General features: G+C 26.7%; 7 protein-coding genes across 9 annotated transcripts; 5 read left to right on the top strand and 2 right to left on the bottom strand.

Moving 5' to 3' along the window:
* Positions 1-2,259: 2,259 nt before the first annotated feature.
* On the top strand, positions 2,260-2,570 carry OCT59_009354 (uncharacterized protein; the record flags this gene model as incomplete). Its single annotated transcript, XM_025312077.2, has 2 exons — positions 2,260-2,311; positions 2,398-2,570. The coding sequence occupies 2 exons, from the start codon at positions 2,260-2,262 to the stop codon at positions 2,568-2,570; spliced, it is 225 nt and encodes a 74-aa protein (XP_025165440.2).
* Positions 2,571-14,881: 12,311 nt separating this feature from the next.
* OCT59_009353 (uncharacterized protein) lies at positions 14,882-15,907 on the top strand (the record flags this gene model as incomplete). Its single annotated transcript, XM_066133491.1, has 1 exon — positions 14,882-15,907. The coding sequence occupies one exon, from the start codon at positions 14,882-14,884 to the stop codon at positions 15,905-15,907; it is 1,026 nt and encodes a 341-aa protein (XP_065999926.1).
* Positions 15,908-16,462: 555 nt separating this feature from the next.
* OCT59_009352 (uncharacterized protein) lies at positions 16,463-18,981 on the top strand (the record flags this gene model as incomplete). 3 transcript variants are annotated; one of them, XM_066133490.1, is made up of 8 exons in its annotated part: positions 16,463-16,555; positions 16,638-17,057; positions 17,129-17,875; positions 17,940-18,066; positions 18,127-18,372; positions 18,435-18,466; positions 18,541-18,590; positions 18,663-18,981. In XM_066133490.1, the coding sequence occupies 8 exons, from the start codon at positions 16,463-16,465 to the stop codon at positions 18,979-18,981; spliced, it is 2,034 nt and encodes a 677-aa protein (XP_065999925.1). The 3 variants fall into 3 exon arrangements, with proteins under 3 accessions (XP_065999925.1, XP_065999923.1, XP_065999924.1); XM_066133488.1 differs by lacking the exons at positions 16,463-16,555; positions 16,638-17,057 and having other exon boundaries at positions 17,768-17,875; XM_066133489.1 differs by lacking the exons at positions 16,463-16,555; positions 16,638-17,057 and having other exon boundaries at positions 17,868-17,875; positions 17,960-18,066.
* Positions 18,982-33,765: 14,784 nt separating this feature from the next.
* OCT59_009351 (uncharacterized protein) lies at positions 33,766-34,471 on the top strand (the record flags this gene model as incomplete). Its single annotated transcript, XM_066133486.1, has 4 exons — positions 33,766-33,823; positions 33,898-34,029; positions 34,161-34,205; positions 34,278-34,471. 4 exons carry the CDS (start codon positions 33,766-33,768, stop codon positions 34,469-34,471), a joined length of 429 nt encoding a protein of 142 aa, XP_065999922.1.
* Positions 34,472-35,050: 579 nt separating this feature from the next.
* On the top strand, positions 35,051-35,353 carry OCT59_009350 (uncharacterized protein; the record flags this gene model as incomplete). The annotated part of the gene is made up of 1 exon (XM_025310760.2): positions 35,051-35,353. One exon carries the CDS (start codon positions 35,051-35,053, stop codon positions 35,351-35,353), a length of 303 nt encoding a protein of 100 aa, XP_025179136.2.
* Positions 35,354-38,709: 3,356 nt separating this feature from the next.
* Positions 38,710-38,988, bottom strand: OCT59_009349 (uncharacterized protein; the record flags this gene model as incomplete). Its single annotated transcript, XM_066133485.1, has 1 exon — positions 38,710-38,988. One exon carries the CDS (start codon positions 38,986-38,988, stop codon positions 38,710-38,712), a length of 279 nt encoding a protein of 92 aa, XP_065999921.1.
* Positions 38,989-48,004: 9,016 nt separating this feature from the next.
* On the bottom strand, positions 48,005-48,283 carry OCT59_009348 (uncharacterized protein; the record flags this gene model as incomplete). Its single annotated transcript, XM_066133484.1, has 1 exon — positions 48,005-48,283. The coding sequence occupies one exon, from the start codon at positions 48,281-48,283 to the stop codon at positions 48,005-48,007; it is 279 nt and encodes a 92-aa protein (XP_065999920.1).
* Positions 48,284-50,956: the final 2,673 nt, after the last annotated feature.

Raw genomic sequence — 50,956 nt, 5'->3', positions numbered from 1 at the left:
CAAAAGTACTTTAGTTTGAATAATTATGTATTATTTTATTATTATTTTTGTAAAGACATGTGAAAACATACCTATAGAATACAAATATATTAAATTAATTAATGATAAAATGCTTTTTGTTAAAAAATAATATTATGTTTTCCAGTAGAGAGATTCTAAACTTTCACTAAGCGATTCGCAACCTTTTTGAAACTTCTTTTGATATTTTCTCCAAAATATAATATTTAAGTCTAAATAAAAACTATACCTGGTGAACTTTCAGGTTCCAAAAGGTAAGAAAATAATATATTTTTTTTAATATTTAGTAATTTACAAATGTTTTATTAGACATGGACGTTCTGAATAGCACAAAAAAAATTTTTGCGCCATTAAAAGTCACGTGATTACACTCTCCCCTTAAAAAAAAAAAAATCCGATCTAAATTATAGTTAGCCGAAAAATAATTAGCCGCAGCGTGATCCGAACCCGCTTAGGCGTAGATCGTCGTGGAATTCCGGGGATTTTCTGCGATTAAACCGGATCCGGGTGATCGGCAATCAGGAATTCGGCTCCGTTTTCCGGCTAACTACATCATTATACGAGAGAATACGACAATACTCTGATTTTTGTGATAAGGTCTCACATGCCCTACGAAAAAAGTGTCCAGAAAATGCATTGAAATTGACCGGAATATAATGTACAAATTCAGGGTATATCAAACTGAAATTTTTAAATATCCTGTACTATATAATATAAATCAAGAGTCTATATTACCTTGTTAATTATTATGTAGTATTTTTATCGTATGATAAAATGCAAGCTTATTATATTCAAACATTACTAGTGATTTTTTTGCAAAATAACAAAGAAAAGGACTCAAAGAATTTCGTATCAAATAAACTTTTCATATATAATACAACACCGTATATAGTTTGTAATCAAACTTTTATTAAATTTACTTATACAAAACGATTATTACAAGTATTTCAAAATAATTTATTTTTTATATTAATAACTATACGCGACATATCTGATATGGATTTTTTAAAAGCAGAAAAGAATATTAGAGGAATAACTAAATAAAATATATTATCCTAGTGTGGAAGAATAGTGTAAATATTAATCAATTTGTATGTTTATTCATTTGAGTTGGGTTAAATCAGTCAAGAATATCCTAAGAAACCAAGAAGATAAAATAAATTATACTATAATCATCATTTAAATTTAAATTTATAATAATAGTAGTAGTAGTAATAAATAACAGATTGAACTTTCCGTAGTACTATGATTTTTTCATATTATTTATTGTTACAAAGCATAAAAACAGTATATACGATAACTCGAAACAATAAAAAATTGAACTTTATTTGTTAAATAATGGTTTATAATCTGCTAAAAATTTACATTATTACCGAATTTTCAGTATTCTATAAAAGGTTAGTTTATTTTAGTACATTAGGTTGATCATTTTCTAAAAGTTACCCAATTACGATAATCTTAAAATTTTCTAAAAACATAATATGTCAATAACCGCTTTCCAAACTTGATGCTAGAGTCTATGAGACTTTTAATAAATTACGTGTTGATACCCAATAACCTTTTAATTTTCTAATGATTAATCAGATAAATCGAATGAGTTATACTTTCTTGATCTTAGTTATTTTGAACAATATATTATATTTTTATTTATTTATTCTTTTTTTAAAATAGAAATCATCTATTTCCACATTAATTTAAAGTGGAATTGTTCATTCAGATTGTGGCGCAATGTAAAAAAACGTGGCAAAATACAATAATACGTTAATAAAAAAATAATAATTTTACAGTTGATTGCGGCTAAAAATAATTATCAACATTAAAATCTTGTATTTTCTCATTATTAATTTAAAGTGGCTTCTCTTCAATTGTAAAAAACGTGGCAAAAATACTCTTGTACGTCTTTACTTCGCCCTCGTTAATAAAACAACAATTTTACAAATGATTGCGGCTAAAAATAATCATTAACGTCAAAATTTCATATTTTCCCATTGTTAACTAAAAGTGCTCTGCTCTTAAATTGTAAATTTTGACATAGCAATGGCGCAATATATTAAAACGTGGCAAAAATACTCTGTACGCTTCCTTTACTTCGCCTTCATGATTCATGAAATAATTTGAAATAGTGTTATTATAAAAAATTTTCTTATATAAACACTTTGAGAAAGAGGTCTTTAAACAAATTAATAAACAACGAATTAAAAATTATATATATCTATATATATCACAATCACAAAATCAATAATGAAATTCAAATGCTTATTGCTAATTTTCGCCTTTACTATTGTTTTAGCAGGTAAATAAATTATCACTTTAAAAGAAAATTTTCTTTTTTATTCATATTAATATTAGGGGCTCTTTTATGATAATTTAAATTCACAGATGCAGTACCTGGTTCATTGAAACGTGACGCGGACGCAGAAGCCCAACCCCCATGGGCATGGAAACGTGATGCGGACGCAGAAGCCCAACAGGGATGGAAACGTGACGCGGATGCAGAAGCCCAATCCCCATGGGCATTATGGCAGAAGCCGCCTTGGTGGCATGAAAAGTGATGCGGACGCAGAAGCTAAACCCCGATTATTAGTCGCTCGTGATGCAGACGCAGAACAATTATTAATCTTTTACTAGATATGTAACGATTCCATACTAAAATAGAATATATATTTTTTTTTGATTATCGATAAAACTAATTAAGTCGGTAGTGAGCTTTTTTTAATGATATTATCATGTTTGATGATATTTTTACGTAATAACAGTTTTCCTATTATTCGTCAGTTCACTTTGAATTCAAAATGTTACGACTTACCTTATGATACAACATATAAGAATTTTCATATTTGAAATTTATTAAGTGAAATTTTTTAAAAAGTTATAGTTGAATTTTTTAATAATATTTCATGTGAAACAATAATAATTTTTTCTACTTTTAGAATTGCGAAAAAAATTGTAGAAAATTATTTAATGAAATTAGTACTTTATTAACTTCGCTTTTAAATACAGTACATCCTTCATGAATTTTTACAATATTTATGTTCATATCAAAAACGTTTTGTTAGCTATAATGATCATTGATTCACCACGTGCTTTTTCACGAAATGTTTCGATATTTTAAGAAAATCGAAATCGAACGCACAAATAGTAGCTGTGCCACAATTCTTTAACGTTTTATGGTAAATCATTTTATGAACACTACAATATAAATTTGCAAATCACACAAGAATCACACTCTAACTAGCTTTGCTTCAAGAAATAGGACGTATTATAAGTGAGTATTTAAGATGGATATTTTTCGATAATATTTATTATTAATTTTAATAATATATTTATGGGTATTGTATTTATTTTGTGACGACAATAACAATTAAAAGAAATTTTAACAACTACTAAGAATCAGTATTCCAACAGTACACAGAATTCTTAAATGTTATCAAAAATGGAAATGCGTAACGAATTCATTTTTACAACAAATAGGAAGAAGAAAATTTTTAGTGGTTCTGATATGAAAGTTGGTTAATTATCATTATAATTTTATGATTAGTATTGACATTAATCTATTTTATTTTAGATTTTACAAGAAAATATTATTTAAAAAGAATATCTTAATTATTACTTGGATGAAATTGTTAGAGATGATTAATACCGGAAAGAGGTACTTTATGGAGATCTTAAAACGTTGTGGAATAACAAAAAAGAAGGTTAAATATATGTATTTTATTGTATAATTGTTAAAAATTGTTAAAAATTACTAATAAATCTAATTATTCTTTCTAAATCTAGTTGGAAAAAGCTGTATAAGAAAGGAGTAAATTGCTAAGAGCTGATTATATTTTATCACGTACTTTATGGGTATTATGAACCATTAGCAACGTATTTCTAGTGTTACATTTACACGTGATTTTTAGACGATTATTTTGAAAACGGCAATCATGACAATATTACATGAGAAAAACATTGGGATTCCAATATTTGCCTTAAAAATATTTTTATTTATTATTAATTATGATTGAGAAAATAAAAAATAACATTAAAGCGAATATAATATATATTGTCTTCTAATCAAAATGGTGGAAAGAATAAACATCCAACTTTACAGCAATAACAACCTACTGATACATCACTATTGTTATCGCAAAGTACGTGTTGATTCACAACAAAAATAATATATTGCCCAATGGGAGATGAACACTAAGGATTATGAACATATTATGAGGATTTGCATTTGAAAATTAATGGAATCTTTCAATAAAATGATTAGAATCATATTAAAATTCAATTGCACGATATGAGAAGAGTCATATTCTTATCTTGATTTTATGAAGAACTTCTTTGTTGGGAAGACATGGCTGATACTATCTTGTGCTAATCTTGGTCGTTCTTAATCCCAATCATAGCCACTTACCGTATATAAATAATAATGGTCGCATTATTTTCAAATTTAGCTTCTTCAAATTTAGCTTCCTTTCTCAAGTTTCGAATATAATGAAGGAAATCCATCTCGTGTCCTCACTTCAGGGTAAACAGTGAGAGTACTTCATTGAGAAGTAGAAGATGCCCTATAAGAAATATGTATACGGAAAGGTGTATACATTTTATGTACGTTTCTATAAATTCCGTATACAAATTCCGTATATTTAATAAGCAATTCATTTTTGAACGTATTTTAAAAAAACTAATGTATACGAAATATATACGGAAAAAATTAATCATGCGGAATGTATATGGAATTTTTAAACTTAATATTTTTACAAAAATCCCGTATCATAACACGAGATCATGTGACAGCTGCGGACATACAAAATTTCAAAATTTGTTTGTTATACATGCAGTACTTGATCAACATAATGCATTTTGCATAAATATCCACCATTTAATTGAAAAATATATTTACGTTACTGTATCTTTTCAGCTAGGGAAGAATTTTTGATTTATATAGTAATAGGACAAAAACAAAGCAAAGATAAAGATTAAAGGCATATGATTATGGGACAAAGACAAAGTAATGATAAAGGTAAAAGCACGTAACATGAATAATTAATACAGATTAGAATTATTCTAAAATTTTAATCAAATTGCAATAAGTTACAAGTAGCACCAAGGAATCTGAAGGTATTAAACAAGCTAAATATTAAAATTTTTTTTAGAAAAAAAATCATTTGAAATAATTTAAATATTATTATATTACTTTATGTAATGCTGTTCCAAATTGGTTTTAGTTTAACATCCTTCCCTTTTATTTTTGAAAATTTCAAAGGTAATTTAAACACATATGTCCAAATATGTTTAAAAGCACCTCTCTTTTTCCTAAAATTGAGTGGTATCAAGTTTGTTTAAATTATCCTCAAATTTTTCATGTTAAACTAATTATTAGTTTGGAATGGCCTAATAATATAATATTTACATTAATTCAAACATCATTATTCTAAACCATGTTCTTATTTAAATTTATATTTAATAATTTAGGTTGTAAGTTAATAGATTATCTTATAATTGAATTACTTATTTTTGTTATAATACATATGACTAAATAATTCATTTAATGATTTGATAATACTATAGTTAGTAAGTTATCATCTATTTAAATCTTTAGTTCTTTCTTTACTTCATTTTTCTAAATTTTTAATTACTCGGTAATTAATTATATTACAGATGGTAAATTATAATATTTAATATATTATATTTATTTGTTTAGTATTTTATATAACTCAACTAACAATATATCTGATATTCATTATTTGAATGATTAGATTGTAAGTGATATATAATTTACAGTATATACTTTGTATTATATGTACCCAACTAATTTAATAATTAATAATACTCTAGGGTGTAAGTTATAATTTATCAATATTTTATTATTTATACAATTTAAACTAATTCTTTATTTAAAAAATTATTTGTTGATTTCTTTTAGTTGGTAAGCTATATTTAATTTTATTATTACATAACTATATAATATTTACATTATAAACTAATTATTTATCTAAAAATTAATTAATACAATAGAGAGTAAGTTATTTATTTAATTCTATTATTATATATTTGTAATATTATTTACATGTAATTTAAACTAACTAACTCTTTTATTAAAAACTATTTGGCAATTTCTTTTGGTAGTTGGTAAGTTATTTATTTTTATTAATTTAATTCTATTGTACAATGTTTACAAATTTAAATATACTAAATTATTCATTTAAAATAATTAAATAATATAGATAGTAAGATTTGATTCTATATTTCTATTATTACATATTTGTATTATATTTACATATAATTTAAACTGACTAATTCTTTATTTAATAAATTATTTATTTACTTAGAATGTAAGTTATAAGGTTGTTTATTTAATATATTTAATTTTATGTATCATTTAAACTAACTAAATTCTTTATTTAAAAATTATTTGATGATTTCTTTTAGTTGGTTTAGTTGGTTAGTTGGTAATTTATAAGCCATTTATTTAATTCTATATTTTAAACTAACTAAATTCTTATACAAAAAATTAAGGAAGTAAGTTATTTGTTTATTTCTTACATTTTTATATAATATTTGCATATAATTTAAACTACTAACTAAATTCAATTATTTAACTGAATAATATAGAATGTGAGTTATTTATTTAATTCTATTAATTCAATTATTAAGTATCCATATAATATTTATATATGATTCAAACTAACTAAATTCTTTATTTAAAAAATTATTTATAGTGAGTAAGTTATTTGTTTAATTCTATTATTATATATTTAAATAATATTTACATATAACTAAATTCATTATTTAAAAAATTATTTATAGTGTGTAAGTTATTTGCTTAATTCTATTATTACATATACAGTATATATAATATTTACATGTAATAATTTAAACTAACTAAAATTCTTATTTATTTATAGGGAGTGAGTTATTTATTTAATTCTATTATTACATATTTATAATTTAAACTAACTAAATTCTTTATTGAATTAGGACGTAAGTTATAAGCTATTTGTTAAATTCTATTATTAGTACATATTTATATAATATTTACGTAAAATTTAAGCTAATTAAATTATTTATTTAAAAAATTATTTTGGTAATTTCTTTTAGTGGGTAAGTTACTATAAATTATTTATTTAATTTTATTTTAGCATATTTATATAATACTATCATATACCAATTATTCATTTTATTAATGTAGATGGTAAGTTATTTAATTAATTCTATTAATATTTACATACAAATTAAACTACTAAATTCTTCAATTAAAAATTATTTATATATAGGAAGTAGGTTATTTATTTTATTCTATTATCACATATTTATATAATGATTTAGGCTACTAACTAAATTCTTTTTTAAATGATTATTTAATAATAAAGCTTGTAAGTTAATTATTTTTTAATATTACATATTTATATAATGTTTACATGATATAATTTAACTAACTAAATTCTTTATTTAAAACTTATTTAATAATATAGTTTGTAAGTTATTAATTTAATTCTATTATATACATTTATATAATGTTTATATGATATAATTTTAACTAACTATTAAATCTTTATTAATTATCTGGTAATTTATTTTAGCTGGTAAGTTATAAGCTACATATTTATATAATATTTGTATATAATTTTTTAATCTAATTAAATTCTTTATTTAAAAACTTATCTGATATATAGTTGGTAAATTTAATATTTATTATTTATTCTATTATGTAATACTTATATATAATCTAAACTAATTATTGTTTAAAAAAATAATTTGGTAATTTATTTTAGATTGTAAGTTATAAACCACATATTTATATAATATTTATATATATATATAGTTTAATCTAACTAAATTCTTTACTAAAATATTTAATGATATAGCATGTAAGTTATTAGTTATTCCTATCATGTATTATTTATTTTAGTTATAGCTTTAGTTAACTGAATTCTTTATTTGAAAAAACATCTTTACTTCAGTTGGTAAGTTATTAATTATAGGTTATTTTACATATAATTTATGAAAAAACTAAGTTATATTTTATTAAATCTCATTTAAATTTTAAGAGTAAGTACTCAATATTATATTTTAAATTTTAAATTTTGATATATATGTTTTAATATAATTTTAATTATTTAAATTTATAGATTTGGTAAAAGTAAAAATGCAATTATAGATTAATTTATTTTTAGAAATAAATTAAAATGGATTCCTTATAACCAATTAAAAAATATTGAATATCTTGATAAAGGAGGATTTGGTTCTATATACAAAGCTATTTGGTTAGATGGATATAAATCATATAATAAGATTATAGAAGTAGCTCTTAAATGTCACAATAATTTAAATGAAAATTTAGATGAATTTTTGAATGAAGTATGATAATAGTATTATGCTATTTTTTTAAAAAAAATCTAAATTATATTTATTTATTCTAATATATTATTATTCTTTATAGTGGAAATGTCATAAGAGTTGTTTAGATTCATATGGAATTATTGATCTTTATGGATTTACAAAAAATCCAGATACTTTGAATTATATGGTAGTAATGGATTATGCAAACAAAGGTAATTTGAGAGGAAATTTAACAAATATAGTAAAAAATAATTGGAAACAAAAATTACATATGTTATACAAAATTATTTCCGGACATAAACAAAATCTTATTCATTGTGATTTACATGATGGCAACGTTTTAAATCATAAGGATGTAGAAGATGAAGAAGATGAAGAAACTGAAAATTATAAGAATGAAAAGGTTTATATTAGTGATTTAGGATTATGTCAACCTGTAAAATCATTTTTAAAAAGATATGATATTTATGGTGTTATACCATTTATGGCACCTGAAGTTTTAAGGGGAAAATCTCATACTCCAGCTAGTGATATATATAGTTTTTCTATGATTATGTGGGAATTTACATCTGGAGCACCGCCATTTAATAATAGGGCACATGATATTCAACTTAGTTTAAGTATTTGTAAAGGTGAACGACCTGAAATTATTGAAAATATTCCACAATGTTATGTAGATTTAATGAAAATGGGTTGGAATAAAGATCCATTAAAAAGGCCATCTTCTGAAAAAATTTTAAATACTTTACTGAAACTTGCAAAATCGGGACTGTGTAGTAGCTATGTAGCCGCTATATATATTATAAAAAAGTAGTAGGCGTATCGCTATTTTATGTTTAACGTAGGGTATCCATATGGAGCGAATATAAAAATACTGTGAATAATTTCGAGAGTCCAGCAAGTTTATATGTAACAAATACAATGCAAAAATGTAGTTTATTTAATGTAAAAATATTGCAAAAATGTAGTTTATTTAATGTAAATATATTGTTTATTTAAAGTAATATTACAGTTTACTCAAAGTTATAATACAGCTTCATTGTATCAACTATCTAAATCTATATTAAATCTATTTTGTATCGATATTAATCTATACTAAAAAAAAGCTAAAAAAATCTTTTTTCTAAAGTTTTGAATTCCTTTTTTTGAAACTATACTTGGGATTTTGGTTTCCAAGCTGGAGCCAACTTCTCTACAAAAAAAAAGGAAATAAATTAAAAAAAACCTCTTTCTATAAAGTTTCGAATTCCTTTTTTTTCGAAACTTACCTATCTCACGCAAGCATCTAACTAAGAGTCAATTTCACCAACCGCCTAAAAAAAAAGGAAAAAAAAGAAATTAGCAACCGTTTTTAAAAGATGAAATAAAGATGGAATAAAACAAAAAAATAATACTCCCACCAAAGTCCCTCATCCAAAGAATTTAAGAACCGTCTAAAAAGAAAAAAGAACAGTTAGAAAATGCTTGTCAAAATAAAAATCAAGAAAAAATTGCCAAACTCACCGATCACGATAAAACAAAATTTTTCTCAGTAAAACTTAATTTCTTTGATAAAAAACACGAAGTAAATCGATTACTATTCCTTTGAGATCTTCAATAATTTCATTTCGAGGATCCTTATTAACACTAAATCTTCCGTATCTAGTAGCTTTTGAATCCAATGAGACACATACAGCTGCAATACTTGGCCTATTATCACCTCTTCCAGAATGGAAAACATCAGCGCCAAATATCACTGTCAGTTCTGAAGATACAAAATCAATTTGATCATTGGTTAATATTACATTTTGTCTACCTAATTTTGCGTTCACTTTCAAAAAGATGTTTGAACAAATTTGATCGATTCCATTTTTTCTCACTAATCGTTTGAGTAAAATACATTGAGTTGGAACACCCAATTGCATGTCCCCAATCCTTTTAATTTCTCCATATATTGGACCCGTTAATCCCAAAATACATATAATGATATGTGAAGGATAATTTTTGTTAAACAAAGATTTGTGACAAGCAATATTCAACACCGTAGTAATTTCGCCTTGAGGATTCGTATACATGACGTAAGGATCATTCAGGATGTCTAAAGACTCAGTCTTCTAAAAAAAGAAAAAATAAAAATGTTAATATATGTTACGTTAAAGAAATATATAGAAACATAAACATTGTCCAATTTTTTACCAAAATCCCACGCGTTTGAAGGGTGAAACGAAAACAAAACCTAAAAAAGAAAGTTTAATAGTTTAGTACCAAACCAAAGACAACAAAAAAAAACCAACAAACAATAGAAAAAACCCACCTTAATTTCCACAAAAGAGACATTGAAACATAAAAAAGGAAATACCAAAACCTAAAAAGAAAGATAACACTGAAGGGTCACCAAAACCTAAAAAGTATGGCAAGCCGTACTGGTCAAAAGGTTGATAACTTTTCATCATGTTTTATGATGATTTTTCATCATGTTTCATGATAACTTTTCATCATGTTTTATGATAACTTTTCATCATGTTGACATGATGACTTTTCATCATGTTGATCATATTTTTCATCATATTTTATGATGTTTTTCACCATGTGACATGAAATTTTTTCATCATGTGTTGAATAATCTTCATCATGTTTCCTAATATGAAATTTTAACTAACCAAAAATGTCTTACCAAACTACTGGTTTTTTGATGTTCAGATTTAGAAAATAAGAAATTTTTTTTTTACAAACTTAGAAATTTACCGATTTTCTGGTATTTTGCCATTACACAAATATATATCACATAAAAAATTTTATCACATCACATTAACAGTATATGAACAAAAGAAAAATAATTCAATAAAAACAATACATATACATAAATGTAGGTTGTAAAATTTTTCATATGGGAAGAGTTCGTATGGGATATCTTTGATAGAAAATATTTTTTAGAGATTTTTTGAGTTCGTATGGGAAGAGTTTGTATGGGACTTTTTAATAAAGATTTTCTTTTTTGTAGGGTTCGTATGGGATATTTTTAATAAAAATTTTTTTTTTTTGAGATTTTCTTAGAGTTCATATGAGAGGATGTCTTTGATAGAAGAGTTTTTATTTGAGTTCGTATGCCCTATAAGAAATATGTATACAGAAAGGATACGTTTTGTATACATTTTATGTACGTTTCTATAGATTCCGTATACAAATTCCGTATATTTAATAAGCAATTCATTTTTGAACATTTTTAAAAAAACTAATGTATATGAAGTGTATACGGAAAAAATTAATCATACGGAATATATACGGAATTTTTAAACTTAACAGTTAATATTTTTAGAAAATAATCTTACAAAAATCTCGTATCATAACACGAGATCACGTGATTATTTATTGTTTGTTATGATACGTTTTTTGTTTTTTATATAAACCCTTACTTTGATGAGTTTGATCTTCCGATCTTCCTTTCTGTCTTCCCTTCCTTCTCTTTTTCTCTTGTCTTGTTTTTGTTATTTTTTCTAAATTTTTCTTCTTTTTTCGTCACCCTCCTTTTAAAAAAAAAAATTTTTTTTTCGTACCTCACTTTAAAAATTTTTTTTCATCACTCTCCTTTAAAAAAAAAATTTTTTTTGATTTTATTCTTTTATTCCCACTCTTCTTTTTTTTTAAAAAAAAATTTTCTTCTTTCTATTTCTATTTCCTCTTTATAAAAAATTTTTTATTTTTCTAACTTTGACGTCGTCTCTTTAAAAAAAAAATTTTTTTTAACTTTCCTAACTTCGTTACCCTCTTTTTAAAAAAATATTTCTTTTTTTGATTTATTCTTTATTCCCCTTTCTTTTTTATTTATATTTATCCCTTTTTTTATTTCATAGGCCAGCAGATTTTTTTTGTGAGAAGATTCAGTTTCTTTTTTCTTTTTTGTAGATCAGTTTGGGAGTCTTTTCCTTTCCTTTTTGTAGGATTGTTCAAGATTTTTTTCTTTTTTTAGGTCAGTTTGAATTTCATTTTTTTTTTTTGTAAGTTGGGTTCAGATTCTTTTCTTTTTGTAGGTTGTTTCAGTTTTATTGCTTCAGAGTCTTCTTTTTTTGTAGGTTAGTTTTGGATTTATTTTGTTGTTTTGGTTTCTTTTTCATCAGATGCTCCATAATTCTTATCATTTATGTAGGTCAGACATTCTGGAGTTCTCTTTCTTTTTTTTGTAGGAATGCTGACCTTTGGTGACTTGGACGATTGCAGATATTATATGAAGGGGGGATTTTGTTTCCAATTAGGTTAGACGTTCTTATGTTTCTTTTTTTGTTTTTTTTAGGTTGTTTGACTCCAAATGAACCTGAACTTATAGATAATTTTGGTTGCAATAGGTGGTTTTAATGAGGAGGGAATTTTCATAATGTATTTGTATTTTGTTTATTTTTTATTTTTTATTTAATTTAATAAAGTAAAATTAGATTTATGTAAATATAATTATAGTAAACTGTAATACAAATAGTAAATTCAGTGACCAAATCGTATAAATTTTGTGATAAAATCAGTGATCAAATCATGTAAATTCCATATGAATTCCGTGCAAATTCCGTATCCAAACCATATATTTAGTGATACAGAATTGTGCATTTTTCCGTATCCTATTATGATACGTTATTTCTAAAGAAAAAAAAATCGTATAAAAACTTTATAAAAAACGTATCCAATTTTTTTATAGGGATGGGATATTTTAAATAAAAAATTTTTTTTTTGAGATTTTCTAAGATTCATATAGGATATTTTTGATAAAGATTTTTTTTTTGAAATTGTTTTAATTTGATAATTCATCAAATAACGTTGCGAGAACGTTTATTAATATATAATTCAATAAAAAAAAAGTTCACTGTTTTTTTCAATAATTTATTAAAAGCATTGTAATAACGTTTTAATTCAATAAAAAAAAAGATTCGCAATGTTTTTTTCAATAATTCATTAAAAGCATAGCAAAAATGTTTTTTAATATATAATTCAATAAAAAATTGGTTCGCAACATTTTTTTTATTGAATTATACATTAAAAACGTTCTCACGGTGTTATTTGATGAATTATCAAAAAAACTCTCAAAAAAAAAAATTATCAAAAATATTTTATGTGAATCTTAGAAAATCTCAAAAAATTTTTTTATTAGAAATATCCCCCTATAAAAAAATTAGATACGTTTTTTATAAAGTTTTTATACGATTTTTTTTCCTTAGAAATAACGTATCATAATAGGATACGGAAAAATGCACAATTCCATATTACCAAAAATATGGTTTGGATACGGAATTTGCACGGGATTTATATGGAATTTACATGATTTGATCACTGATTTTATCATGAAATTTATACAATTTGGTCACTGAATTTACTATTTGTATTACAGTTTACTATATTTATTTTTTATTTTTTATTTAATTTAATAAAGTGAAATTAGATTTATGTAAATACAATTAAAGTACAAATGAAAATTCACTCTTTATTAAAACCACCTATTGCACCTAAATTATCTATAAGTTTAGGTTCATTTGGAGTCAAACAACCTAAAAGAACAAAAAAAAAGATTGGAAACAAAACCCCCATCTGCAATCGTTCAAGTCACCAAAGGTCAGCATTCCTACAAAAAAAGAGAGAGAACTCCAGAATGTCTGACCTACATAAAAGAAAAGAATTATGAGGCGTCTAATGAAAAAGAAACCAAAACAACAAAATAAATCCAAAACTGACCTACAATAAAAGAAGACTCTGAAGCAACAAAACTGAAACAACCTACAAAAAGAAAAGAATCTGAACCCAACATACAAAAAAACAAAAAAATTTGAACTGACCTAAAAAAAGAAAAAAATCCTGAATCATCCTACAAAAAGAAAAGGACTCCCAAACTGATCTACAAAAAAAAAAAAAAAAGAAACTGAGTATTCTCACAAAAAAAATCTGCTGGCCTATGAAATTAAATATAAATAAAGAAGAAAGGGGAATAAAGAATAAACCAAAAAAAATATTTTGATAAAAAGAGGGATAACGAAGTTAGGAAAGTTAAAAAAAAATTTTTTTTTTAAAGGGAGGACGTCAAAGTTAGAAAAATAAAAATTTTTTTATAAAGAGGAAATAGAAATAGAAAGAAGAAATATTTTTTAAAAAAAAAGAAGAGTGGGAATAAAAGAAAAATTTTTTTTTAAGGGGTGACGAAAAAAAATTTTTTTTCAAAGGAGAGTGACGAAAAAAAATTTTTTTTAAAGTGAGGTACGAAAAAAAAAATTATTTTTAAAAGGGGGTGACGAAGAAAGAAGAAAAATTTAGAAAGGAAAGGAAAGACAGAAAGGAAGATCGGAAGATCAAACTCATCAAAGTAAGGGTTTATATAAAAAACAAAAAACGTATCATAACAAAACAATAAACAATCATGTGATCTCGTGTTATGATACGGAATTTTTGTAAAATTATCTTCTAAAAATATTAATTGCTAGTCCGGATAAGATCTGCAGTGACACATATAGCTATTTACTATAAAAATTGGGGATAAGTAACATATAAAAAATATATTGTTTTTGAATCTCAAAGTCGTCTCTTTTTTATGGCGCCTAAAGCTCGTGAAATTGTTGTTACCTTGTTAGTAGTAGGTTCTATACTATTAGACTTGCACTATGGGCCATATTCGCGTCTTTGGTGGCAAAAAAATAGTGACAATAAAGAAAATGAAATCTCAAATTATTTTCTGATTCGTATTGGTCAAACCACAAAAGCTGTTCTAAATGAAATGGACTTTTATACCACTATTTTACTAGGAAATTCTGAAAACTCTTTTGCTCCTGGGTTTATTTGTACTTCAGGCGTCTTTTCAAGCAGTGTAGAAAGTAGTTCTTCTGCTGCAGTTTCGAATCTATACGCTAGCATATTTCAAAAACGAACGCGTTTTTCTGGTCCACTTGTAATAGGATGGAATGATAAGGATATAATTTCACAATTATCTCAAAATATTCCTTTTTTTCCTTTCTCTTTTCTTCTTGGAAAATATCTAATATTTGTTTATAGTATTGGCACTTCATTACGCGAAGATTGGAATAATGGTGGGTTAGGATACAAAGCTTCACTCAACAATAAATATCATGATAAACCGGCAATATTTGTATCTACAATTGAAGATAAAGATTGTACACTTGAAATTTATCAAGATTACAAAATTAAAAACCGGTTTGTAGCCAATTCTCCAAATGAAGTATGGGAAATTTCAAAGTTTATAAAACAATATAAAGGAATCCAACTTTTTGGCCTTGAAAATTCCTTTACAAGAAAATTTATTCAAGAGAATTCAAAACCCACATGCTCGCCAGATAATTGGCACAATTTTCCTTTATTAAAATCTGTATTTGATTACAATCTTAAACGTCGAACACTTGCAAATGTAAAATGGTATCAATTCTTTGAATCTTGGGCTAATAGTGAAAATCCAATAATTGAATTTACGTCTAGTCTTGAGAAACTTTATCCAAGTGAGTATGAGTTTAGTGATCGAGAATTGAGAGCATGGAAAACAACATTACGTGCTGCAGGTTGTCACAATATAACGCCTTGGTCATCTCATGAATCTGAGGTATGGTAATGTGTAAAAATTTATTTTTATGTATAATTTAATTTGTAAAAATATGTGTAGAAAATAGAGTAACTAAAAATTATTAGTATGAAATATATTTCAATAGTAATTATTATAATTTAATTTAGTAAAAAGATATGGCAAAATATCATGTAAAGAAAGTATAAATAGAATTTATCAAATTTTTGTTACGAAGTAATAAAAAATCTTATATGTTATAGTAGTATCCAAAAAGAGAAAAATATTCGAAGTATTATTTATACCAATTATTATTTTTTTTTAAAAAAAAAAAAAATTACGGGCAAAAAAAAAATTTAGATTCTCATGACCCGACCCATCAAAGAAAATTTATGATATAGCAAATAACCACCATTTTTTTTATTATAAGCTAATAAAATAATATTCTATCATCACTCTAAGTGGCAATTTTGGACGCGGTCAATTGATTACAAAAAAGATGAGAATTTATTATACATGTTATATAAATCAGGATTTCTCCAGACCAAGCCCCGACATATTCCAAACCAAACTCTAATTTTTTGGGATTGCTTTATACGTGCAATGATGATAAATAATAAGACTCCAGATGGCAAGCGACGTATATTATCAATTATTGCTGATGATTTTACATATGCTGAATTAGAATTACAATTGGGAGTAAGATATTAGTTTCAAATTATATGAATAATTAATTCTTTATTTTAAATTCTAATATCAGATATTAAATATTTAAATTTAGGTCAGTGCACATACCATTCTTGAAGCCCGTAAACATGCACGATTTATTGGCTATGGTGCTCCACCACTATTCAAACCTATTGTTCAACGAGTTAAATTATCAGAGGAATCATTAGTTCAATTTGAAGTTTTTTTTTCAAACAAAGAAAATGTAAATATGAGTAGTTATAAGACCGATAGTGAAACTGGATTGCCTGTACTGTACCTTCAAGATACTAAAGCATTGTTATGGAAGAAGTTTTCAGAATCATTCCCTAATGGTATGCGAAGAACTTCATTTATGACACGTCTCCAGGGAAATCGATATCAATATAAAGAGGATTTGGGAGGCCTATGCTCAACCTGTAATGAATGTGGATACGAAGTTTTTGTGGAGATTGAAGATTTGATTGACAATTATGTTTCTGATATTCAATTACGGGTATATATTTACCTATTAATTAATGAATAAATTATTTTAGTATTTATACTTCTAATTTAAATTTTTAATAGAAAGAATTAAAAATACAAGCACAAGTTTTGAGACGTTATTTGCGTAGAGATTTTGCAAAAGAATTGAATATTGATTCATCAGGTTGTGCGAAACATAGTAAATGTATCAGTCATTGCCTACCCCATGCATTTGGTGAATGTTATTTGGACCATCCAGATACTTGTGACAACTGTGAATCCCTTTTATCATTCTTTGATACTTTACAAAATAGCCTTGAACAAGAACAACAAGAAAAGTTACCAGCCTATCAAAATCGGTTGATTATTTTTATGGCACATCATGCTCGCAAATCTTACCTCAATGCACAGTTTAATGCTCAATTCTTTCAACTTGATTCAGATGGAGCTTTAATAATTGTAGATTATAAGATGAAAATTCTTCCCAAAAAAGCTCGTGAAACAAAAAATGAATGGTTCGGAAAAAGAGGATGGACGCTTCATTCTGTTCTTGTGTATACGAAAAATCTTGAAAATAATAACCTGGAAGTGCAAGCTTTTGACCATTGGTCTGGAGATACTCGGCAGGATGGGTGGTTTACGGCGTCCTCATTACATTCAGTAATAGAAACTTTGGAGCGAAAACCAAAATGGGTTACTATTATTTCAGACAATGGAGGACATTACCGTAATACAGAATTAATGATTATTATAGGCCATTGGAAGGAATGGTATGATATAAGTCCTCGTAGATGGTTATTTTTGGAAGCAGGTGAAGCAAAAACCGCAATAGACTCTCACCATGCTCAGGTATGAACAAATACCTGATTTTTTTGTATTATTAGTAATTGATACATATTATTATTTGTTTTAGATTTCTCACGCAATAAAAAGATGGGTAAAAATAGGACATGAAATAGAAGAAGGAGAAGACATTGAAAATGCCATCAAAGACCTTTCAGGTACTCATGTATCTCATCTTGAACCAGATCGTGATAAAGGTAAATATTTAGTTTCGTTTTTTTTTGTTGAGAAAATGAATGATAATATATTTTGAATAGAAAAAGGAAAATTAGGAACGATTAATGGTATATCAAATTGGCATGAGTTTACTTGGCCTGAAACAGGAGAGAACACTGGATATATATGTACCCGTGCGCTGCCAGAATTTGGTAATTGGAATAAAATTTCCCACTGTCAAATTGATAAAATTACAAAATCACGCACCTTTGGAAAACCAACTCCGATCTATACAACACATACACAACCTTCAAAATCATGGACTGTACCATTGACATCAAGAAAAGGTAATTTTTTCAACAAAATTGTTCCGTAATTAATTTGTATTGACAAACATCATGCTTTTCAGAAAATACCCAAGGAGATCAAGAAATTCAGGAAGTAAGTAAAACGAAACATATCAATGTTTATTTTTCGTCAGGATACCTGATAAAAGAGTTGTAAACACTAAACAGGTTGAAGAAGAACAAATCGAAGATATGGATATTGATCCAATATCAAAAAGGTATGTTGTACTCCTCTATATCGTCAGTGTTATTTGAATTATTGTGAATATATTCATATTTTTTGTTTGTAGTGCCATTGTATTTGGTTGTGGATGGGCACTATCTGAAAATTTAAAAGTGAATCAAAAAGTACCAACTAAACGAATCACAGAACATGTCAAGGGATTGCTTACTATAATGTTTCACTCTGGTACTGCTAATCCTAGGCTCAAAATGAATGCTAATGAAATGCACGAGGAGCTTTTGAAAAGAGTGACTGATAACGAAATTTCCAAAGATGACGTACCAAAAGTTTCCACAATTGCGAATTGGATAACAAGCACGTCACGATCATTCAAGAAAACCATGGCACTAAGGCTTCTTGAGGAAGCGGAGTCATCTGAGCAATAAGTTTGTATTCAATTATGCAAATAAAATTAGATAATTTTGTTTTTGTTTTATTTACTATATAATTTGTATCACGATCCAATATATGATTGTGGAAAGAAAATAATAATAATAAATCTATAGCTAAAAAAAAAAAATTCTAATCTAATCGAACCTAAATCAATAATCTAAATTTAAAAAAAAATAAGATTGCGAAATATTCTCAAATTGCACAACAAATTCAAAAGGACTAAAAGATAAAGAATAAAATCAATAAAAAAAAATAAAAATAAAATCAGAAAAAAGATCACTTCAGAACCTCTAAAAAAATCACCAAAATTAAAGGATTCCAGGCAAATCGTTCCTAAAAGATAAAAAAAAAAATCAAAAAAAGAAACAAATCGAAACAACACCCAGAAAAAAAGATCCCACTTCCGAATCTCATAAAAATTACCGTGAAATCCTAGGACAAAAAAGATCAATTTCCTCTCCAACTCATAAGAAAGACGAGAGCGATGAACTGTTACTAAAAGATAAATAAAAAAATCAATAAAAAGAGACAAAATAAAAAAAAATCTAGAATAAAAAGGAAAACCCTTCCCATCTTCGAACCTTAGAATAATATTTACCACAAAATCCAAGGATAAATCAACAAATTCTACTTTGGATCCATAAAGAAAGAGAAACAACGCGAGGACGAACTGTTTCTAAATATTGATCCACAAAAAAATTTACAATGAAATAAATCAACTAAATAGAAATATTTCCGACTTCCGAATACATAAACTGTTTCTAATGATGAAAAATAAAATCAATAAAAAGAAAAAAAAATCGTAATCACCAAAAAACTTACCACGAAATCCTTAAATCTAAGAAAAATAGAACTCAATGTTGACAAAAAAACTGTGGTGTCGTAACTTTTTGAGGAGTCTAAACCTTTCAAATAAACAAAATTTATATTACTTTATTATGGAAAATTGCTAAATGCATATTTTATAATTTTCATAATTTTCTTGGAATCCAGCGTTCGTACATAGTAAAGTCGTTAAAAATACAACTAAAGACTGTTTTACGAAGGCTTATTCGAATTCTCTGGCCTTTTTTGCATTAGATCGTATGATTTTTGTGTGCACAAAAATAGTTTGTGTAAACTTACTATTTAAGCGTTTTGTGCCATATTGAAGTGTTCAATAAGTGATCGGCGAAATTTTACCCCAAATTCTTATATCAAATTTCTGCTGATCATATCCGAATCGGCAATTAAGTTTAAAATTCCGTATACATTCCGCATGATTAATTTTTTCCGTTGTAATGCCGTAGTATACATAGTAAATTTATTAATTGTGAGGCGCAGTATTATATTTAATCTTAGTGTATAAAATTTTAATTTATTTTTAGTTGTATTAATAAATAGACCGAAAAGTCGTTAAACTATTGATCAGGTGATTCAAGGATAATTGGTCCGAGATGACACTAAACTATCAGTCACGAGATCTAAGGATGAATAAAGATCCGAAAGATACTAAATTAAATGAAGTCGAGTGATCTGAGGTGTCAGGTGACTAATTTGCTGATCATTACGTTAGTATTATAGATCCTAATTCAAGAGGTCATGATGATCAAATGGATACAGAATTAAAATAATGGAAATACTTTGATAATTTAAACCCATGAATTGAAAATATGAATTTGGTTACACAAAAACAAATATAAAAGGGCGTGAAGATCACCTTTTGAGAAGGACATTCTTGGACTAATTTTGATGATGAATTATTTATTTGTTATTTAACTTTATTAAACCAAGCATATTATTGTATTTATTTATATTATTAATAAAGAGATATTTTGTTAATACCTAAAGTGGCAACGTGAGTTATCACGGGCTTAGGTGTTACAAGTGGTGCATGCTCCGAGAAAGGAAAAGTGATCATCCTCACATGATCACTACAGGTTATGAGTACAGGATTTCCGAGAAAAGAAATGATCATTTATCACATGATCATCACAGGTAAAAGATTAAAATCTTTCACCTAAGGATCGACAAAATTAAGAAGTTATAAAATTAAAAGTTTAAAGTCTTGGTTGAAAAAGAATTTAAAAATGTATTAATGTTAAAATTTTAAGATATGCGAAAATAAAGGTTACCAATGGAAAAAAAAAAATATATATTAATTCGAATAAATATAAACATGTATGTAAAAATAATGTTCATAAATTATAATTTTTGATCTAACTTGACCACCGGCTGATATGTCAATGAAAAATTATTATTACAATAATTTCCATGCATATGAATCAAATATGCATGGCAGTAATTGATTATCAAGGGAAATGCGAGGCTAATCAAGTTAGAAGGGGTTTTGAATAAAAATATTGTAAATAATTGAATGAGAGGATTAAGATTAAGTCTTGTATGAACTTTGATCATACTAAGTGTACCCAGAGCTGACACTATAAATTAAGATGGCGGGGATAATATAAAAGTGTACCCAGAGCCGACACTATAAATTAAGATGGCAGGGTTAATACTGTGTGATTTACTGTGTGATTCTGTGTGATTCTGTGTGAACTCAATTGAGGTATTCTGTGTGATCAATTGGGAATAGGTCTGAGAAGGACCTTTAAAGATAATTCTGTGTGAACTTAGCTAAGAATAATTCTGTGAGGGTACCCAAGAAAAATTATGATTAACGTTAACAAGAATTAAAATAATATTTGCTGGACAAATATACAAAGGTTAAGGATGAATTAAAAGTAATAAAATATGTAGGAGGGAGATTTGGATCTCCCACTTATTATTTTAAATATAACAAAATAATGATAATAACAAGATAATAATAATTGTAACAGGAAATTAATTTAATGAAGAAGAAATGGGAAAATATGTGTATAAAAGGAATTAAATTAAAGATACATAATGAAATTGTTGAAATCAAATATGGAATCACACTCCAACCTTAGGTTGGGAATTTTAAGGAAAAATATAAATTTATTTGTACAAACCTGTAAACTACCATACTCAGTAATGAACAAATGAGGTAAAGGCAAGCCCAGTATAGGTCAAATAAAATATAATAGAAGGATAAAAAGTAAAAAATGTGAAAATTTTCAGAGAATTTTATTAAAAATGGAATGGTACCATGTTTGGAACGCTGGATATATAAACCATAAACGAGAACATGACCTAGGAGTGATAGAACCAGAGGAATGTTTAGCATGTGAAATATGTAATCCAATAGAAAGAGAAGTATCAGCAGCATTCAAGAAATTTTGGGATGCTTTATTTAAATTCGAGGATACAATACTAATGTACAATAATGTGACACATAAAGAATTATTGAATTTATTAAGTATGGACAATAGAGAAAGGGAGGATACAATACATAAAGGAAAATGCAGGAATATAGTAGATAGAATAATTGAATCAATAAGGTACAGACAACAACCGAAAATGAAAGAAAAAGGATTGAGAATAATAATAGTAGTGATTGTAAGGGATTGTATTGAAGGAGACTTAGAAAATGAAGTATTTGATCGATTAATTGGATGTCCAGAAATAATGGAACATGGATACATTTTAGAAGATTGGGATGTTGAAAATAGATTTCAAAAATTTTGGGATTGGTATAACACGATATTGGAAAATGAAATGAAAGCAATACATGTTAAGAAGTTAGCAATAAAGTTATTCAGGGATTTATTGTATAAAGAAACAGAAGATCTGTTGAGGAGGGAAGAGGTAGTTGAATTAATAATCCAGATAGAATATCAGAATAGATGGGGGGTAGACACTCAAGAAGAAAAGGATGCATGGAAGAGATTGATACAGAAAGTAAGACAAAGATTTATTGACACCAAACAATTTACAAGGGAACCTGAGGACCCAGAAAGTGCTAGTCCTGAAAGTTATGAATTAGAGGACAGTGATGGTAGTATACATTATGAAATAAAAATAGAGGACAATGTCGAATGGACAGTGGAATTATTAAAAAGAAAAATTGAAGAAATGGGTGGAAGGTTCACTGACAAAGATATACAAAGAATGTGGGACCTAAAAATAAGGATAGAATTGATATTAACAGAAGACTTTTTAGGTACATTTTTCGAATTAATGGGACTAAGTGATGAAAAATTGAAGGATGAAATAAATGAATGGTTAACAAAAGAAACATTAAGATGTGGAAATTGTAGAAATAGAAAGTTACCTGATATGATAGCAGACATTGGACAATGTAAAAATTGTGAACAAAAAGAATTATTAGAATTAAAGGATGACTTAGAAAAACTAGGATACGAATTAAATGTGTCAGAAATAGAAAGAATGAGAGAATTCAGGATAAGCAATAGTATAATATTAACAACGGAATTTATGGAAAAATATTTCCAGGAAATTGATATGGATGACAAAGAATTAAGGATAAAATTATGTGAATGGATAAATGAAAATACCACATTTTGTGATGAATGTGGAATAAGATGGATAAACAATAAATTTGACGAAGGAAAAACCAAGTGTAGGGATTGTGAAAATGACGAAAATGAAATTGATATCAGGGTTAAAAGATTGAAACAAGTATGTGATAATAATAAAATAGAAATAACTAATGGAAAGTTATTGAGGTTAATCAGTATGGGATATACTGATGGAGAAATATTGGATCAAGAATTTATTGAAATATTCCAAGGAAATAAAAATGAAATGGAGGAAAATTTAAGGCGAATATTAGATAAATTTCTAAAACAGCAAGCTGGAATTGAGGATAGTGAAAGCAGTGGAAATGAATCTGATAATGAAAAATCTGATGGATCTGAAAAAGAATCAGATGGATCTGGAAAAGACGGAGAAATTTTAAATCCAAATGATACCGATAACAATGAAAATTTTGAAGAACCTTATGAAGAAAACATTATAAATAGACCTGGTTTTGACTCAAGTGAGAGTTCAGAATCAAATTCTGAGGATAAAAGTGAAATATCTGATTATAATATAGAAAATTTATTTGAAACACCTTTAACACCACCGATACCACCAATTCCACCAATAGTACCAATAATTATGGGAGCAACAAGAGCTGAAGTAAGGGAAGATGTTAGAGCGGCTTTACAAGCAGTATGGGGACATGATATAGGAAACAATTGGGCTGGATTAATCCAAGCCAATCCAGTAGCTAACGCAATTGAAGATGCAGGAAACGCGGCTGGAGGAATAATCAGTTTACCACACTTTTACGGAAAGGAGGAAGAAGATGTTAATGATTGGGTAAGACAATTCGAAACAGCATTTACTGCTATAGGAAAAGCAGCAGGAGTAAATGGAGCTAGACAAGCAGCAATGGCAGCTACCTGTTTGAAAGGTGCAGCAGCACAATGGTATAATGAAAAGAAGGAAGCAAACAATGGTCATTTGGTAAATTGGCAAGATAACGATAATGATAATGATTTAAAACATAGGGTTAAACAAAGATTTACCAGGGAAGATGTTAGAAAAAGGAAAATGTTAGAATTAAAGAAAATAACACAAGGAGTAAATGAAAATGTTGAGGCATATACGATAAGGTTTAGACAAATATTAAGGATAGCTACCAGAGGCCATGCATTAGATGAAGAATTACAAGTGGATAATTATATAGAAGGATTAACACCAGGATTGGGATATCAAGTCAGAAGACAAAACCCAGCAAATTTAAATGATGCAGTGAATACAGCAAGAAGAGAGGAGGAAGCTACTAATGAATTAATAAGAAAAACACGTAATATACCAGTTAGTACCCAAAGAAAAGGAATTGATATACAGGATGACAAGCCAAAGAATATATTTGAAAAACCATTGGAGAAAAATTATGAGGATGACCTTACCGAGATGTTTAAAAAATTAGAGGTAAAATTGACAAACCAACTTAGTGGACAAAGGAGACCATCAAATAACAATAGACAAGGACAACCACTGCGAGTATGTTATAAATGTCAACAACCAGGACATTATGCAAGGGAATGTAGAGTAAATAATGGTCAAGCAAACTATAGAAGACCAAGCAACCAAAATTATAATAAAGGATCAAATAATTATAATGGAAGATCAAATAATTATAACAGACAACCAAATTACCAAAATAATAATCGAGGATTTAATACGATGGAATTTGATAACTATAATGATTACAATGACCAATACGAGTACGATGGCCAAGATTATCAAGATGATTATGACCAAGAATACAATTATGGTGACCCATATTACCAAAACAATGATGTAGTATTTAACCATGTTGATCAAGATTTTTATAATAATCCAAGACAAACAAGGAGTAATATAAAAAATAGGTCAAGTGATCGAGATATAGATATGGAAATTGATCGAGAACAAGCACGCAGAAGAAATGATAAATATGCCAGTCAACAGAATAAGGCAGCAGCATTACCAAAAAGGGGATTTACTAGTGAGAGTTTAAGAAAAGCTCAGGAAACAAAAAGAAATAATAATACATGTGGAAATTGTGGACAAAAAGGTCACTATGCATCAGAATGTAAAAATGAACGTGTTGAAGGTATTCATAGGACAAGCGCATTTCAAAGAAATATACCAAAATATAACGTATTAGAGGATATGAAAAGTACCAGAGCAAATGCAACTTTTTCACAAATTATAGATATAAGCCCAGAACAAAGAAAAATATATTATGATGGTATGAGAAGATATCCACAAGTAGATTGACTACAAGAACCAATAAATAACATTGAAGCTGAACATTTGACAGCATTAAGGGGTAAACTAATAATAAATCAAGAATTGAAGGATGTAATGTTTGATACAGGGGCAGCAGTAAATGTAATAACTAGTCAAATAATGGATGAAATGGACCTAAGAATTGAAGAGCCAAGTACAGTAAGATGTGTGATGATAAATGAGGATAAAGTAGCATCAAGAGGTACCACAACAATATACATACAGTTTGGGGATAAGGAGGTACCCATTAAGGTCGAAGTAATTGATTCTGGAAAGAATGAAATTGTGTTAGGGAATGGAGTATTAGATATGTTTAAGGCGAATATAGATTACACAGATAAAACAATAATACTTAAAATGGATGATGAAACCATGGATGTACCAGTAAAATATATACGAAAGACCATCAAAGGATTTGAAGAAACATTAATTGAGGATGAATTATTAGATGAATTATACCAAGATGAATTATACAACATATATGAAGATGATTATGAGAATTATGAAAATGAAAATTTTAAAGTATAAGTCTTGGTCAGAATGATACTGAAGAGACGATAAAGAAGCATAAAAATGACCATGAAAAATTTATTGGAAAATTTAAAGTAGGGGACATAACCAATGAACAAAAAGGTAAATTAAAGGTATTAGTAGAAAAATACAAGGATATATTTGAGTACGATGGTGAAAAATATAACAGGACAAACCTAGTAAAACATGAAATCAGATTAAAAGAAGATACTGAACCAATAGCTCAAAAGAGGTACAAAGAAAACGATGAAAAAGGTAAATTTATTAGAAAAGAGGTAGATGAAATGTTAAAATTAGGAAAAATTAGAGAATCCAGAAGCCCTTGGTCTTCACCAGTGACTTTAGCAGGAAAAAAGTCTGGAAATTATAGATTTTGCATCGATTATAGAAAATTAAATAAAGTTACAATAGCAGATGCATATCCATTACCAAGGATTGACGAACAATTAGAAAGGATAAGCTCAGGAAAATGGTTTACTAGTCTGGATTTAGCATCAGGGTTCAATCAGATAGAGATGGCTGAGGAAGATATTGAGAAAACAGCATTTATATGCTCAGCAGGATTATATGAATATAATGTCATGCCATTTGGGTTAACAAATGTGCCTGCAGTTTTCAAAGGTTGATGGACAAAGTATTAAAGGAATACCTGAATGAATTTGTGATAGTGTACATTGATGGTATAATGATATATTCGGAAAATTTTGAAGACCACCTAAAACACATAAAGTTAGTGTTAGAAAAATTAAGGGAAGCCAGTTTAATACTAAAGTTAAAGAAATGTATATTTGGAAAAACAGAAATAGAATTCTTAGGACATGTAGTTGGTAAAAATGGATTAAAACCAAGTCCAGGGAAGGTTGAAAAGATACAAAAATTAACAGCACCTACAAATATAAAAGGTGTAAGATCAATATTAGGATTATGTACGTATTATAGAAAATTTATTAAAGATTTTTCAAAAATAGTAAAACCAATAACATCTTTATTGAGAAAAGATGAAAAGTTTGAATGGGGCATCAAACAACATGAAGCATTAGAAATATTAAAAAGGAAATTAACTGAAGAACCAGTGTTAAGACAACCAGATTGGACAAGGAAATTTATATTAATCACGGATGCTTCAGGAATAGGATTAGGAGCGGTATTAGCTCAGAAGGATGATAAAGGTCAAGAATATGTGATAGAGTACGCCAGTAAAAGTTTAAACAGGACGGAACAAAGATGGCCAATAACCGAACAAGAATGTTATGCAATTGTATGGGGAATACAACATTTCCATAAATACTTGATCAATAGAAAATTTGAGGTAGTGACAGACCATGCAGCTTTGAAAGGATTGATGACTGCAAAAGTACCAACAGGAAAGAGATCAAGATGGGTCATGGAATTAGAACAGTATGATTTTGAAATAACCCACAGACCAGGAAAAGAAAATAAAAATGCTGATGCATTATCAAGAATAATATAAATAGATGGGTAAAAGACTCAAGATTCAAAAATATAAACAGGATAAATCATAATAAGGTTGAAAATTTCGAGGATAGTAAGGAAAAACCACTAATATTGGAAACTCAAGAGGAAATATTACAAATAGAGGTGATATTAAGTAGAGTAAATAAGCTGAAATTATCCGAATTATGTAAAAATGGGACCTAAAATAATAATTATATGTGGAGTCGATGGTACTGGAAAAACATTCATCGTAAATAAACTTATAAAAGAATTTGAAAAAGTAGGACAAAGTGTGAGGTTTAACACCTTTAAAAGGAGAAGAGAGGACAATGATAAGTATAAAATACCAAAGAAAGGTATAGAATGGGAATTCAGGAAGGAAGTTGTCGAACAAATCAACAGGAGAATGGAAGAACATGATAATGAGGATTGGTTAATATTGGATAAAAGCCCTTATAGTGAGTATTTTTATCAACAAACACCATCATTTGACAGAGGATACATAACAAGATACGAGAACCACCTATTAGAAAAGGAAATATTTAGGAACAAAAGGATAATTGATGAATCAATAGTGATATTTTTAGAAAATGAAAAATGTTGGGAAAATTACAAAGGTAGAAAATATTCGAAAAAGGATCAAGGACATAAAACATCATACCCATTATTAAATGAGGAAAGATATATGGAGATGGTGAAATCATTTAAAGAATGTCAAGATATTTATGAAGGAGAAAAATATGCTAATATTAAAATATCAAATAATGACACAGATTGGGAAAGAGTATATAATAAAATAATAGAATTAGATGGAGATAAACCACCAATAGAGGTTAAAAATGTTGAGATTAAGGATAACATCAGAGTAACTGATGGTAAAAAGTATATTGAGAAAAATGGTAAAAACATCAGAGTAATAGAAGATTTTGAAAAGATGGGAGCACTATATTTATCTCATAGTCATGAATTATCGGCACATATGGGAATCAAAAGTACTTATGATAATTTAAAAGATAAATATTATTGGGAAAATATGCTGAATGATGTTGAAAGATATGTAAGGACATGTGATAAATGTCAGAGAAGAGGAAAACCACAAGGGAAAAATGAATTACACCCAATTAAAGTAGTAGAACCATGGTATCAAATCGGGATTGACTTTGTCGGACCATTGAACACAACAACAAATGGTAATAAATACATCATAGTAGCAATGGATTATTTTACAAAATGGCCAGAAGCCAAAGCAGTAAAAGAAGCAACTGCTAAAGAAGTGTCAAAATTTATTTATGAAGATATCATCTGTAGACATGGATGTCCAATGAAGATATTGAGTGATAGAGGAAGTCACTTTAACAATGAAATGATTAAAGAATTAATGGAAAAATTCAGGATAAAATGGAATTTTTCTACCAGTTACCATCCAGAAACAAATGGATTGGTTGAAAGATTCAATCGAACATTAGGTCAAGCATTAACAAAATTATCAACTAAGGATGATTGGGATCAGAAGATAGCACCCATATTATTCGCCTACAGAAATAAAAAGCACAGTTCAACAAAAATTCGACCATTTTATCTAACATATGGGAGAAATGTACGGACAATAATGGATGAAGATATCAAAGGAATCAACCTAAGTGACAGAATAGTTGGATTATTAGAAGAATTACCGAAAATCTGATATGAAGCCAAAGAACAAATATTAAAATCTCAAATAAAACAAAAAGAGTATCATGACAGAAAAATAATTAAAGAACATACCTTTGGAATTGGAGATAAAATATTACTTTATGATAAAGCCAAAGCACAACAATTATCTGGAAAATTGGAATCAAAATGGTTGGGACCATTTTACATTCATGAAATACTACCAAATGGAGCCTACAAAATTAAAGATATTAAGGGTGTAATCAAGAAAACACCTGTGAATGGAGAATTATTAAAAATCTACCATACGCCGATGAGTAGATAACTATTATTACCAGTCAAACTTAGAAAAATAAAATGATTTAAAATCATGTGAATTAAAATCACATGATACGAAAATAATTTTTGAAAATAGGAAAAATTAATGAAAATTTCCAAAGAAAGACCTAAGTGAAATCCGGTACAAGAAAACCGTGAAATTCAAAAGAACACATGACAAACCACGGGAACAGCCGCAGGACGCAGCTAAGTCAGGTAACAACGCATGCTTGATTTAGTGGTATAATTCGCACCTACCACTTCGAGACACGAGTTCGATTCTTAGAATAAATTTAATGAGGGCATTAAATTTTCATGCGGGGGATAGTTGTAATGCCGTAGTATACATAGTAAATTTATTAATTGTGAGGCGCAGTATTATATTTAATCTTAGTGTATAAAATTTTAATTTATTTTTAGTTGTATTAATAAATAGACCGAAAAGTCGTTAAACTATTGATCAGGTGATTCAAGGATAATTGGTCCGAGATGACACTAAACTATCAGTCACGAGATCTAAGGATGAATAAAGATCCGAAAGATACTAAATTAAATGAAGTCGAGTGATCTGAGGTGTCAGGTGACTAATTTGCTGATCATTACGTTAGTATTATAGATCCTAATTCAAGAGGTCATGATGATCAAATGGATACAGAATTAAAATAATGGAAATACTTTGATAATTTAAACCCATGAATTGAAAATATGAATTTGGTTACACAAAAACAAATATAAAAGGGCGTGAAGATCACCTTTTGAGAAGGACATTCTTGGACTAATTTTGATGATGAATTATTTATTTGTTATTTAACTTTATTAAACCAAGCATATTATTGTATTTATTTATATTATTAATAAAGAGATATTTTGTTAATACCTAAGGTGGCAACGTGAGTTATCACGGGCTTAGGTGTTACACCGTATACATTAGTTTTTTAAAAAAATGTTCAATAACGAATTACTTATACGGAATTTGTATACGGAATCTATAGAAACGTACATAAAATATATACAAAACGTATCCTTTCCATATACATATTTTTTATAGGGTCCTAGAATCTTTCAAAAAAAACTTATCTATCATCCCATAGAATTCTTAAAAAAAAAATCTTTATTTATCAAAAATATCCTATACGAATCTTAGAAAATCTCAAAAAAAAAAAATTTTTATTAAAAATATCCCATACGAACCCTACAAAAAGAAAATCTTTATTAAAAAGTCCCATACGAACTCTTCCCATACGAACTCAAAAATCTCAAAAAAATATTTTCTATCAAAGATATCCCATACGAACTCTTCCCATACGAAAAATTTTACAACCTACATTTATGTATATGTATTGTTTTTATTGAATTATTTTTCTTTTGTTCATATACTGTTAATGTGATGTGATAAAATTTTTTATGTGATATATATTTGTGTAATGGCAAAATCGGTAAATTTCTAAGTTTGTAAAAAAAAAATTTCTTATTTTCTAAATCTGAACATCAAAAAACCAGTAGTTTGGCAAGACATTTTTGGTTAGTTAAAATTTCATATTAGGAAACATGATGAAGATTATTCAACACATGATGAAAAAATTTCATGTCACATGGTGAAAAACATCATAAAATATGATGAAAAATATGATCAACATGATGAAAAGTCATCATGTCAACATGATGAAAAGTTATCATGAAACATGATGAAAAGTCATCATGAAACATGATGAAAAGTCATCATGAAACATGATGAAAAGTTATCATGAAACATGATGAAAAATCATCATAAAACATGATAAAAAGTTATCAACCTTTTGACTTAGTACGGCTTGCCATAAAAAAGAAGCCAAATCTACAAAAAAAAGAAAATCAAAAGTTAATGACGAATACGAAGAAATAAAATGGCAAATCTAAAAGAGAAAAATGAACCTTTAATAGAGTTCGTTAAAATAAAGTAATTTATGAAAAAAAATTACCTACCAGAAGAATCCCAATGTTAGAAACTGTTCGTTAAAGGAAACGGTGGTGGATGCTTCACTGAAGGAAGGTAGTTCAGAGCTGATATGGAAGGTGCAGAATTACAGAGACTAATAAAGAAATGCAGAGCAATTGTTAAAAAAAAATCCTGAATGCCAGTTCCTAAAGGAAAAAAAAGGAACGTTAGTGACGTTCCTATAACAAAAGGACTATATGCTTAACTTACCCTTTCACGAATTCAAGTCCGGGTGACGGTTCCTAAAGTATTTCCGTAAAAAAATAATTTTTTTAATAATTAAAGACTGAACTTTAGTGGTCCAAAAAGAAATGTTAAAACGTTTCTTAATTAATAAACACATCCGCACACACCACTCCTCATTTACCTCTATTCCTGATCATCACCGTTTCAAAAGAAGAGACGTTCCTAAAGAATAAGAATAAAGTGAGTAAAGAAAAAAATAAATAAAAAAAATGAAAGTAAACAAAAAATATACTAACCTCCCGTCTATTTTGCATTCTTAGAAATCCACTGAAACTGCCATTCCGAAAGAAGAGACTGTTCCTAAAGAAATAAAATTAAGGTGAGTAAAGAAAAAAATAAATAAAAAAAAAATGAAAGTAAACGAAAAATATACTAACCTTCCCGTCTATCTTGCATTCTTAGAAATCCACTGAAACTGCCATTCCGAAAGAAGAGACCGTTCCTAAAGAAATAAAAATAAGGTGAGTAAAGAAAAAAAATAAATAAAAAAAAAATGAAAGTAAACGAAAAATATACTAACCTTCCCGTCTATCTTGCATTCTTAGAAATCTACTGAAACTGCCGTTCCGAAAGAAGAGACCGTTCCTAAAGAAATAAAAATAAGGTGAGTAAAGAAAAAAATAAACAAAAAAAAATGAAAATAAACGAAAAATATACTAACCTCCCGTCTATCTTGCATTCTTAGAAATCCACTGAAACTGCCGTTCTGAAAGAAGAGATCGTTCCTAAAGAAATAAGAATAAAGTAAATAAAGAAAAAAATAAATAAAAAAAATGAAAATAAACGAAAAATATACTAACCTCCCGTCTATCTTGCATTCTTAGAAATCCATCGAAACTGCTATTCCGAAAGAAGAGACCGTTCCTAAAGAAATAAAAATAAGGTGAATAAAGAAAAAAATAAATAAAAAAAAAATGAAAATAAACGAAAAATATACTAATCTCCCGTCTATCTTGCATTCTTAGAAATCCACTGAAACTGCCGTTCCGAAAGAAGAGATCGTTCCTAAAGAAATAAAAATAAGGTGAGTAAAGAAAAAAATAAATAAAAAAAATGAAAATAAACGAAAAATATACTAACCTCCCATCTATCTTGCATTCTTAGAAATCCACCGAAACTGCAGTTCTGAAAGAAGAGACCGTTCCTAAAGAAATAAGAATAAAGTAAATAAAAGAAAGAAAAAACCAAAAATCATAAAATAAAAAAAAAAGAAAAAATATATATATATATAATGAAAAAATATACTAACCTTCCCGTATCTCTTATATTTGTTCCAAAAGAGACAATTCTTAAAGAAATAAATAAAGTAAGCAAAAAAAAAATGAAAAAAAAAATGAAAAGAAAAAACGAAATATACTAACCTTCTGGCTTCCGCACCTCTTGCATTCTTAGAAGTCCAAATCGCCGTTCTGAAAAAATCCGTTCAGTCCGTTCTTGAAGAAACTGAAGAAAAAAAAATTAATTAAAAAAAAGATCAGATAATCAAATCTGATCATCCAATCATTTTTTTTCAAGGAAAAAATTTATTGAAGACCGAATGTTAAAGATAATGTGATCATCATATGATTAGCCGCAATTACGTCAGGGTAATTTAATTAGACATTTTCAAAACTTGCAACCGTGAGAAGTATAAAAAAGTTTATTTATTAAAATATATATATAGAAGCTTATTTATTAACATATATGGGTTTTATATATTAAAGTTTTAAATTTAAATTATTTGCCTAAATAAACTTAAACATATAGACTTTTTCTTATATTAAGTTTAAAAATAAACTTTTATAAACTTTTGTTTCTTGATAATAAAATTAGTAATAAAAAAATAATTTTTTTAAATTTCGTAACTAGTACAGTACTTCCAATTTTATAAAAAAAAAACATTTTTAAATTATTATTTATTTTTTTTAAAATGACAAGAGTACGAAAAGAACAAAAAACTACCATGCAAAATGAAGCAGAAGTCACAAGTAAATATTTTTTATATAAAATTGCAATATAATATGATTATAATTTTTTATTTAGTACTTTTTAATTTAATTAGAAGGTCATGGAAAAACTGGCGGTGGACGAGGTCGTGGACGAGGTCGTGGTCGTGGTCGTGATCATAGTAGTGATATACATCAACCAATTGAATCTTCTGTAAGTTCAACCCAAGTGCTAAAGACTACTCCGGGTAATGTCTTCAGAGTTCAGACTTTTTTTTAAAAAAAATTAGTGATAATTTCTATTTTAGCAATTTTTTCTCAATTTCTGATTTGCATTTACTTTAATTCAGTGATCGTATCCGGGGTAATAAAAAACAAGTGATTAAATGTGATACTCCGATTCAAGAATATGAAGCTGAAGCCGGTAATTAATTTTGAAATTTACCATTATTTTATTTTTGTAAATTTCAAATATTGATTTAATGGATCTAACCAGACCTTAATGTCATTTCTATTTCTGACGATGGATTAGGACCAGCATTTGATGATACACTCAAAGATTTTAGCATTTCTGGGCCTTTCAAATTAGATTATAGTACAATTATGGATAATTCTGTGATGATGATCACAGAACGTGACATACGCCCATTTTATATATATTCTTTAACCATGTACATTCTTAAAATTTGAAACAATTGTATTTTATTCTTGAATGGGTTCCCACCTTGTTATGGTTGTGTCACCAGGGGCGCTATGTCAACGGAAACTTAGTACGTTGATCGCTTAAAAATCCGCGGCAATCCAATCATAACAAGAGGAATTAATTTTTATATAAGATATTGTACTATTTGTGTATGTTATAATTAAATTACAATATTTTACAATTATACAATTAATAATTTATTATTGATAAAAAAAATTATGTAATCTATTAAAATTTTAATAATTAATAATAAAATGCGTTACTTAATTTTTTTTTTTAAAAAAAAATAACTATTGTACGATATCCAATAACGAGCATCTTATTATGGTTTGTATACAACTTATCGCTTCTATATAACAGATATGAAGTGAAATGACAGAATCTATAATTACATGTTTTTTAAAAATAAAAATAATTGTATTTTCAAAAATTAAAAACGTATTTTTCACAATTAAAAAACAAATAAAGTTTCATATTACCTCCATGTAGAAAATATAAAGTAGTGAGGTAGAAACTGACGAAAAAAATGCCACTAGCGATCGACCATATAGTCACGTGATGGTCACATGCTAGAAGCGTTAAAGTTGCTAAATCAGAGGTTTCAGCAAAGTACTATTAAAGAATGGATTTTCCTTTCTTATCCAGGTGAAATTAAACATATTACTGAAGAATTAAAATGCAATGTTATGGAATTTATAGATGCACAAATTGGGCATAATTATCATGCTACTGAATCTCATCCACAAGCATTTTATACAAGTCAATTGCTTAATTTTACTAGTGATAAATTGAATGGAATTCTTGAAAGTGAAGATTCACAAGCTAGTGGTATAAGTGATGATTTGAATGATTGTATAATAAATAATTAGGTGTGTAATATGCTGCATAAAAAAAAGAAGTAATTTGTAAATTATTTATATGAAATTAATTTTGTTTATTTACTAATTATTTAGATACAAATTGGCAAATTATTTGTGAAAAAAAATTTTTAGCTTTTTTTAAGTTTAAGTAATATTTTATAACATGTATTCAACAAAAATTGGTCATTATTTAATTCTTTTTATTTAAACACTAAGACTAGAGTAGTAAATATTTAGTTTGTAATTTAAAAATAAATCTTTTTTTTTGTAACTTATCCAACTATTAAATATAATTTATCAAAATATAAACATACCAAATGTGTGAAACCAAATAAATAATATAAAATTTTTTATACATATTCTCAAATTCTGATGACATTAAAATTCATTATTAAGCTCAAAAATTTCTAAATCAAAAACAAAGCTTCTCTTGAATTTCTTGAATTCAAATAATGAAAAATTGCTAATATAAAAAACTGATACTTAACTTGTGATGAATGGCGAACCTTTTTTCATAGAATATTGATTTCTCGTCCCATATAATTATTAATTTATGAACAGTGATGATAATTTATTTGATCTTACACTAAGATTATAATCTAGTTCAATACCTGTTCAGTTATTTTAAAAATGACGAGAATAAATGGAAATACTTGGTTCATTCGTATTGGTAAACCCGATTCCAGTTAATGAAATTTGATCCCAATTTTTTTTTTCGATTTTTTTTCAAACTTTCCTTTTTCAGACTTGAAATTTTTTTTTTCAACTTCCTATTTCAATTTGGTCTTTTCTAAAACCGAAATTTTTTTTTAAAACTGAAAAAATTTTTTTCAAATTTTTTTTTGATTTTTTTTTCTTTTTAAAACACCAAATATTTAATATTTATATTTTATATTATATTTTTCTATATAATTTTTCTTTATTTATATATTTTACCATTATCATTATAAAATATATTATTATTTATTTTTGTTTTTTAAGACTTGAATCTAGATCATTGGTCGGATTATGGCATTATGCTGCGGTCTTATGGTAAACACTTTTTTAATAATAATTCTTTTCCTATTCATTTTTTGTTAATTTTTTTTTCATTTAGGTCGGATCAAAGGCCATTGCTGTAATATAATCATTTTTGTTTATTTTTTCGTATGATTTTTTTAGTTGGAAAAATATATCCAGACAAAAAAAATAAAATTGATTATTTTAAATTAATAAAAATATTTTTCACAATATTTGTTACACCTGATCTTGTTGTTACACCTGATCTTGAAATCTGGTCAAATCAAAGCGTGACAGACATGACATCATCGAGTAGCACTATGAACAAAATCATTGAGTCATTACGATTTAATTATCGCACGTTTTCGAATTATTTAATCAAGTGTCAGTCAATTATCAAAAAGCAACAGTTAAATTTTCTTAAGGTAGCGACACTTAATACGTCTTATCATTTATACAACTTCCTACTTGGTTACAACAAGAATATATGAACCGTTAAAGAAGTTAAAATAACTTTTTAATAGATATATAAACAATATTCATGACAGATTGAATGTCACTTTAATTGAATTTAACTTTCAGTATAATTAACATAATTTTTTACATATTTGTTACTATTAGTATAGATTTATACTGTACATATGAAATTTGAAAATTTGTCTTATATTTTAATGAAAGTTGTCGTCATTGATTTTTATTGACTTTGTCAAATTCTATTTTATATAATCTATTCATATTCCATTCGAACAAATTAACTTAAAAATGTGATAATCCAACTTATAATTAATTATAACCTAATTTAAGCTTATATTTGTAAACTTATATAAAAGTTTTCCTTATTATGCTTTTAATTGCCTTATTGCTTATCATATTCGTAAAGAGAAATCTTTGACTAATAGAAAAGAAAATCCCGTTGTGACACCTTAAAACTCCCAAAATGTTCAATCATGGTATAAGAAAGTAAAGTGATATATATTGTTGTACCCTTTATCCACCAATAAGGACTAAATACTTTACCCGGTGGAGTCTTGATGAGGTTTTTCGAACATAAGGTCATTGTATAAACGTTGTCATAAGGTGTATTAATTGTATGTTGTGATGACTGGATAACGTTTACGTTTTCGTTTTTTAATCGTTTGGTGATGCCATGTTGGAACATAATGAAAGAACCATATATTTTGCGTGATATCTTTTGCGAAGAGACTGCTGTAGGATGAGGTGTTGTCGAATATTAAATTTACGAATAAATCCCGTAACGTAGGTCAAAAGTTCTTCGGCGATAAGACCGTGAAGTAAAAAATATATATTAATAGGAATAGGTAGCGGAGTTTCTGCCTCCAATTGAAAATCGAAAGTGTTGAAGTTCTGAGATTATTGTTGTGATTAACGAAATATTACGGTCGAAATTCTCCAAAGGTTTACGATCCGTCGGTCGATATTAATTAATATTTATTTAAATGCGGTAAATGTTCGTTTTTTACTTTTTCTGATTAACAGAAGAAGAAGCATTTTTGTGAGTGATGATCTTCTGTTCCTGGGAGCTTCATCTCAATCGTTGTTGATGTCACCAGAGTGTGACTGACAGTTTCAAGGTTGAAATATGTGATAAATTGCAACTCAGGTGAGACAATTTATAACTTTTAGTTTACTTATGTTGATGATTGATGACATTGAGAGAATCTGTATATATATATATATATATAGAAATATCAGGTGTTGAGTGGTTGGAAGAGAATTGATTAGACTTGTTGATGTTAGCAAACTGTCGATGTAATCCATGGAAGTTTATTTGTAATAGGGGGATAATTTAATATTATGGGATTCAAAGCTGTAGAATACGTGCTAATATTGTTATTGTTAACGTTATACTGAAGATTGAGGAATATGAAGGTATTGGTTATTGTAAGAGGAAATTTGTGAATATAGGTTAAAATATGTTATAAATTTCTATTCTAAGAACTGAAAATTAATTTTTGCAATTTACGTAAGCAGATAAACTATTGTTGTCACGGTTTCATTTTTTGTTGTAAATAATAAAGTCACGTGATATAAATCCGATATAATAAAGTCAATAAAATTAAAAATTTTTTGCTATTTAGTTTGGGGATACAGTCAGCCCCCTTTATAGTCACACCCCTCGGGACCGAAAAAAAAGGGTGATTATAAAAAAAGTCATATGTTGTGACTATAGAGGAGGTTTTTCTAATATATTTATTAGTACATTGGGCAAAAATATGGTGTGCTTATAAAGGGGAATTTTATATGTTGTGATTATACGGGGGTGACTGTATAGAGGGTCGACTGTATATGATATTAGGATAACATATCGGAAGGAAATATTAAGTATCGAACGAATATTTTATTAGTTAGTGAAAAGATGACCCATTAAAAAAATCATTCACGAGTGGATTATTCGAAACTTGTACAGGTAACCTTCTTACAAACGGATATAAAGCATTTGTTTTTCTTCTTAGTTCTCTTCTATTTCTACGTCCGCGAATAACTCGAGAATAATTTGACATGTTAGATTGAGCCGAAGTAGCATTATCCAAAGAAGAGGAATTTTCAAAATTGCTGATTGTAATTTTTGTATTATCATTATTAACTTCGTTAATTTCGGTCAAATCTTGGTACTGGTGATTCATTATCAAAATAGCAGAAGAAATGATTTGATTAAATAAAATATGAAGATTTGTACTAAAAAAAAAGAGAAGAAAAAAATTATAATTTTTTTTTTGGTTGTCAAAAGGTTATTATATGACGATTTTCTTTTTTCTTTCAATTTTTTTTAAAACTAATTATACTGACATTGCGTTTGGTTCAGGCGAGAAGACGGCTATTTATCCAATTTGAAAATATATCATTGTTATTGATACCTTTTTAATTTTCATTTTAAATTCGTTAAAATATAATAACATATTTATTTATTTTATTTATATTTATTTAAAAAAATTATAATATAAAAAAAATTATAACATAAAAAAATTATAATATATTTTAACATAAAAAATTATATATTATAAGAAAAAAAAATTATTAATACATAAAAAAAAATTATTACATTAAAAAAAATTTTTTTTTCTTTTTTATGTAATAATCTTAATAATCTTTTTTTAACCAGTATATATATAATAAGTAGTTTGACAGGTTTGTGGGGTCTATGATCAGATATCGTATTAAAAACAATAGGTTGGAATAATTCGAATTAAATTAAATTTTAAATTAAACACAATGGATTTTATAAACAATGTTAAAAATATATATATATTCTGTGGCGCTAAAGCTGTGCGTATTGTTTTTTTGCATGTTTGTTTATTAGTAATATTCTAAAGAATTATTATTAAAAAAGGTAAAAAAAAAAAATATCCTTTTTTTAAAAAAAACTACGAGAAAATAAAAAAGAAATTGAACTTGGACAAGTCATTAAGTTCGTTATTTGTTTATTAGTTATTTTTTTTTTATGTGAGTAAAGAAATGGTAGAAAGAAAAAAGTATTAAAGTAAAATCCAAAGTATATATTGCGAAGAGAAAAAGAAAATAAAAATAATAATAATTTTAATTTAAATAAAAAAAGTTTGTACTACATTCTAAAAACTTGATCGATACAAGGCAGCGCCCCAAAATATGCACGTTGCTTTCAAATATAAAACCAATCACGCATCTTTTACTCCAACATACTATTTATGGAATAGTTAGATAAATACAAAACCTTAAATATTTTAATTTTAATTTTATATTACGGTTTTATTTTTATTTTTTTTTTTATTTTAAAACTTTCACTTTAGTAACAATTCTTCTTTTACGCCACATTACGAATATCTTCTCATTTAGCTAATTGAATAATGCAATGCAATGGTTAGAAATTGTTAGCTTTTTTTACAATGAATTACATTATTAATACTTTGTAGTACTTACAAATAAGAAATTGTTAATGAATATTAATACGAAAAAGAAATCGAGCAAAAAAATATTCATTTTAATATCAATAAGAAATCGCTTTGCAATGATACTATTACTATGTCCTTATTAACTAAAAATTGAATGTATAAGTATATACAGAATACGTTTATCCTTGGCTAAAAAGCATTATTATTATAAACTATTAATTAAATATTTATTATTCATTTTTTATGCTGTTTCTGTATACAGCCTGTCAATTTTAAAGGCGCGCTGCTTGACTTCAATTATTGGTACATATATTTAATTAATACTTTTTCTCTTTGCAAGGAATTTTCATATGAATCTTCAAATTGGTCTTGTATATATCGGTCGATTTGCAGAATTAACATATGAATATATGATACAATTGTGTGGCGCAGTGGCGCAGCTCATTGATTACTTCCGGTAAATGTTGTTTGAATAAATATATTTGATTGTCCTTTTGTACTTGATTGTTGATATTGGCTAAATCAGCATATGATGAAAAAATGAAAATGTACAGTTTATAGTATTAGAGTCACCTAGAGAGACACTCGGTACATTCGGTAAAACTTATTATAGGATAAAAGCATATCGGCCGTATTGGGGGAAATCCGCATATCAATGAATATCAATAATTTGATTTGTACGTCTTTTAATGATTTCTGAATATATCCTTATCTTAGAAAGCGAATGAACATTTTTTCCATTGTTTTTTATTGTAATCAATGTTAGATTTGGAAAAATGAGGCGTTTTCCCTTGAAGAATATTTTCTGAACAATAATTATTCATTACAACTATGGATTCGAATTGTTGTGAATGCGAAAATGGTTTAGGTTGTTACTTGATACCGTATTGTAATATATTAAATGAATGAATGAATAATTTTTGACATGGGGAAATGAAAAATAATTTCTTTTTTATTAACTATAACTAGTGAATTCATTATTATTATTTTTGTTTGTCAAAAAAAAATTTTTTTTTTTCACGTAACACGATGTGTATTTTAGTACATATTAAAATTTCAAAAAAAATTTAAGGTTCAAATTTTTTTTTTTTTACGCTACGCCCTAATTATATATTATATATATACAAGACAACAAATAAAAAACAATGCACTAAGAGATGATAAACTTTATTACTTTTTACTTTTTTGTAAAAATCTTGATCCATCAATATTTATTTATTTATTTATTTTATTATTTACTATTTATTTGAAAATCAATTTTTAGCTAATTAGCTAATTACATATTTCAAAATTCTTTTATTGATTTTTTTTTTATAATTTTTTCTTTAATTTTTGTTTTCTTTTAAAAATTTCCCACTCCGCCAATTTGAATTGCTATTTTTTCAAAATAAAAAAATTCGTGGTGAGTCATCATAAAAAACGCCAAGCGTTTCAAATATGGTTCTTGTCATACCAAACAATAATCTTGGTTAAATTTGGCTTGCGTTATTTTCCTCTTTATATAATTTTCCGTAAAAACATAATTTGCCGGTAATACTGTATATATACGAACGAAACCGAATTATGGAAATATTGTAAAATATTATTAAATTATTATAAGTGACATACAATAATTCTTTATAGAACAATTTTACGAACTTCCTACACGGGATTGCGCATATATGTTTACTATCTGATGTTGACGATTATTTACTTATTAAATTGTTGATTTTTTAATTTATCTAAAAAAAGCCTTATAGTTTTTCATGATTTCTGCGGTTCCAAATAACATCGTTGTTATACTGTTGCACTTACGCGTGATATATCTTCTTTTTTCTAGAAATATTCTTAATTAGTGTTTATAATGAGTGTTTAAAGAACAAGAAAAACGGTGATTTATTGTTTAAAAATAACAGAATAATTGGTTATATCGGATATTCCATTTTTCCGTTGAAAAGCAATATTACGTTTATTTATATGCAATAAAAATTAACAAGTTATATATTCTAGAATCTTTTTAAACATGGATGAAAGTGAATGTATATTTATTTTCATTATTTGGAAAATACTTTTTTGAAAATTTTCTTTATTAAAATGAGGCGTTTTTAAGATTCACCCCAAAGCCTACCGGATTTGCGTTCTCCTTAAAGGCAGAATATTAAAAAAATTTTTATATATATTTGTTTTCTGGAAATTTTGTGATTTAAATTAAATAATATATTCTGATTTTTGTGATTGCATCATACATTTTCGAAAAAAAAAATGTTTCTTTAAAATACATTGTAGTTACAAAATGTTGTGATGATCAAAATGGTTTAGTTAGATATGCATTGTAATACATTTAGTTTAATTACATGAATAAATGGATAATTTTTTTGATACGGAGAAAAAGAGAAAATTTCCTTTCTTTTTTTTTTTATTAAAAAAAATAAATTTGATATAAATTAAATCATAAGGAGAAAATGCAACAATACTCATTTTTTATTATATGCATCAAAAGTTCTCAAGAAAAAATGTTTTTTTTTTAAATTCATTGTATTGCAAATATCGTGAATGCAAAAATGGTTTAATTTTACGGATATTACGGATATTATATTGTAATGCATTTAATTTATCCATTTTTTGATACGGAGAAAAAGAGAAAATTTCCTTTCTTTTTCTTTTTAAAAAAAAAAAATTGTGATATAAAATAAATTATAAGGAGAAAATATAATAATGTCAATCGAATAATCATGTGACTGACGATCATGTTACGAATGTTGCAAATGTTACGAATGTTTAATATGTTAAACATGTTTAACATATGCAACATATTTAACATATATAACATATGCAACATATAACACATATTTAACATATTACATTTGTTAAATATATAGCATTTATTTAATATGTTTAACATGATTAGCATAGTTATTTTTGTTATAAATATATGTGTTCCAAGCCAATGTAAAAGACAGATAATTCTGTTATATTTTAATAAAGCATTTATTAAATAAATTATCTCATTGTGTATTTAGAGTTTTATTACATTTGTGAGTCAACATTTGCGTCTGAGTGTATATGCCCGTGTGTGCAATACCGTATTCGCATTTGACTGAAATTTCATTTTATTTTATTGTGTAACCTTCGTAAATTGATCGACAGTGATATGATACATTTACTAATATTTACATAGTTATTTTCACTTTGCGTTCATTAATATTATTTAATATTTATTTTATTCAATTATCCTTCTGCTTACCATACACCCATACGCTTATTTTTATAAGCATACAAGAACTGGCTTAACAATAATAATACTCATTCATATTTTTGTTATATATCACATATTCGTCATACGTTCTTAAGAAAAAGTTGTGAAAATGCAAAAATGATTTAATTTGACGGATATTGTATTGTAATACATTTAATTTAATTATATGAATAAATGGATAATTTTTGATACAGATAAAAAGAGAAAATTTCCTTTCTTTTTTTTTTAAAAAAAAAAAATCTTTGATCTAAATTAAATTACGAGGAGTGTAGTTAGTCGAAAAATAATTAGAGGCTCAAGCGTAGATCGTCGTGGAATTCCGGGGGATTTTCTGCGATTAAACCGGGTCCGGATGATCGGCAATCAGGAATTCGACTCCGTTTTTCAGCTAACTACACCATTATACGGAATATAATGCACAAGTTCCGGACAAAACCGGTATATCAAACTAAATATCCTGTATTCTACCATGAAAATATTCTTGAGGATATTTCTACCGAATTTTCAGTATTCTATAAAAGGTTAGTTTATTTTAGTACATTAGGTTGATCATTTTTTAAAAAGTTACCCAATTACGATAATCTTAAAAAGTTTCTAAAACAATGTCAATAACTTTCCAAACTTGATGCTAGAGTCTATGAGAATTAATACAATTATCATCCTAATCAAAACACTTTTGACAAATTACGTGTTGATACCTAATAATCTTTTATTTTCTAATGATTATGTTGATATGGTTGCGCAGTGAATAATCAGATAAATGGATTGAGTTATACTTTCTTGATCTTAGTTACCATTTTGAACAATATATGTATATTTTATTTATTTATTCTTTTTTTAAAATAGAAATCATCTATTTCCGCATTATTAATTTAAAGTGGAACTGTTCATTCAGATTGTGTCGCAATGTAAAAAACGTGGCAAAATACTCTCATACGTTAATAAAAAAAAATAGTTTTACAGATGATTGCGGCCAAAAATAATTATTAACATTAAAATCTTGTATTTTCTCATTATTAATTTAAAGTGGCTTCTCTCCGATTGTAAATTTTAACATGGCACAATGTAGAAAACGTGGCAAAAATACTCTTGTACGTCTTTACTTCGCCCTCGTTAATAAAATACCAATTTTACAAATGATTGCGTCTAAAAATAATCATTAACTTATTTTCCAATTGTTAACTTAAAGTGCAATGGCGCAATATATAAAAACGTGGCAAAAATACTCTGTACGCTTCCTTTACTTCGCCTTCTTTGATTCATGAAATAATTTGAAATAGTGAAATTTTCTTATATAAACACTTTGAGAAAGAGGTGAGAAAATTTCTTTAAACAAATTAATAAACAACAAATTAAAAATTATATATATCTATATATATCACAATCACAAAATTAATAAATGCTTATTGCTAATTTTCGCCTTTACTATTGTTTTAGCGGGTAATTAAATCAGTCACTTTAAAAAAAAATTTTCTTTTTTATTCATATTAATATTAAGGGTTCTTTTAATGATAATTTAAATTCGCAGATGCAGCACCAATACTATTGCCGGCGGGGTTATTGAATCGTGACGCGGACGCAGAAGCCCAGGACGCGCCAGCATAGCGAACATCCCTATTTTATCACAATTTTAACGATCATTTATTCACTTCGCTATAATTAGTTTCAGTTGAAAATCATACATAATAATATGTACTCATGTTTTTACAGACGGGTTAACACTTATTTAGATTTACTGTATATTAAATTTTATCAAGATCGCATAATTTTTAGGCAACATTTATTAGTAGTAACATTTTTAATTTTAATAAAATGCCGTACTAAAATAGATTCTTTTTTTATTAACTGTTTTTGTATTATCGGTAATGGTTTTAATTCTTCCTTTACAATCAGTAGAATTAAAATGGCAAATGGATTCTGTCGACATTTATATATATACTGTATATATATATTTTTAATTTAATATTATTAATTAATAAAAGTTAAAAAAATGATGTTTTTATGAGCAAAATTTTAATGACTATTTATAAAAAAATTAACAATAAACATTTTCAATAATCAAATTTGTTGTTTAAAGAATTTTTTTTTGTTTTATTTATTTAAACAGTTCATAAAGTTTTGCCAAATTTTTGCCCAATATATATTTTAATAATATTCATAAACATTCACATAATGATAACTTTTGGTTTATCTAAAATTCCGCTGGTTTATTTTAATAATTTATTCTTAAAAGTTTCAAGTTGCGCCGTAAATCTGTAGCTTCGCCCGAAGCTTCAAACTTAATGTAACATGATATATATGATCAACAAATGATCGGCAAGGTGATTAAAGCTATGCTGGACGCCATTGAAACGTGACTCGGGCGCGAAATAATAATGAAAAATTTTAAACTCACAGAGAAAGTTGACTATGATCCATTGGAAAATCTGGACTTACAGAATTCGATAAGCATTTTATTAATAAAATGTCATTTAAGATAGTTAAAATAACATTAAATAATACTAAATTTTGTGTAACCATATATCTCTTCTATCATTCTAATTACCGACTCTACAAGCATTTTTTTTAAATAAATCAAAAAATTTAATACAAATTCTGCAAATTTCAGTAAACTCAATATCAGTAAAATCGGTTTATAAATTTTTAAAGGCATCCAGGAACCTCAGAAATTGCGTATCTGAACACAAACCCGCGTGTAGCATCATCATCATTACTCTCCTTTTCATTACAATCTTTCATCATTAATGATAATATAGTCACTATTATTTTAGACATTTTTGAAATTATTAATAATTAATTAATAGTTTGCATATCAAACTTGTCAATTTATTATAGTAATTTTAACATACAGTAAATAAAAAGTCCATTCTATGTTACTTTTCAAAATAATTATCAATATTTAACGGGTTTTGGTGAGCCCCTGCGATATGATCTTGATGGTGAGCTAGGTGTGTTCGAATTGATAACTTCCAATAGCTTTGCAGAAACTTGTGATTTGTTACTACGCAGTTAAGTGATCATCAACGACGTAATATCAGATGATCTCGTGAAATTATTGAATAACACACTTTTTCGAAAGACTGAATCGTCTTAAATAGATGGTATCTTCCTATTTTATTAATTTTATTAGTATAGTAAAAAGTAATAATAAAATGTAATCATAATAAAATGTTTATATATAGACGTCTTTCAAGTTCTCAGTTTAAAACCTCCGTCTTTATCTATAATCTCGTCTTGTCCTTTTATTTGTAGTCCTTTCCTAAATCCTCATTCATCATGGAATCATATATTGCTTTCATCAAATCCTTTTCATTGTTAAAATACATTAAAATATATCTAGTTTTGTTTATTTTAATGATTTTTGCGAAATGGTCACCATATTCACTTTTTAACCAGCCTGCCATCTATATCTTTTCTTGATGAAAACGCATATAACCGTAGTTTCCATGTCATTTGTTAGGCGGATTTTTGTTAGGACAGTTTTATATTTAAAGTTCCGTTTGATCGAAATAGGTTTTCAAAGATTTCTTCATCCAAGGAAAATCGTAGAAGACTAGGTCACGTGAAGCTTCGGCAAAATGTTTAGCCAGATATTCTGCGTCGGAAGTAATGTATGATTTAATTATGCGAGCAAATCTTTGTGTCAGAATCACGTGTGAGCAGGTGATATTTTTTTAAACACTTTTAAATTATTAAATTTATGAAATACAAAGAAATTTTTGTTAATAAATAAAAAAAATTATAATGTTTGCGACTTATTTATATACTTTGTCTTTAATCAAATTACGAGAAAAGATTAACGATAAATATTTTATTTCGATAAATGCAGACGACAGTGAACTATAAATATTTTCACTAAAAATTTTGTGTGTATTTAGAAAGAGACTAATGCAATTTACGATGTATATTTAGGGAGATTTATAGCTTATATATTGTAATATTTTAAATATGTTATTTATCTAATTTTTTTTTTCTTTATCTACCGTATATAACCATCCGATATTGTATGATGAAAATCTTTGCAAATAACTATATATGAACATAGGTTTATGGGTTTATACATATTAAATTCTATTAATAAATATCAAATTTCTATTTTCTATAATCTGTACATATTCCATTTGAATAAATAAATTTAAAAATATGATGATCCAATTAGCCACCATATAAATTATTACAACCTAATTTAAGTCTATATTTGTAATCTTATATAAATGTTTTCTTTATTATACTTTAATTACCTTATTTACCTATCATATTAGGTAGCCAATATGTTAGAGAATTTCTTTTTTAAAAATAATAATCTTAAAACATATGATCGTGTCACGTGATATAAATGTATTAAAATGTCCAGTCCCTATGACAACACAACGCCCGTTATATTAGCACGCGAGTGTGTAGAAATAATACGAGTATAAAGTCGATATAATTAAAAAAAATTCGCAAGGGTTTGCGATTTAGTACGATACGGTATTAGGTTAAAATGATATTGGAAGGGAATATTAAATATCGATCATTAATGTTCTTTAATTAGTAAGGTTAAAAACGTGACCCGTTAAAAAATTCATTCACGAATGTATTATTCGTAATCTGCATAGGTAATCTTCTAATCAGATATAATGCATCTGTTTTTCTTATTATTCGTCGAGTTTTACGTCTGTGAATAACACGAGAATAATATGACACGTAAGATTGAGCAGTAGTAGTATTATCCAAAGGAGTGGGCTCTTCAATATTGCTGATTGTGTAGGATGTAATTTTTGTATAATCATTATTAATTTCGTTAATTTTATTCAAATCGTGGTTCCGGTGATCCATTGTGAAAGTATTAATTTTAAAAAAAATGCGAAATGTTCTAAATAATTTTATTTAGAAATCTTTAATACGAAAATAACAAAAGAAACGATTCGAATAAATAGAAAATATTCTACTGATTCTATTTTTTTTTATAAAAAAAAAAGAGAAAAAAGACAGAAAAAAAAATATAATTTTTTTTTTGTCGTCAAAAGGGTATTTTTAAGTTATTGTAGCGATTTTTTTTTTTAAACCCAGCTATCTAAAAGGGTTGGGGTTTGGTTGATATTGTTGATATTGGGTATTTTATACATTTTCCCAACGATTAGAAATTGTTTTAATTTACATTTTAAATTCGGTGAAATAATAATAGATGAATAACAAAAAAATTTTTTTATTTTTTTAAATTATAATATAAAATAAAAAGTTTTCCCCCCAATAAAACAAGTATTTAATTAATATATGCAAATCCTTTGTGACTTGACAGTTTGTGGGGATTAAAGCAAAAATGGCTCAAATTAAATTTTTTTTTTAAATTTATATATATTAATGGGCTTTTTATTTTATAATATTATATATACTGTATATATATACTGTATATATGTAAAGAGAAAAAAAGGATTAATTAAGAAATGACTTTTCTAAAAAAGAATAAACAAATTTTGTGCCACATATAAATACAAACAATGTTCTTCTCTTTGTAATATTGGCTTTATATACATTTGGAATTTCCCCAAATTTTGTCCGCTTTAACAAACAAAAAGGTTGTAACTAACTAAATAAAGTACTCCCCAAACTTCATATTATGGGGTGGATGAAAATAATTATTTCTTAAAAATTTTCGCTTTAAACTATAATTCTTCTTTTTTACGCAACATTGTCTTATTTAGTTATTTGAATAATGAGATGGTTAGAAATTATCTTTATTTACAATGGATTATATTGTCAACACTTCGTAGTCCTACAAAGCGTCATAAGAAATTATTAATGATATTTAATAAAAATTATTATTTCTTTGTACGTTGTGATTACTGCGACTACGGACAAATTGACCAGTTTTTGTCCGGTAATCGTCCTGTAATCTATGGGGTAGCACAGTTTTGAAAACGGCGATAATAAGAAAAAAGAAACCGAGCAAAAAAAAAATCACTCACAATAAATTAATTCATTCCGTAAATATTATTAATAATTATGGCCTAAACAAAAATAAAAATAACTAAGCATTGAAAGATGAATAATCTCGATAAATTGCTTGCAAAACCACATGTTATAAAGACCGTTTAAATAGATCCCATGGTTAAAAATGAGCCCACCTTTTTGTTGTGAGGTCCCCATTTTTATAGAAAATGACTAAATAACCTAACCTTCTTTTCATTGTATATGTATGTTGCATATCAGTCAGCCGAGATGTCCCTGATCGAATGTGACGTATGTAAACAATAGATTTTTGCGATAATTTTTTTCTTTCCCTCCTTTTTTTGACTTTCAAGACGTTTTTATTAAAATCAAAATTTTAAACAAAACGGTTCAGAAAACTTTGTGGTTTGGAAATATCAAATTTTTATTGATATTTTATTATTTAATTTTAATGTCGGTAGTTTGAAAAGTTTTACAACTATACAACTATAGTGACTTTGGAAGCATAATATTTTGTATAAAAGAAGAATCTTGGCAATAAGTGTTCATATATACATATAATATAAATGGTAAAGGATTTTAAATGGTTTAAAAACTTATATTTTGAAACCTGAAAAGATTTTTTTTTTTAAAAAAAAAAATCCATAGACGTTTGAAAAAATACTTCATTATTTGTTACACAAAGTTTTTAATGCAGTAAATCCTTATTTATTTACCTTACGAATAACCTTATCATGTTTTGTAATACAGCTTGTCAATTTATAATTAATAAAAAACAAACAACCCTTTCACATGATTTGCATATGCGTATGGGACTAAATCTTCAAATTTCATATGTCTATCTGTCATATCAAACGATGTGATAAATTAGAGAAATAAAGCTATTCTTTTTAATAAGTATAATTTTTGAATTTAGTTCAACATTTTTTCATAAATTCTTTATTATTTACTATTTAATAATCTAATCAATATGAGTGAAAATATAGATGACTATACATATTTTTTTTTAATAGTAAATAATAATTGTTATGACTATTATTTATACTTTTACTTGAATTACTTAGTCTAACAATAATAATAAATAAATAAATAATTTACTAAATCTCCAAGTAGAACATTTTTTTTTAGAAAAAATAAATCTTTTTATAAAATTGCCAATAAATAAAAGAAACACATATGCCCAAAGCGTAAACGTCAAAATATTCTGTTCACATTGCATAAACCAACTAGAATGCTTAATTTTGTAATATCAAGTAAACGTGTACTTTTTTTGAAAAGTTTGAAAGGGGGGGCATAAAGATTTTTTTAATCATATGCTTACCCTGCCGATCATTACTGTTAATTTATCGATTGATTAAAAAAAAGCCTATACAAAAGACCCTCATAAAGTTAGTAATTATGCATTATTTGCAATCCAACATTATCAATCTAAAAAAACTATATTATAAGCAACTAGTAACAGATTATTTTGAAAAAAAAAGCGGAGAATGATATACATAATTATTTTGTCTAGTTGGAATTTTTTTTATAATTATTTTTTAATTTCCGTATCAAAGCTTT

The sequence above is a fragment of the Rhizophagus irregularis genome, chromosome 17 (genome assembly GCF_026210795.1).
Source record: "Rhizophagus irregularis chromosome 17, complete sequence".
Taxonomy (NCBI): domain Eukaryota; kingdom Fungi; phylum Glomeromycota; class Glomeromycetes; order Glomerales; family Glomeraceae; genus Rhizophagus; species Rhizophagus irregularis.
This window is presented reverse-complemented; position numbering and strand designations above follow the sequence as displayed.